Source organism: Oncorhynchus mykiss, chromosome 25 (genome assembly GCF_013265735.2).
Source record: "Oncorhynchus mykiss isolate Arlee chromosome 25, USDA_OmykA_1.1, whole genome shotgun sequence".
Lineage (NCBI taxonomy): Eukaryota > Metazoa > Chordata > Actinopteri > Salmoniformes > Salmonidae > Oncorhynchus > Oncorhynchus mykiss.
The window spans coordinates 40,683,672-40,755,760 of NC_048589.1; the positions used below are offsets into that span (position 1 = coordinate 40,683,672).

The window sequence follows — 72,089 nt, forward strand, 5'->3', positions numbered from 1 at the left end:
TTAATAAATATGTGGCAAAAAACAACATTTGAGAGTGTGTTGACCCTGGTGCTAGAGGGGGTACGCAGCTGGAGGTTGAACGTTTGAAGGGGTACGGGACTATAAAAAGTTTGGGAACCGCTGACATAGAGCCATGTCTACATGGAACTCTATTCCAAGTCAAGTAACTGATGCAAGCAGTAAAAATTGATTTAAAAAAAAAAACATTAAATAAACAGATAAAAATACACCTTATGGAACAGCGGGGACTGTGAAGTGACACAAACACAGGCACAGACACATGCATACACACACACACGCACGATAACATACACATTACACACACACACACACACACACACACACACACACACATGGATTTAGTACTGTCGATATGTGGTAGTGGTGGAGTGAGGGCACACAGTGTGTTGTGAAATCTGTAATGTTTTTAAAATTGTATAAAGTGACTTAATTGACCACAGGAAGAGTAGCTGCTGCCTCGGCAGCTCATGGGGATCCTTAATAATAAATACAAATACAAATCTGTAGCGTCATCGTTATCAACATCCATTAGAATTAGCATTGCTATCCTCATCGTTATTAGAACCATAGGAGTTAGCATCCGTAGGCATCAAGCCATTGAAATTAGCATTGCTATCCTCATCGTTATTAGAACCATAGGAGTTAGCATCCGTAGGCATCAAGCCATTGAAATTAGCATTGCTATCCTCATCGTTATTAGAACCATAGGAGTCAGCATCCGTAGGCATCAAGCCATTGAAATTAGCATTGCTAGCTAGAATCATTAAATGCCTGTGCTGTGGCTGGCCAAGAACACTCACAGGTCAGTAGCTAGCAGACGATGTATATCTGAGTGACAGTAGCGGTTGGAAACGAAAGCCTGTTTGTCACCTAACCTACGTACCCAGAATTAGAAACGTTTACCGCTCTCGTCGTATGGACTTAATCTCTCCGCAGCAGTGGTACTGAAAGTCGGGGTCGCCACGCCTAGTGTTAAAAAATACCCCAAAAAATGTTGTTTTGTTTTTTGGGGAACCAAACATTAAGAGTACACATTATGTTATGGGACAATATACAAACAATAAAAAAATAAAAACATGTAATTTAATTGATATGTATTGGTTCTCTTCATTTTGATAGGAGAGATGAAAATGAATTGAAGGAGATGAAAATGAATTGAAGGTTATTTGTTGATGTGGAAATTATAAATACACAGATTTTAAGGTTGTGTCACTTGATTTGTGGTGGGGTGGGATCACCCCCCCTGACAAGGGATTGAATACGACTGTGTGGAGTGTGTGTGTGTGTGTGTGCGTGTGTAGACCAGTCCCAGTGAGTCATGATGTGTTCAGCACTGTAGCCACACACACTCATATCCCCAGACACACACACACACACACACTACGTTAGACTGCGATATACATACAAATAATGAATGTTTTCTGGCCTTTTATACTCAATACAAAACAACCAAACGAGGAGTGTAAAGGATCAACCTCTGTGACATCGTCCTACATCCTAATCCAGATTAAGCAGCCCTGCTGTACCTCCTACCTCTTCTCCCCTCTGTAGCCGTGCTAAGCTAGATTAGCCATATCCCTTCCTTGTACATATATAAAGTGGAAGGGGAAGTAGGAGGAGAGAAGAAGACTATCTACGGGAGAACAACCCCCCCCCCCCCCCCCCCCCCCTTGGATATTAGAGTACAGAGAGAGAGACATGGTAGATAGATCGAGAGAGAGAGAGAGACAGAGATGGTAGAGAGAGAGAGTTTTGCACATTGTTACAACACTGTCTATATACATGATATGACATTTGGAATGTCTTTATTCTTTTGGAACTTCTCTGAGTGTAATGTTAATGTTTCATTGTTAATATAACTTTTTGTTTATTATCTACATTACTTGCTTTGTCAATGTTAACATATGTTTCCCATGACAATAAAGCCCCTTGAATTGAATTGAGTGAGAGCGAGAGAGAGAGACAAGAGAGAGAGAGAGGGAGGGCCAACCAGGGTAGAGCTGGGTCAAAGCTAATCTGGACTCTCCCATTCCAAGAATGCTTACCAGGTACACTGTAAAAAAAAATCTAGTTGTTTTGTTTCAACGAATCATTATTAAGAAACTGGTTCCCCAGCCTCTTTTTGGGGTTTACTCAACTTTTAAGTGTTACCTGAACTAAAAATAGTTGGCCCGAACTTAGCTTACACTTGAGAAAACGTAGGCAAAAAATTCACTCAATTTAAAATGATGTGTTTGCTCAACTTGATTCAACTAGAAATTATCATTAGAATTTAAAAAGGCTCTGGAGCTATTTACATAAAGCACTTTTAAAATACAATGTTTTCTATTTACATATTTGACTACTTTCTGTAATTATTAAAATATTATATTCAAGAAAAATATTATAAAATATTATTTTCACCTGAGATTTGAACTCACAACCCATTGGTTCACAGCATTCACTTCTTCCTGCTACGTGTCTGTGTCAATTATCAATTAATCTGACAATTCTCTCATCGTTGATTTCATTTGCTTATTTCGTTTTTTCCGTATAAGCATACTACTCTGTTTTGATGTTACAATGAAAAATAAAACAGTTTTTCTTGAGTGTGCTTTTAATAACAGAACTGAGATTTACTGTGCAAAGTAACACAAGGGATCTTAGTCATTGACACCGGCATGGTAGCAGGACGATTGGTATGCTGTGAGCCGAGACGTTGTGAGTTCATATCCCAGTTGAGGACAAGTTGAATATAAACTACTGTATAAATCAACATGCTCAATGTTATCACGCATTGCCATGTAAGTTGAAAACAGTGTTTTTTTTATATATATATTTTAAAAGCACTGTTTGTGTAAATAGTTCCACAGACTTTTTTTTATAGGTAAGATGCCCACAAAAATCATTTCTACTTGACTGAAAATGAGACAATTTGAGCAAACACATAATTTTAAGTTGACTGAATTCTTGCCTATGTTTTCTCAAGTTGGAGCTAAGTTTGGGCAAACCAATTTTGTTGTTGTTCAGGTAACACCTGCGGAACCAGATTTTCATTTTACAGGGAAAGGGTGAGTTTCACAAAATATTCCTGAAGTTCAGTTCATCCGTTACAGTGTTAAAAAACAAAACAAACAAAACAACAACAGAATCTAAAACAAGAGAGAAAAGTGAATACTGCTGCCTACCTCTCCAGTCTTGACATTTGGGTGTGTGTAAGAGGGGGGTGTGTGAGAAGGGGATCTGGCTGGTGTTGTAGCTGCGCCGTCGGAGCAGGTTATAGAACCTCTTTCTCCGCTTGGGTGGTGGAGTGGGGAGGCTGGGCTGGGACTGGGGAGCAAACCCAGAGCTGTAGCCTGGTCCTGGGAGGGAGGTAGGGCCGTATCCCAGTCTTGGGGAAGGATATCCAGAGTTGAGGTAAGTGTTGCTGTGTCCTTGGGCAGTGTTTTGGCATCTTAGGTCAGGGCTGCTGCTGTGGTTGGTGTTGTAGGCTGGGTTACAGTGTCCTGGGTTAGGGTTGCTGCTGGGGTTGGTTTTGTAGGCTGGGTTACAGTGTCCTGGGTTAGGGTTGCTGCTGGGGTTGGTTTTGTAGGCTGGGTTACAGTGTCCTGGGTTAGGGTTGCTGCTGGGGTTGGTTTTGTAGGCTGGGAAACAGTGTCCTGGGTTAGGGCTGCTGCTGGGGTTGGTTTTGTAGGCTGGGTTACAGTGTCCTGGGTTAGGGTTGCTGCTGGGGTTGGTTTTGTAGGCTGGGTTACAGTGTCCTGGGTTAGGGTTGCTGCTGGGGTTGGTTTTGTAGGCTGGGTTACAGTGTCCTGGGTTAGGGTTGCTGCTGGGGTTGGTTTTGTAGGCTGGGAAACAGTGTCCTGGGTTAGGGCTGCTGCTGTGGTTGGTGTTGTAGGCTGGTTTACAGTGTCCTGGGTTAAGGCTGCTGCTGGGGTTGGTGTTGTAGGCTGGGTTACAGTGTCCTGGGTTAAGGCTGCTGCTGGGGGTGGTGTTGTAGGCTGGTTTACAGTGTCCTGGGTTAGAGTTGGGGTACCCAGCAGATCCACGATTAGGGTAGCCTAGGAGTCCAGAGTTTGGATATCCTGGGGGTCCAGGGTTTGGGTATCCTGAAGGTCCAGTGTGACTGTAGCTGGCTGCTCCTGGAGGAGAAAGAGGTGATGGGGGGAAGCTGTACCCAGGATGATGGTCGGGTGTGGGGGGAAAATAGCTGGTCTTCCGTAGCTGGGTCAGGCAGTGGCCGTGCGTGTGCTGCTGGGAGCCCCTGGAGGAGTAGCCTGCTCGATGGTGACGCACCAGGCCGGGGGGGCTGGGGCCAGGGTATGGGAAGTCCTGTCTGTGTAGTGGCCCCTGGAGGCCCTTGTTGTCCGGTTGTCTCCGGGCGAGTGGTCTGGACGCCCACGGTCCGTCTCGTTGCTGGTGGATCTTGGAGGTGAGCAGCCGACGTCTCAGACTGCCCTCGCTCTTGGGCTGCAGGTAGAGCATCTTTTGAACATCTTTCGAGCAGGCCGGAAGCAGCTCGTCCTCATCCTCGCTGAAGCCCCCTTTCCAGCATTGAGCCCCCACGCCTCCTCCTACCACCGGCTCGGTGGACAGACAGTCCACGTATGCTATCATCTTCTCAGAGTCTCTCCCTGTCTCACCTGTGTGATTAATTGTTCTAACAGTCCACGTAATCCGTCATCCACTCTTTCCAAACAGTTCCCATCAAGTCTGGTCTGAAGAGGCTGGACTCTCCGAGTCTTCCCTACAACAGTAGATTCTCAATGAGCTGTATGTTAGTGACCATCCACGGTGGAATGACCATAGAGAAACACTGGTAGAGAGAGAGTACAGATCTATCTCACGTAGTGGACTCTTACAGAAACCGATCTCTGAGACTGTATGGTTCGGTCCTTCCTTGTCTCTCTCGCGTCACCTCTCTCTTTCTCTCTCTCTCTCTCTCTCTCCATCTACCCACTCCTTCTCTCTCAATAATCTCTTAACTAGGATTATCCTGAAGAAGGCCGGCCTCACATATGGTCAACATGGTACAGGTAATTACTGATGTCTCATAGACCACACACGCTTTTCCTATAAAAGGTCATTAACGGCGTGTGAGAGTAAGAGCTACTCACACTTTAAAGGGGAATTTCACCCTGGCTCTGCAACGGCATATAGTCGTTACTATATGAACAACATTCAGTTTTTTATCATAAACATCAACATTATCCAAACCACAAGCTACAACTATCACTTTTCATTTTATTAGTAGAGTCGGGATGTTTCGACTTCCTGTTTATTCGTCTGCTCATAGTGAACCAGAACATTTGGCATTCATAGCTGAACGCTGATACAGTCCGCTAGGTAGAATTTTTCACCGGTTTAATATAGGTTACCCAGATCGGATTCGTCAGATCACCCATGAGCATCGGTGGCTCCGTCCCGGTAACTAATGACTCTGCGTCCCTGGCAACATGGTTACCAGGGGGAAAAACGGTTGCGATCCTGAAAGCGAACTTCTCTTGAACCGACTATCCGGAGTTTAGACCCGGGTTTCCGCGGTGATTGGTAAAGAAAAAGACGAGAACGGTGCCCCTCATCTCCGGGGTTTTATCAACCTCAAGAAGAAGCAGTGGCTACCTAGCATGAAACGGCTAATGGCGGTAAATAAAACACTTGAATAATGTTCACTTCAAATGACCAACAAACAGTAATCTCAGAACGTTTTATTTTGTTTTTAATGTTTGTTTTTTCAACGTGTGTGTGGTGTTCTGTGCCTGGCTGTGCTAATTAAAAACAATTGTGAAATTGTCTTATCTTTCACACTCCTACGATATAGCTAACTCACTCTCCGTGTGTTGGTAGCCATTATAAATGTGTATAAATCAGCTATTTTCTCAGCCAGTCCCATGATACAACATTTGGGCATTATCTTTTAATCTCCCTTATTATTTTTGTGTTAACGTGTGCATGTTGAAAGTTTTTGGTTTTGTCAGCCAATGTTGACCATGGTCCTAAATGTTGACACATCAACTAACTAAGTTAGTTCTCAGCCAGTCTCAGCTGGCTAGCAATCTTGACGCCAATTTAGTGACGCTAGTGGTGGTTGAGATGTGTATTGTTGTGTATTTTGTTGTAGGTGGTACAGAATCTGATTCCACCATCATGCACTTCCAACCGCTAGCTCTACACAAGGTGAAGGTAAATTGGCAAAAAAAATATTTACAAGCTGACAGCTGAGATAGCTCTATTTACAGTAAGCGTGGGCATAAACATGAATTGGGTAGTGTTTGTATGGTTTGTGTAATGGGATTTACAGGAGGTTAGAGATAGTCTGAGTACAACACAGTACCTTCCAGACCATGTCATCAATTCAGTCTACTCCTATTCTCTTTGTAAAATTTCACTTTGGACTCATTCCACAGTGCCCTGCTGATAAATAACCCAACGCTGGGGGCATTTTGGGTACACAACCATGAGGGAACAGGCACACCTTGCAGTTATGGAGCACAACAAGATTGTGGGCCAGAAACCAGCAAGGGACAGTGAAAGTCATAAAATCAAGACTACAACAGTAATGATACAAACCACCTCATTCTTCTCTCAAAACACAATACCAAAAAAGACACGATCTGTCAAAGTCAATTGGCTGGGGGAGGTTTACAGACAGTACTTTGAGATAAGGGTTTTGTTTACATTTTACATTATATGCTCTTATCCAGAGCAATTTACAGTAGTAAGTACACACATTCATACTGGTCCACCCACCATGGTGAATCAAACCCAGGACACTGGCATTGCAAGAGCCATGCTCTACCAGTTGAGCTATACGGGACAGCAAATGTATTGTATTGTATTGTAGACAGTAAATGTATTGTTGTGTATGAGAGCGATTGAGGTGTCATTTCTCCTCAATCCCAAACAGAAAAATAATATTCGGTAATATCTGTACATTCAGTTTCGTCTGAAACTAATCAGACCCATTGACTTTTTACCACATTTCGTCACATTACAGCCTTATTTTAAAAGAGGATTTAAAACACGTTTAATCCTCATCAATCTACACACAATACCCCATAATGACAAAGCATTTTTGCAAATATATTAAAAATAAAAAAACTGAAATACCTTATCTACATTATTCAGACCTTTAGCTATAAGAACCGAAATTGAGCTCAGGTGCATCTTGTTTCCATTGATCTTCCTGGAGAAGTCCACCGTGCAGAACACCATTGCAGGACAAAGGACTAAGGCTGTGTTTACACAGGCAGCTAAATTCGGATCTTTTTTAAAGCGAATTGGTCTTTTGACACATCAGATCAGTTCTGAAAATTATCTGATGTGATTAAAACCTATTAGCACTCCAGGAACAGGGTTGGAGAGCCCTGGTGTAAACCTACAGGAGGGTATCTCTCCAGGAACAGGGTTGGAGAGTACTGGTGTAAACCTACAGGAGGGTATCTCTCCAGGAACAGGGTTGGAGTGAAACATATTTTAAACATGCCATCATACAAGTAAGCAAAACAGTACACATTTACAATTTGGTTTAGTTTGCTTAATGGTATAGAATATAAATACAGCCTCCTGATTTTCAGCTCTTAAGTTTTAACCGCTAGCCATATCTAGAACAAAAATAGAAGAGGTTTTCCAATCTGAGATCTTTTGTATCTCGATGCTAAAACCTCTTCTCTTTCTAGTTAAGTTGAGATAGCAAAAAAAAATTACATTTGATTTCCCTTCACTGTAACAGTATTATATTAGACAGAAATACACAATATGGGTTTCAGTGGCTTGCAGGAAAATGTAGCTAGGCACCGTTTCATCCTCTGTCCTCTTGGTGCCATCACCGGCTGTAGCTGAGCTTCTAATGTTAGCTTAATCCAACTCTTTGTTTTGGTTGGTTGTATGGTTGAATGTCATCATGTAGCTAATATATGCTTCATCGTAACATTTGTGTGGATGAGAGGAATCACTTAAAGCCATTGCGTCTGGTCAGTTCTTTCAGTTTAACCCAAACGGATTGTTGTTATTGTCCTCCTCCTTTAAAAAATAAAAAACTCTGGCCTTGGGGGAAGGACGGGCGCCAGAGCTCGAACCACCGCCCAACACAAGTTGTAGTCTTCCAGAGACAGGAAACAAATGTGTCTGCTTGAATATTTAGCAATGAATCCGTCGATAGGAATCGCTGAAATGCATCCAATGACTCTAATCGAACAGAGACAGACAGCCTAAACCCACAACAATATGTGGTGCGATCAGTATAACAGAGCCTTTGCAAAATGCCACAAAGCAGGATTACATTTATTTTTAGATCTGCCCCATCAATACACCAGCATTTATTTAACTAGGCAAGTCAGTTTAAGAACAAATTCTTATTTACAATGACGGCCTACCGGGGGAACAGTGGGTTAACTTCCTTGTTCAGGGGCAGAATGACAGATTTTTACCTTGTCAGCTTGGGGATTCAATCTAGCAACTTTTCGGTTCCTGGCCCAACGTTCTAACCACTAGGCTACCTGCCACCTCTACGTTCTAACCACTAGGCTACCTGCCACCTCTACGTTCTAACCACTAGGCTACCTGCCACCTCTACGTTCTAACCACTAGGCTACCTGCCACCTCTACGTTCTAACCACTAGGCTACCTGCCACCTCTACGTTCTAACCACTAGGCTACCTGCCACCTCTACGTTCTAACCACTAGGCTACCTGCCACCTCTACGTTCTAACCACTAGGCTACCTGACACCCCACTTACATCAGGAAGCCTTCATAGGGGGCAACAACCAGCGAAGCCCTGACCTGCCTTTCTCCTGGGCAATTATGTGTCAAATACAACTCAGTGTCCTAGAAATACCTCAGACATGATGAAAACAAGCCCAGAATCCCAGGTTTAAAATTCCCCCTTTAAATGTTACATTATAAGGCCAGAGACAGCAGCAGCTCCATCTGCTGGCCGCTTCTGATACTGACACTACACCATGACAGTGTTGGAACTACTGACAGTAGACATACATTTTCACAAACGTTTTTGCCTGGGGTATGGATGCCTTGGATTCTTACACTGGGTTAAAACTACCACACACACCAAACGCACGCACGCACGCACGAACACACACACACACACACTCGAATGTGTGTGGAATGCCAGTTTTTCAATGGACCAACACACACAAAGCCCTTAATGCACGCCCACAGGGAAGACATCCCTGACATTCCCTGTACGTCTGGAACGCAGCTGTCTAAGGCACTGCATCTCAGTCCTAAAAGGTGTCACAACAGACACCCTGGTTAGAATCCAGGCTGTATCACAACCGGCCGTGATTGGGAGTCCCATAGGTCGTCATTGTAAATAAGAATTTGTTCTTAATTGACTGACTTGTCTGGTTAAATAAAGGTGACATTTAAAAAAGAAGCAACATAAATATGCAGGGGAGCAGCACAGACTACCATACATATACAGTATGTAAGGAATTTCCCACTATCATTACTGACACACACACACACACACCAGCCTGGAAATAAACATGGAATGTGGTGGTCAGGCTGATTAAATCACTGACCGTTGGTCCTCTACAATCAGTCACCTGACTGATGATTGGTCACTAAGAGAGAATCAACATCACGTTACGCCTGGCCTTAGTCATTACTACACACACACACACACACACACACACACACACACACACACACACACACACACACACACACATACACACTCCTGTCTGTATTCTGTCTCTAAATGTTGTCTATCACTAGTAGTACCATATCACCAAGTAACATTCTGTAAATGTACTTGGAGAAACAAGTTGATTCTCACACACACACACACACACACACACACACGTTTTTAATTAAGGATCCGTTCATCTTTCCCTCGATCCTGGCTAGTCTCCCAGTCCCTGGTGCTGAAAAACATCCCAACAGCATGATGCTGCCACCACCATGCTTCACCGTAGGGATGGTATTGGCCAAGTGATGAGCGGTGCCTGGTTTCCTCCAGACGTGACACTTGGCATTCAGGCCAAAGAGTTCAATCAAGAGTTTCATCAGACCAGATAATCTTGTTTCTCATGGTCTGAGAGTCCTTTAGGTGGCAAACTCCAAGTGGGCTGTCATGTGCCTCTTATTGAGGGGCTTCCATCTGGCCACTTTACCATAAAGGCCTGATTGGTGGAGTGCTGCAGAGATGGTTGTGCTTCTGGAAGGTTCTCCCTTCTCCACAGAGGAACTCTGGAGCTCTATTTGAGTGACCATCGGGTTCTTAGTCGCCTCCCTGATCAAGGCCCTTCTCCACCGATGGCTCAGTTTGGCCGGGCAGCCAGCTCTAGCAAGACTCTTGGTGGTTCCTAACTTCTTTCATTTAAGAATGATGGAGGCCACTGTGTTCTTGGGGACCTTCAATGCTACAGAAATGTGTTGGTACCCTTCCCCAGATCTGTGACCCGACACTATCCCCTCTCACAGGTCTACGGACAATTACTTCGACCTCATGGCTTGTTTTTTTCTCTGACATGCACTGTCAACTGTGGGACCTTATATAGACAGGTGTGTGCCTTTCCATATCATGTCCAATCAATTGAATATACCACAGGTGGACTCCAATCAAGTTGTAGAAACATCTCAAGGATGATCAATGGAAACAGGATGCACCTGAGCTCAATTTCTAGTGTCATAGCAAAGGTTCTGAATACTTATGTAAATAAGAAGGTACACAGAGTTGTTGTGAAGAAGTCAAAACAGGAGCAGTGACCTTACAGTCAAACACCTGGTTCATCTCCTAACTGGTTGGATAGTGTGTGTGTGTGGTTGGATCGTGTGTGTGTGTGTGTGGTTGGATAGTGTGTGTGTGTGTGTGTGTGTGTGTGTGTGTGTGTGTGTGTGTGTGTGTGGTTGGATAGTGTGTGTGTGGTTGGATAGTGTGTGTGTGTGTGGTTGGGTAGTGTGTGTGTGTGTGTGTGTGTGTGTGTGTGTGTGTGTGTGTGTGTGTGTGTGTGTGTGGTTGGATAGTGTGTGTGTGTGTGGTTGGATAGTGTGTGTGTGTGTGTGGTTGGATAGTGTGTGTGTGTGTGGTTGGATAGTGTGTGTGTGTGGTTGGATAGTGTGTGTGTGTGTGTGTGTGTGGTTGGTTGGATAGCTGTGCAGAGCTCTACGAGCCTTTCATAACGCAAATACAGCAATGAGTTTCTCTCTTCGTTTCATACAAACTCTGAGAAATAACGACAAGCGCCCACAATGTGACGACATGTGCTGACCAAACATCCACAGCATGACCAGGGTTGCCATGTTTGCAATTTTTTCACACAAAAGTGGTCAACATTGAAAATGATGTCCTGTGTGAAAATGTATTGGCGGGTTTTGGGGCTACTTTTAAATTGCACCGTTCCCGACCACTGTATTTCTCTTTTCAAAAATAATCATATATATTTTACTATAACCTGCTGCTGCTGACTATCAGGCAGTGAGCAGGTTGTGAGTGAGATAATTAATGAAGGGTGGGGAGGGGGTGTATGGGTTGAGAGAGTAGCAGAGGCAGCTGTGTCAAGGAGTAGTTTGCCATTTGTAGGCTATTTATATTGGTCGTTATGGAGACACACTTTTTCCTTATAACATTAACACTCTAGAACTAATAGGCAACAGAACGCACTAGAACTAATAGGCAACATAACAGGCTAAAACTAATAGGCAACATAACAGACTAGAACTAATAGGCAACAGAACGCACTAGAACTAATAGGCAACAGAACGCACTAGAACTAATAGGCAACATAACAGGCTAGAACTAACAGGCAACATAACAGACTAGAACTAATAGGCAACATAACAGGCTAGAACTAACAGGCAACATAACAGACTAGAACTAATAGGCAACATAACAGGCTAGAACTAACAGGCAACATAACAGACTAGAACTAATAGGCAACAGAACGCACTAGAACTAATAGGCAACAGAACGCACTAGAACTAATAGGCAACAGAACGCACTAGAACTAATAGGCAACATAACAGGCTAGAACTAATAGGCAACATAACAGGCTAGAACTAACAGGCAACATAACAGACTAGAACTAATAGGCAACATAACAGGCTAGAACTAACAGGCAACATAACAGACTAGAACTAATAGGCAACAGAACGCACTAGAACTAATAGGCAACAGAACGCACTAGAACTAATAGGCAACAGAACGCACTAGAACTAATAGGCAACATAACAGGCTAGAACTAATAGGCAACAGAACGCACTAGAACTAATAGGCAACAGAACGCACTAGAACTAATAGGCAACAGAACATACTAGAACTGATAACGTCAACATAACGCACTAGAACTAATAGGCAACAGAACGCACTAGAACTAATAGGCAACAGAACGCACTAGAACTAATAGGCAACAGAACGCACTAGAACTAATAGGCAACAGAACGTACTAGAACTGATAACGTCAACATAACGCACTAGAACTAATAGGCAACAGAACGTACTAGAACTGATAACGTCAACAGAACGCACTAGAACTAATAGGCAACAGAACGCACTAGAACTAATAGGCAACAGAACGCACTAGAACTAATAGGCAACAGAACGTACTAGAACTGATAACGTCAACATAACGCGCTAGAACTAATAAAGGCAACATAATGCTAGAATTAATAACCGCAGCTACAACATCAAGAGCATACTGACTGGTTGCATCACTGCCTGGTACAGCAACTGCTCGGCTGGACCGTAATGCTTCAGGAAACAGTATTTCAGGAAACAGTGCTTTTGACAGTTTAAAAGTTAGTCAGCTAGCAAGGCATGGTTGTCATTTTATAACAGGTATCAGCAGAAATAATATCAGCAGAAATAAGGGATAACTATCTCTCATAGTAGTAGATGTGTTTCTCTGTCAAACAATGCCCCCTTGTACACAGCTAATAGCTAGCTAGCTAAAGTTAGCCAAAGCAAGCTAGCTAACTACTGATGCAACCCTAAGTAGCAGTACATATGAAGATAAAACATGATCAGACCTACTGTTTCATACTGTCAAAATTATTGGAGAATACAAGTATATAGGTTAGAACTATTGCTGTTAAAAAATACAATTAAAAAATGTAATTCTGAACTGGAATAAACTGATTGAAGCAAGATGCTTTTTTTTGAGGTAAACACACACACACACACAGTTCTGGGTTGCTCAGATGTTCTGATCCAGTTTGGCACCACATATCTATGAGCCAGGGTTCTCAATTCTGGCATACTTTAAAAAAAAAACACACAAGTACAGGGTTGCACTGTCAAAAACTGAGCCCAGAATAGACACGCTTATTGAAGCTTCAACTAGCCACATGCCTCTCATTAGGGCTTTGTGTTCGTTTTCTGTTCTACATCTGTGTGATGTGATCAATCAGTTTATTCCAGTTCAGAATGAAAATGATTTATTATATTTTAACAGCAACGGTTCCAACCTAGACAGTGTTTATAATGGGGGGGAAATAAACATGAATAGCTATATATATTTAATTTAATTGTTATTTGTCTTTATTGCATTCGTTTTAGGCTGGCATAAGGGCAATGAAATGCACCGATATTTACGTACAGTTGCATGCTTTCATGAGCTTGGGTCCCAGGAAAACACAGAATTTCTAATTTGGGTCCCAGGCTGAAAAAGTTGAAGAACCCCTTGCTCTAGACCTCTGGAGATCTACTGGGAATGCAGGCAGGCTTGAGGCGTCACATTCAGCCCTGTTACACCTCTTTTACATTAACATCATAAGGGTTGGCTAATGTCCTCAAAATTCCCTGTATTTCCCGAAATTCCAGTTAGAATACTCCCAGAATCAGGAGGGAATAAGCAAGAAATCCTTGATTTCTGGGGGAAAAAAACAGGGAATTTTGGGAAAAGTTTACGTAATTTTGCAACCCTACAAACTCAATGATGTCGACCGTCTCGATACTGTAGTGACTGACAGCTGAAAGTTTGTTTTGGAAGAGGAGCGATCGTAATGCTAATGCTAATGCCTGCTACTATACAACACACACAACTCTAACACCCTTTCTCTCTTTCTCCGTTTCACTTCTTCTCTGTCACTCTCTTTCCGGGCTGCTACACCTTATTCCTCACAAATGAAAGGACAGAGAGGAGATTAAAGAAAGATGAGGAGAAAAGAGAGGAAGGGGAAACAGCAGAGTTTAGCTGGCAGCATCTCTTTCTCTTTCTCCCTATGCCCCCCCCCCCCCCCCCCCCCTCTCTCTCTCTCTCCGTTTGTGTCTGTCAAATCATCAAAGATGATTCTTACCTTTCAAGCAGAGCATACTGGCATCCTTCTCAGCAGGAGAGAGTGTGAGTCTATCTTAACTATCCCCAACAAAGGACAAGTCTTCACTCAGTGCACATGTTTAAACACTGACACACTCCCTCCACTCTCTCGAAACACTCCCACTCTCTCTCAAAACACTCCCTCTCTCTCTCTCGAAACACTCCCTCCACTCTCTCTCTCTCGAAACACTCCCTCCACTCTCTCAAAACACTCCCACTCTCTCTGTCAAAACACTCCCACTCTCTCTCTCAAAACACTCCTTCTCTCTCTCTCAAAACACTCCCTCTCTCTCTCTCAAAACACTCACACTCTCAAAACACTCCCTCTCTCTCTCTCTCTCTCTCTCAAAACACTCCCAATCGCTCTCTCAAAACACTCCAACTCTATCTCGAAATAGTCCCACTCTCTCAAAACACACTCCCACACTCTCCAACTTTATCTCTTTCTTCCTCACTCTCTCCCACTCCCACTCCCACTCCCACTCATACTCCCTCTCTCTCTCTCTGTTGTTCTTTAATCTTAACTCCCCTCTAAAGCTCTAGGGGCTAGATTCTATCAGATGCGCTCTAGCCGACACCCACGTAGTGGTTGTTTTAGTGGATGTGGAAATACATTAGAGCTGTCAAATCCACAAGCAGCTCCCGGCATTATGCCTAAAGCAGATATTGGTTGCACGGAGTCCCATTAGACCCCTAAGGATGATGTCCGCAAAAATCAAAAATCCCCATAGAAAACCATTCTGTTTTAAAGCTAGGAATACCTGTTTGTTCGTTTATTTGCATTGGATTCGTCTCAATCCAATCTGCCGATGTCGCACTTCCGCATCTGTGGTGAAAGGTGACCGAGCTAGAGCGGTGTGTATCAGACCATGAGACGTCCCATCTGTGGTGAAAAGGTGACCGAGCTAGAGCGGTGTGTATCAGACCATGAGACGTCCCATCTGTGGTGAAAAGGTGACCGAGCTAGAGCGGTATGTATCAGACCATGAGACGTCCGCATCTGTGGTGAAAGGTGACCGAGCTATAGCGGTGTGTATCAGACCATGAGACGTCCCATCTGTGGTGAAAGGTGACCGAGCTAGAGCGGTGTGTATCAGACCAAGAGACGTCCCATCTGTGGTGAAAGGTGACCGAGCTAGAGCGGTGTGTATCAGACCATGAGACGTCCCATCTGTGGTGAAAGGTGACCGAGCTAGAGCGGTGTGTATCAGACCATGAGACATCCCATCTGTGGTGAAAGGTGACCGAGCGGTGTGTATCAGACCATGAGACATCTGTGGTGAAAGGTGACCGAGCTAGAGCGGTGTGTATCAGACCATGAGACATCCCATCTGTGGTGAAAGGTGACCGAGCGGTGTGTATCAGACCATGAGACGTTCCATCTGTGGTGAAAGGTGACAGAGTGGTGTGTATCAGACCAGGAGACGTCCCTAACATCACTCTTCAACACTAAGTCGTCTGTAGCGTCCGCACGGTGATGGCCTACAAACTATTATGACCCCCTCTATGAAGTGATGAGACTCTCCTGAACACATCAGTTGTTTCCCTCGAGGACACTCACAGGCCTCACGAGACTGAAGGGTCTGAAGATGAGACTCTCCTGAACACGTTTCCCTCTAGGACACGCACAGGCCTCACGAGACTGAAGGGTCTGAAGATGAGACTCTCCTGAACACGTTTCCCTCGAGGACACTCACAGGCCTCACGAGACTGAAGGGTCTGAAGATGAGACTCTCCTGAACACGTTTCCCTCGAGGACACTCACAGGCCTCACGAGACTGAAGGGTCTGAAGTGATGAGACTCTCCTGAACACATCAGTTGTTTCCCTCTGGGACACTCACAGGCCTCACGAGACTGAAGGGTCTGAAGATGAGACTCTCCTGAACACGTTTCCCTCTAGGACACGCACAGGCCTCACGAGATTGAAGGGTCTGAAGTGATGAGACTCTTATGGGTTAAGAGAAACCCCAGCCTTTTCTACAAATTCGAACACTGGAATGTGAAATGTAATCTACACCCCGATTAGGCTGATACAAATCTTACATTTTTCCTTTAATATTTTTCAATATGAGTGTCATTTCTATATAACCTAAACTTTTTAATTGTGAACTTGTAACGCTTGGCTTCGTGACAATGACCACATGAGCAGCCACACCTAACTCAGTTAGACCTCCAACACCGCCAAAAACACCAGCTATGTGGGTGTCAGTTATCACAGCTTTACGCTTGATATGATTGAATCTTAGCCCTACACACACACACACACACACACACACACACACACACACACACACACACACACACACACACACACATATACATAAACCATGAGTCTAGAAAATAAGTTACCACTGGGGGAAAATCTACTATTTTTATAAATAATAATAAGAAGCCATCATATCACAACCGGGAGTACACACAGGTTGGCTACACCTGGGGTGTATTCATTAGTACACACTGTAGCAAACCGTTTTGCAATGGAGTGAATATGTGTGTTTGCTATTGTACAAGTTCAGGTTAGTCCTTCCCCCTTTCTTCCTTTTGGTTCTGTTTGATTCCGTTTGGTTCCGTTTGATTCCGTTTGCTTCCGTTTGCTTCCGTTTGATTCCATTTGGTTCCATTTGATTCCATTTGGTTCCGTTTGATTCCGTTTGATTCCATTTGGTTCCGTTTGATTCCGTTTGGTTCCGTTTGATTCCATTTGGTTCTGTTTGATTCCGTTTGGTTCCTAGTGAATACACACCTGGAGCCTCATTTCTCAATCATTTGTAGGCACAAATCTGCATACGTGGGATCATTTCCACCAGTGTGAGATTTATCAATATGAACGTTTACGCATGAGCATATTTAACGCACAGCCATGACCATGCTTACGCACAGTGCCAAGTGGTTGAATAAGGGAACTGTTTGTCAAGTGTAGCACTGTGAATAAGGATATGTTGAAAATGTGTGAAATTGTGAGAGTAATGATTTAATCGTTCTTATTTTTATTTTTTTTTGTTGTATTTCCATTGTGAATTAATGCCACATATCTCGACAGGCTATATCATATAAGTTGACCACACCAGAGCCTTTGTTACAATAACCGTCCATGTAAAGTACAGTCATTTGATAAATGAGAGTGAGTGTGAAAGTGAAACCATTGTGTAAATAAAAGACTGAGATCATGGGAAATGGAATGAGAGATAGATAGATGCTATTGCTCTGTTTAAAGATTTGACGCACTGCCTTTTGAAGAGAAGGGCGTATGTTGTTTTAGAAAGGTGGGTATTTTTTTATGCAGAAAGTACAGATTGGCTCATCAGATATTATTTTCCCAAAAATATAACCTTATAGGATTTTTTTGCAAGCATTTAATAAGACATTGTCACGACCTGACCTTAGAGATCCTTTTCATGTCTCTATTTGGTTTGGTCAGGGTGTGATTTGGGGTGGGTATTTTATGTTCTATTATTTGTATTTCTATGTTTTGGTCAGGTAGGGTTCTCAATCAGGGACAGCTGTCTACCGTTGAGAACCATACTTAGGTAGCCCTTTTTCCCTCCTGTCTTTGTGGGAAGTTGACTGTTGTTTAGGGCACATAGCCTTTAGCTTCACGGTTTGTTTTTGTAGTGTTTGTTAGCGTCATTTTTTATAGTAAAATAAAATATACGCTCACCACGCTGCACCTTGGTCCTCTCCTTTCAAACAGCCGTGACAGACATGCGTTCGAAAGGTAAACACGTGCCATTCTTGTGTATCCACATCGCCATAAAAACACCCTCCCAAAAACGAGTCCAACATGTGAACTGATGAATGTAGTAGCAAGGTGGACAGGTGGCGCCGCTCGTTCATTCTGCGCCTCTCGTTCATTCTGCGCCTCTCGTTCATTCTGCGCCGCTCGTTCATTCTGCGCCTCTCGTTCATTCTGCGCCGCTCGTTCATTCTGCGCCTCTCGTTCATTCTGCGCCCGCTCGTTCATTCTGCGCCTCTCGTTCATTCTGCGCCTCTCGTTCATTCTGCGCCTCTCGTTCATTCTGTGCCGCTCGTTCATTCTGCGCCTCTCGTTCATTCTGCGCCGCTCGTTCATTCTGCGCCCGCTCGTTCATTCTGCGCCGCTCGTTCATTCTGCGCCTCTCGTTCATTCTGCGCCCGCTCGTTCATTCTGCGCCGCTCGTTCATTCTGCGCCGCTCGTTCATTCTGCGCCTCTCGTTCATTCTGTGCCGCTCGTTCATTCTGCGCCTCTCGTTCATTCTGCGCCCGCTCGTTCATTCTGTGCCGCTCGTTCATTCTGCGCCTCTCGTTCATTCTGCGCCGCTCGTTCATTCTGCGCCCGCTCGTTCATTCTGCGCCGCTCGTTCATTCTGCGCCTCTCGTTCATTCTGCGCCCGCTCGTTCATTCTGCGCCGCTCGTTCATTCTGCGCCTTTCGTTCATTCTGCGCCTCTCGTTCATTCTGTGCCGCTCGTTCATTCTGCACCTCTCGTTCATTCTGCGCCTCTCGTTCATTCTGCACCTGTCTCTAAAAAAAACATGCTCACAGCAAAAATGCAGCCAAATCTTCCAACAGAACAAGATCAGCCATCTCTCATTCTCTCATAGCTTGTATATCTTGTATATTTTGTATAGCTTGTACTTGTATAGCCTAAAGTAGCAGAAATGTCCAGAAAGAAGATTTGAATGCATTTTATTGAAGAGAAACAATAAAGGAACTTTTTTGGCAACATAGTGATATATTCTTATGTACTGTACAATGAGGAATTCAACAACAAAATACTTGTCTTCTCCCATTTTTTTTTTAACCATTTGTCACGTTCTGACCTTAGTTCCTTTATTATGTCTTTGTGTTAGTTTGGTCAGGATGTGAGTTGGGGTGGGTTGTCTATGTTCTTTTTTCTATGTTGTATTTCTGTGTTTGGCCTGGTATGGTTCTCAATCAGAGGCAGCTGTCGATCGTTGTCCCTGATTGAGAATCATACTTAGGTAGCCTTTTCCCACCTGTGTTTGGTGGGTGATTCTTTTCTGTTTAGTGTTTTCTGTGTCTTCACCAGACAGAACTGTTTAGTGTTTTCTGTGTCTTCACCAGACAGAACTGTTTAGTGTTTTCTGTGTCTTCACCAGACAGAACTGTTTAGTGTTTTCGTTTCGTTCTTTCACTTTGTTATTTTTCTATTTTCGTGTTCAGTGTCTTTTCATTAAAAATGACGAACACTTACCACGCTGCACATTGGTCCGATCTGTCATACTCCTCGTCAGAGGAAGACAAATATCGTTACACCATTTCCCCCATCAACAAGGTGTAAAAACAACAACAATAAGGTAAGATACAAAACAAAAATGTGAAGAACATAAATCAATCAACTCTAATTTGTTACACCCTGATCTGTTTCACCTGTCCTTGTGCTTGTCTCCACCCCCCTCCAGGTGTCGCCCATCTTCCCCATTATCCCCTGGGTATCTATACCTGTGTTTTCTGTCTCTCTTTCAGCTTGGGGGATTTTGTCTTCATCTGAAGATGATGTATCATGCTCTGGGTTGTATTCTTCACCATCTTCTTCTTCAGATTCCTCCCCCTCTTCTAAATCATTGTTCTCTTGTTCCTCCTGGACATCTGATAAAATCAGATCTACGACCTGTTGGGCACTGAAACATGCAGTCATGGCTTCAGTAAAGAGAGAACTGGGGGGGGTGGACTGTCATCTGCAGCACCTTTTATAGCCTCTGACTGCATTCCCCATTAGTAAACAATGCTTTCAAGAAATGTTTATTTTGTCTGAAATTGTTTTTATTTTGTCTGTGAACTTGAGTCGTGTGTGTGGGGTCGTGGAGGGGTCGTGGAGGGGAGATGCTGCACATGCACAAGTTGTAGTTTTGTCTGAATTCAATCAGTAGCATCTCAATTAGGGGGTCATTTTTGACCCTTAGGACAACACCAGGGTTAAGTAAAAATACTCTAAAGTACTACTTAATTCGTTTTTTTGGTAACTGTACTGTACTATTTATATTTTTGACAACTTTTAGTTTTAATTGCTACTCCGATACATTGACACCCAAAAGTACTCGTTACATTTTGAATGCTTAGCAGGACAGGAAAATGGTCCAATTCACACCCTTATCAAGAGAACATCCCTGGTCATCCCTACTGCCTCTGATCTGGCAGACTCACTAAACAGAGAGCATCCCTGGTCATCTCTACTGCCTCTGATCTGGCAGACTCACTAAAAAGAGAACATACCTGGTCATCCCTACTGCCTCTGATCTGGAGGACTCACTAAACAGAGAACATCCCTGGTCATCCCTACTGCCTCTGATCTGGAGGACTCACTAAACAGAGAACATCCCTGGTCATCTCTACTGCCTCTGATCTGGAGGACTCACTAAACAGAGAACATCCATGGTCATCCCTACTGCCTCTGATCTGGAGGACTCACTAAACAGATAACATCCCTGGTCATCCCTACTGCCTCTGATCTGGAGGACTCACTAAACACAAAAGCTTCGTTTGTAAATTATATCTGAGTGTTGGAGTGTGACCCTGGCTATCTGTAAATTATATCTGAGTGTTGGAGTGTGACCCTGGCTATCTGTAAATTATATCTGAGTGTTGGAGTGTGACCCTTGCTATCCAGAAATACACATTTAAAAAGGGTTGTCATCTGGTTTCCTTAATATAAGGAATTTTAAATGATTCATACTTTCACTTTTGATACTGGAGTATATTTTAGCAATTACATTTACTTTTGATACTTAAGTATATTTAGAACCAAATACTTTTAGACTTTTACTTTTACTCTTACTGCTGGGTGACTCACTTTTACTTGAGTCCTTTTCTATGAAGGTATCTTTACTTTTACCACTTGCCACTGTGCATACGCATGGTCACGGCTGTGCATACGCATGGTCACGGCTGTGCATACGCATGGTCACGGCTGTGCATACGCATGGTCACGGCTGTGCATACGCATGGTCACGGCCCAGGGCCCGCCAGGCATAGGGAACTCTGGCCCAGGGCCCGTCAGGTATGAGGAACTCAGGCCCAGGGCCCGTCAGGTATAGGGAACTCTGGCCCAGGGCCCGTCAGGTATGGGGAACTCTGGCCCAGGGCCCGTCAGGTATGAGGAACTCTGGACCATTGCCCGTCAGGTATAGGGAACTCTGGCCCAGGGCCCGTCAGGTATGAGGAACTCAGGCCCAGGGCCCGTCAGTTATGAGGAACTCAGGCCCATGGCCCGTCAGGTTTGAGGAACTCAGGCCCAGGGCCCGTCAGGTATAGGGTACTCTGGCCCAGGGCCCGTCAGGTATAGGGAACTCTGGCCCAGGGCCCGTCAGGTATGAGGAACTCTGGCCCATGGCCTGTCAGGTATAGGGAACTCTGGCCCATGGCCCGTCAGGTATAGGGAACTCTGGCCCAGGGCCCGTCAGGTATGAGGAACTCAGGCCCAGGGCCCGTCAGTTATGAGGAACTCAGGCCCATGGCCCATCAGGTTTGAGGAACTCAGGCCCAGGGCCGTCAGGTATAGGGAACTCTGGCCCAGGGCCCGTCAGGTATAGGGAACTCTGGCCCAGGGCCCGTCAGGTATGAGGAACTCTGGCCCATGGCCCGTCAGGTATAGGGAACTCTGGCCCAGGGCCCGTCAGGTATAGGGAACTCTGGCCCATGGCCCGTCAGGTATAGGGAACTCTGGCCCAGGGCCTGTCAGGTATAGGGAACTCTGGCCCATGGCCCGTCAGGTATAGGGAACTCTGGCCCAGGGCCCGTCAGGTGTGAGGAACTCTGGCCCAGTGCCCATCGTGTATGGGGAACTCTGGCCCAGTGCCCATCGTGTATGGGGAACTCTGGCCCAGTGCCCATCGTGTATGGGGAACTCTGGCCCAGTGCCCATCGTGTATGGGGAACTCTGGCCCAGTGCCCATCGTGTATGGGGAACTCTGGCCCAGTGCCCATCGTGTATGGGGAACTCTGGCCCAGTGCCCATCGTGTATGGGGAACTCTGACCCCTGGCCAGTCGCGTATGGTGAACTCTGGCCTAGTGCCCATCGTGTATGGGAAACTCTGACTCAGGGTATGGAGAACTCTGGTGCCTCAAAGCTAGAGCGGGAGGTGATCTGGGTACAGAGATATTGTCACAACAAACAGAATATAATTTAAATAATGATAGTAAATAATAGTGCTTTGAAGGCAGCAACATGTTGTAACGTTCAGATAGTCGATTCAAACATGCCTCTTTGTCATGTAAAATAATAAGGAATCACAGATATCAAAAATCAAATATATTATATAGTCCTTCTTACATCAGCTGATATCTCAAAGTGCGGTATAGAAACCCAGCCTAAAACCCCCAAACAGCAAGCAATGCAGGTGCTTCTATTCTAGTCTATCTGTTAGAGAGACGGCCAGGTCTTGGTAGATTTGCAGTGGTCTGATACTCCTTCCATTTCAATATTATCGCTTGCACAGTGCTCCTTGGGATGTTTAAAGCTTGGGAAATCTTTTTGTATCCAAATCCGGCTTTAAACTTCTTCACAACAGTATCTCGGACCTGCCTGGTGTGTTCCTTACCTCTGAGACTATCACAGTGCAGGTGCATTTATACGGAGACTTGATTACACACAGGTGGATTGTATTTATCATCATTAGTCATTTAGGTCAACATTGGATCATTCAGAGATCCTCACTGAACTTCTGGAGAGAGTTTGCTGCACTGAAAGTAAAGGGGCTGAATAATTTTGCACGCCCAATTTTTCAGTTTTTGATTTGCTAAGAGTTTGAAATATCCAATAAATGTCGTTCCACTTCATGATTGTGTCCCACTTGTTGTTGATTCTTCACAAAAAAATACAGTTTTATATCTTTATGTTTGAAGCCTGAAATGTGGCAAAGTTCAAGGGGGCCGAATACTTTCGCAAGGCACTGTATTTTAATTATCCACCATTAGAGGGCGGCCTTCGCCCATTCAATCCTGCACAGACCGACAGGTTCAGCTGTTTACAACAGAGTCGCTTTGTTCAGAGGCGGTGCCGTTCACAGCCCCGTGGCATTGTAGCGCCGCCCATGACACAAGCTTCAGTATCAAATACAGACCCGGACTGATTGGAACAGCCATTTCGGAAACACCCTTTAATTTGCGGTTCTTCTGTAAAACAGCATTTGACAGATTGACGCATAGAAAAAAACGACATAACACAGCCTATTAAATAGACATGAAGATTCATACATGCTTATAACAAGTAGTCTAATAGACCTACTAGGACTCTCCTACCTGTTAGCCTAGCCTACCTGCTTGTTAGCATATCTGTTGGCCTAGCCTACCTGTTGGCCTAGCCTACCTGCTTGTTAGCCTACCTGTTAGCCTGGCCTACCTGTTAGCCTTGCATACCTGTTGGCCTAGCCTACGTGCTTGTTAGCATACCTGTTAGCCTACCTGCTTGTTAGCATACCTGTTGGCCTAGCCTACCTGCTTGTTAGCATACCTGTTGGCCTAGCCAGCCTGCTTGTTAGCATACCTGTTGGCTTAGCCTACTTGCTTGTTAGCATACCTGTTGGCCCTAGTCTACTTGCTTGTTAGCCTACCTGTTGGCCTTTTCTACCTGCATGTTGTCCAAGTCTACCTGCTTATTAGCCTAGCCTGCCTGCTTGTTAGCCTAGTCTACCTGCTTGTTAGCCTAGCCTGCCTGCTTGTTAGCCTTGTCTACCTGCTTGTTAGCCTAGTCTACCTGCTTGTTGGCCTAGCCTACCTGCATGTTGGCCAAGTCTACCTGCTTGTTAGCCTAGCCAACAGCCTACCTGTTGGCCTAATCTACTTGCATGTTGGCCAAGTCTACCTACCTGCTAGCCTAGCCTACCTGTTAGCTCAGACTGTGACCGGATGGAGAATATCCACACATGGTCTTTAGTTCATAGTTCATATCATTAGTTTATTGCATTTGAAAGGTCTCACCAGAACCCATGATTATCACTCAGTCAATATGAATTACCTCTCTTAACAAGGTCACAAATAATTTGCAGTTGACATTTGCATCAATTAATTTAGGCTAATATTTCCCCTTTTGCCTGTTGACATAGTTTCCATCTCTCACTAAGAAGTTGAGAGTTCCTGATCTGTGAATGGTTGTCTTTACTCGGTGTATTTACTCAGTCAAACCTATGACCGAGCAGCTAAAGGAAAATAAACACAATTGTCTGTCCGACTGTTGCCACGTTCATGTGCTATTCGAAAATACAAAACTAGGAAATGTCCGACTTGTTAATAGGTTGAACGCGCGGCACGTGTATATGTACAACAGGTTAGCAAGTCGGACATTTCCGAGTTTCGTAGACTCCGACGAGTACTTGAACGCGGCACGTATCCACACCCCTGTTACTTGTTCTACATTTCTGCTTGGAGGAAGTGGCCCCTTTCCTCACCCTGTCGCTCTTTACGGCGGGGATACAAAATTACTAACAAACTATTCTGTCAGGTGAAAATTAGGCAATTGTCGTCCTAGAAAATTGAGAAATCGTCTCTGCAGAATAGCACGTACGTTGTAACAACATAGTTGTAAGAAGATACGCCAGAGTGGATCGTTTTGAGCTGGAGTAGCCTCCGTCTGCTTTGTTTACATTGGGATTGTTTTGATGCGGGGTGTTTTCACCGGGACGTTTTTGAGTGGAAAACGACTGTAAATCCTGCAACGATGGCAATGCAGGTAGGAGAGTTTCTTCAGCATGTCATGGTGCGCTTTATCGAATGGTAGACAACGCTAATTTAGCTTCTTTTTTTTGTCATACAGCATATGCGCTATTGGGGGGGTTTAATTGAAGTGTAGTTTAGACTTCAGAGTAATAACTTGTATGACTAAAAGAGAACATGTTTATAAACTGAACCAATGTCATACAAGATATGGATTGATGCCATGTGCAGAGACAGATTAAACAATACGTATGTATGTATGTATGTATGTATGTATATGTATGTATGCATGTATGTATGTATGTATGTATGTATGTACAGTATGTATGTATGTATGTATGTATGTACAGTATGTATGTATGTATGTATGTACAGTATGTATGTATGTATGTATGTATGTACAATATGTATGTATGTATGTATGTATGTACAGTATGTATGTATGTATGTATGTATTTATGTATGTATGTATGTACAGTATGTATGTATGTATGTATGTACAGTATGTATGTATGTATGTATGTATGTATGTATGTATGTATGTATGTATGTACAGTATGTATGTATGTATGTATGTACAGTATGTATGTACAGTATGTATGTACAGTATGTATGTACAGTATGTATGTATGTATGTATGTACAGTATGTATGTATGTATGTACAGTATGTATGTATGTACAGTATGTATGTACAGTATGTATGTATGTATGTACAGTATGTATGGATGTATGTATGTATGTACAGTATGTATGTATGTATGTATGTACAGTATGTATGTACAGTATGTATGTATGTATGTATGTACAGTATGTATGTATGTATGTATGTATGTACAGTATGTATGTATGTATGTATGTACAGTATGTATGTATGTATGTACAGTATGTATGTATGTATGTATGTATGTATGTATGTATGTATGTACAATATGCATGTATGTACAGTATGTATGTACAGTATGTATGTATGTACAGTATGTATGTATGTATGTATGTATGTATGTATGTATGTATGTACAGTATGTATGTATGTATGTATGTATGTACAGTATGTATGTATGTATGTATGTACAGTATGTATGTATGTATGTACAGTATGTATGTATGTATGTATGTATGTACAGTATGTATGTATGTATGTATGTACAGTATGTATGTATGTATGTACAGTATGCATGTATGTACAGTATGTATGTACAGTATGTATGTATGTACAGTATGTATGTATGTATGTATGTACAGTATGTATGTATGTATGTATGTATGTATGTACAGTATGTATGTATGTATGTATGTATGTACAGTATGTATGTACAGTATGTATGTATGTATGTATGTATGTATGTATGTATGTATGTACAGTATGTATGTATGTATGTATGTATGTACAGTATGCATGTATGTACAGTATGTATGTATGTACAGTACGTATGTATGTATGTATGTATGTATGTATGTACAGTATGTATGTATGTATGTATGTATGTACAGTATGTATGTATGTATGTATGTATGTATGTATGTATGTATGTATGTATGTATGTACAGTATGTATGTATGTATGTATGTACAGTATGTATGTATGTATGTATGTATGTACAGTATGTATGTATGTATGTATGTACAGTATGTATGTATGTACAGTATGTATGTATGTATGTATGTACAGTATGTATGTATGTATGTGTGTATTTACATGTTTATCTTCCAGTCTCTACTGTGAACTGCTTTTTGTAGGTTGTAGCGCCAGTGTTTTAGAGAGGGAGGCAGTGTGTGTGTGTGTACACAGTACCATTCAGAGTGGTCCTGAGGTCATCACTGTGTCCTATGACTACGTCCTACAGTACCATTCAGAGTGGTCCCGAGGTCATCACTGTGTGTGCTCTGTTTCAGGCCCAGGTGATATATGACTTCAGTGCTGAACCAGGAAATAACGAGTTGACAGTCAGAGAAGGAGAGACTGTCACCGTCCTCAATCAGGTACACACAGGATCTGACTGGCTGGCCAAAGTCACCTGAAATACTACAGAGTTACATTTCACACTTTTCTGTCCAGGCTCTGATGAATAACTTCATACCTCTTCTCTCTGTTCCTCTTCTCTCTCTCTCTCACTCTTCCTCTCCCTCTCTCCCCTTTCTCTCTTCCTCTCTCCCTCTCTCCCCCTTCTCTCTCTCTTTTCCTCTCCCTCTCTTCCCCTTCTCTCTCTTCCTCTCCCTCTCTTTCTTTCCCTCTCCTCTCTTCCTCTCCCTATCTCTCCCCCTTCTCTCTCTCCCTCTCCCTCTTTCTCCCCCTTATCGCTCTTCCTCTCTCTCCCCTTCTCTCTCTTCCTCTCCCTCTCTCTCCCTCTTCTCTCTTCCTCTCCCCATTCTCTCTCTTCCTCTCCCTCCCTCTTCTCTTCTCTCTTCCTCTCCCTCTCTCTGCCCCTCCTCTCTCTTTGTAGAATGTTGGTGGAGGATGGATAGAGGCTCAGAACTCCAGAGGAGAAAGTGGGCTGGTGCCAGAAGACTACTTACAGGTTAGTGTGTGTCTGTTCATTACGGATTACACACCAAAACAGTGTGAATAATTCACTACGTATCTAATCAAGTGTTATTTGTCACATGTGCTGAATACAACATGTGTAGGTAGACCTTACAGTGAAATGCTTACTTATAAGCCCTTAACCAACAATGCAGTTTAAAAAAAAAGCAATACAAGAATAAGAAATAAAAGTAACAAATAATTAAAGAGCAGCAGTAAAATAACAATAGCGAGGCTATATATAGGGGTTAGTGTGCAGGGGCACCGGTTAGTCGAGGTAATTGAGGTAATATGTACATGTAGGTAGAGTTATTAAAGTGACTATGCATAGATAATAACAGAGAGTAGTAGCAGTGTAATAGAGGGGGGGTGGGGGGCAATGCAAATAGTCTGGGTAGTCATTTGATTAGATGTTCAGGAGTCTTATGGCTTGGGGGTAGAAGCTGTTTATGAGCCTCTTGGGCCTAGACTTGGCACTCCGGTACCACTTTATGTGCGGTGGCAGAGAGAACAGTCTATGCCTAGAGTGGCTGGAGTCTTTGACAATTTTTAGGGCCTTCCTCTGACACAGCCTGGCGTGAGTGCTACGGATCGGTAGTCATTTCGGCAGGTTACCTTCGTGTTCTTGGGCACAGGGACTATGGTGGTCTGCTTGAAACATGTTGGTATTACAGACTCAGACAGGGAGAGGTTGAAAATGTAAGTGAAGACACTTGCCAGTTGGTTAGCGCATGCTCGCAGTACACGTCCTGGTTATCCGTCTGGTCCTGCAAACTTGTGAATGTTGACCTGTTTAAAGGTCTTACTCACATTGGCTGCGGAGAGCGTGATCACACAGTCATCCGGGACAGCTGATGCTCTCATGTATGTTTCAGTGTTACTTGCCTCGAAGCGAGCACAGAAGTAATTTAGCTCGTCTGATAGGCTCGGGTCATTGGGCAGCTCTCGTCTGTGCTTCCTTTTGTAGTCTGTAATAGCTTGCAAGCCCTGCCACATCCGACGAGCGTCGGAGCCGGTGTAGTACGATTCAATCTTCATCCTGTATTGACGCTTTGCCTGGTTTGATGGTTCATCGGAGGACATTGCGGTATTTCTTATAAGCTTCCAGGTTAGAGTCCCGCTCCTTGAAAGCGGCAGCTCTACCTTTTAGCTCAATGCTGATGTTGCCTGTAATCCATGGCTTCTGGTTGGGGTGTGTACGTACAGTCACTGTGGGGACGACGTCCTCGATGCACTTATTGATGAAGCCAGTGACTGATGTGGTGTACAGTACTGGTGTACAGTACTGGTGTACTGGTGTACTCCTCAATGCCATCAGAAGAATCCCGAAACATATTCCAGTCTGTGCTAGCAAAACAGTCCTGTAGTTTAACATCTGCTTCATCTGACCAATTTTTTATTGATCGAGACACTGGTGCTTCCTGCTTTAATTTGTTTGCTTGTAAAGAGGAAGGAGGATAGATATAATTATGGTCAGATTTGCCAAATGGAGGGCGAGGGAGAGCTTTGTACGCGTCTCTGTGTGGAGTAAAGGTGGTCTAGAGTTTTTTTTTTCTCCCTGTGGTTGCACATTTGAACATACTGGTGGAAATGTAGTAAAACGGATTTAAGTTTCCCTGCATTAAGGTCCCAGGTTTGGGTTAAACTCCATATACATTCCAGTCAATTAAGGAAGTACACTGAAATTCCAATTCTCTTCAATGCTTTTTAATTAGGAACATTTGGATTTTGGAATCTGCTTTACTTTCTGAATTGACTGGACTGAATTTACCCGGGTCAGAAGTTTACATGCATTGAATTAGTATTTGGTAGCATTGCCTTTAAATTGTTTAATTTGGGTCAAACGTTTCGGGTAGCCTTCTACAAGCTTCCCACAATGAGCTGGATGAATTTTGGCCCATTCCTCTTGACAGAGCTGGTGTAACAGAGTCAGGTTTGTAGGCCTCCTTGCTCGCACACGATTTTTCAGTTCTGCCCACGTATTTTCTATAGGATTGAGGTCAGGGCTTTGTGATGGCCACTCCAATACCTTGATTTTGTTGTCCTTAAGCCATTTTGCCACAACTTTGGAAGTATGCTTGGGGTCATTGTCCATTTGGAAGACTCATTTGCGACCAAGCTTTAACTTCCTGACTGATGTCTTGAGATGTTGCTTCAATATATCCACATAATTTTCCTTCCTCATGATGCCATCTATTTTGTGAAGTGCACCAGTCCTTCCTGCAGCAAAGCACCCCCACAACATGATGCTGCCGACCCCGTGCTTCACGGTTGGGATGGTGTTCTTCAGCTTGCAAGTATCCCCCTTTTTCCTCCAAACATAACGATGGTCATTTTGGCCAAACAGTTCTATTTTTGTTTCCTCAGACCAGAGAACATTTCTCCAAAAAGTCCGATGTTTGTCCCCATGTGCAGTTGCAAACCGTAGTCTGGCTTTTTATGGCGGTTTTGGAGCAGTGGCTTCTTCCTTGCTGAGCGGCCTTTCAGGTTAGGTCAACATAGGACTCGTTTTACTGTGGATATAGATACTTTTGTACCCGTTTCCTCCAGCATCATCACAAGGTCCTTTGTTGTTGTTCTGGGATTGATTTGCACTTTTCGCACCAAAGTACATTCATCTCTAGGAGACAGAACGCGTCTCCTTCCTGAGCGTTATGACGGCTGCGTGAAATACATCCACAGATACACCTCCAATTGACTCAAATTATGTCAATTAGCCTATCAGAAGCTTTTAAAGCCATGACATAATTTTCTGGAATTTTCCAGAATTTTCCAGAGTGAATGTAAACTTCTAATTTCAACTGTAGGCTGTCTGTGGTGCCAGGGCATGTATAGCTTTGCTTTAGCTAATGGATACATGTTTACTGGTAGGCCTATTTGGTCACCATTTTAAAACCATACTACAGCCTACTCTGGTTGTAAAGTGGTGCCATGAACTCAATATTTAGAGGTGAAAAATAAACAATATAGTCACAGAAAGCTGTGACTCTTCTCTCTGTATCCAGAACAACAGTAGTTGCTTTCAAAACAGTATTTTGCATATTTAGCAACGGTCATATGCTTGTGCTTCTCAGAATGCATCACTCCCTCCTCTGTGCACACAGTGGGGAGAGGGGGGTGAGAGTGGCTCGCTAACATAGCAACAGACAGCGAAACAGGGACAGGCAAATACCTAGCTAAATGCTAATGTTCCTAGCTCCAACAGTGCATTATACCTAGCTAAATGCTAATGTTCCTAGCTCCAACAGTGCAATAATACCTAGCTAAATGCTTATGTTCCTAGCTCCAATAGTGCATTAATACCTAGCTAAATTATTATCAGACCTACCAACATGCACACATTTTGCGTCCCATCTACGCCGAGCTCTGTCCATGCACGCAGGTACGAGAGCCGAGTTAAAAGTACGCAGAAATGAATAGGGCCCGAGTTTGATTTTATTAAAACATTCTATTAAAAAATAATTCCACTGAGTAAATGTAACATCCCGATTCTCGAGTTGCAACTTATTATTTGTTTCAATTCATAATACAGATGAACAATTGACATTGTTACACCATACAAAACAAAACACAGGTATTAACAAGAAAATACTAAAACATGCAAAAAATATCAATTAAATAATAAAAACATATAAAAATTATAGTGCAATTGTAATCACACTGAAAATATCTTATTATAATGATTCAGGAAAATGTAATTCTTGTTGTTTTTCACATGGGTTAATGTTTTAATAAGATAGTTAAATTTAATCAAAAAATATGTGTAATTTTGGTATAACATTTTGGAATTTTTGTTTGTGTATAAAGTATTTGGCAACAATAATAAATAAAAAAATCACAATAATTTCAATGGTCTTGTTATCATTGTAATAGTAACATATTATATCCTTCATGTTAAAAACATGGGCAGTGTTCATAATGGTAACATATTATATCCTTCATGTAAAACATGGGTAGTGTTCATAATGGTAACATATTATATCCTCCATGTAAAACATGGGTAGTGTTCATAATGATAACATATTATATCCTTCATGTTAAAAACATGGGCAGTGTTCATAATGGTAACATATTATATCCTCCATGTTAAAAACATGGGCAGTGTTCATAATGGTAACATATTATATCCTCCATGTAAAACATGGGCAGTGTTCATAATGGTAACATATTATATCCTCCATGTAGAACATGGGCAGTGTTCATAATGGTAACATATTATATCCTCCATGTAAAACATGGGTAGTGTTCATAATGATAACATATTATATCCTTCATGTATAACATGGGCAGTGTTCATAATGGTAACATATTATATCCTTCATGTATAACATGGGCAGTGTTCATAATGGTAACATATTATATCCTTCATGTTAAACATGGGCAGTGTTCATAATGGTAACATATTATATCCTCCATGTAGAACATGGGCAGTGTTCATAATGGTAACATATTTTATCCTTCATGTTAAACATGGGCAGTGTTCATAATGGTAACATATTATATCCTTCATGTTAAAAACATGGGTAGTGTTCATAATGGTAACATATTATATCCTTCATGTTAAACATGGGTAGTGTTCATAATGGTAACATATTATATCCTTCATGTTAAAAACATGGGTAGTGTTCATAATGGTAACATATTATATCCTTCATGTTAAACATGGGTAGTGTTCATAATGGTAACATATTATATCCTTCATGTTAAAAACATGGGTAGTGTTCATAATGGTAACATATTATATCCTCCATGTAGAACATGGGCAGTGTTCATAATGGTAACATATTATATCCTCCATGTAGAACATGGGTAGTGTTCATAATGGTAACATATTATATCCTTCATGTTAAAAACATGGGTAGTGTTCATAATGGTAACTAAGTATTTTGTTCTCCCAAAATTCTGACACAAATTTACATTCAAAAGAACGAGTGAGACAGATTCTCACCTTCTTTTTTTCACGGGAAAACGCAGATATCATCAATAGCCCAAACATTTTCAATAATATATATTCATGTAATTCTATTTTATGTCAAATGTTAAAGTGCACTTCCTTAACTTTGTTTGGTATACAATATTTGTAAGACCTTAACCATGCATTTTTCCAGACAATGTCAGGAATAAGCATGTTCCTAGAAATGTTTTCCTCTCTGTGTAAGTTGGTTTCACATTTAGAAAAACTCCGTTTTAAACCTGATGCAATAGAACATGCAGTAATAGCATTAAGGGCATGGTCTCTTATTAAAAAAAGAGTAGTATCATCAGCCAGTTGGGACATTTTTTATTTATTTGTTAAAAAATAGTTAAGCCATACAAATGTACATTATTCAGAATATCTAGAGATAGAATGAATAAAAATGGCGAAATAGGGCATCCCTGTCGTACACTTCTGTTGATACTAAATATTTTGGACGTATTAAGGTTTAGTAACGCAGAACTATTTATATCTTTGTAGAACATGCGAATGACGTTGATAAATATTTTCACCGAATCCAAAAGGTTTACGTGACCTAAAGAGAAATTCATGTTCAATTGTGTCAAAGGTTTTACAGAAGTCCCCCACCCAAAAAAAGACAACCACATCGGAGTCAATTGCATCTGAATAATCTATAAGGTCCAAGACTAAACGAATGTTAAGAGTTGATGTGACGGGCCTTCATAAATCCTGTTTGAGTCTCATTTATAATGGTATCTATATTCCTTTCTTTAAACTTTTGGCATAAACCAGAGCAATCAATTTGTAATCAATATTTAATAAAGTAATTGGTCTCCAATAGACATGTACGGAGTTTGTGTCCACGGACATGGAGATGAATACATCCTTATTGGACGTAGCTGCCCCGTGTCTGCCCCCCCCCCCTGCTGTTTGTTGTGATGCTGAGTTTGCCGACTGTCAGCTGTACAGAAATGAACGAATCCCTTTTCGACTCCGTGTGTTGTGGAAAGGTAAACACTGATTGTTTCAAGCTAACGTCAGCGAACGGAAGATGAACATTCAGTGGGCTCTAAAGTGCCAGCAGTTCACTTTCATTTGCTAGTGAAAGAAATTAAATACAAATATGAAAAATGACTGCTCGCATATGTGCGAGTGCGATATACATTTAATTTCTGCTTCCCGTTAGTTGTTATTTTCCACGTAACATGACGAGGATCACGCAACCTGATAGACTGAAACTGTAATTATGATCCACGTCACATAAAGCATTACAAAAGTATAATCAAAAATAAATATAAACATCTTGGCTTGAAAGGGAGTCGGGAGTTTAGAAGACTGTGTGATGAAGAGTAAATTAGTGTCTGGTGTCTGCTCTAGAGGCAATGCTTCTAAAATGCCTTTACACAAGATTTGCGAGTTTTCTCCAATTTGCTGCACGCGTCTTGTAGTCTAAAAAGTTGGACAGGGTTGGCAGGTCTGGAATATGTTCCTAGCTCCAATAGTACATTAATAACTAGCCAAATGCTTGTGTTTTTAGCTCCAACAGTACATTAATAACTAGCCAAATGCTTGTGTTTTTAGCTCCAACAGTACATTAATAACTAGCCAAATGCTTGTGTTTTTAGCTCCAACAGCACATTAATACCTAACAGTACAAAACAATACACGCGGATCCAAAACATTAAAATAAAATAATTAAGAAATATTGGAACAAGCAATGTCAGAGTCCGGGACAGTATATGGCCAGTATGTGACTAGAAAAGGGGTGTACAGCAGTCGGTATATAGGATGGGACTGGACTACAATACAGTATTATACATATGAAGTGGGTAATACAGTATGTAAATGTTATTAAAGTGACCAGGTAGCCTGGCGGGTAGGAGCGTTGCTAGATCGAATCCCCGAGCTGACATGGTAAAAATGTGTCGTTCTGCCCCTGAGCAAGACAGTTAACCCACTGTTCCCCAGGCGCTGATGACGTGAATGTCGATTAAGGCAGCCCCCCCCCCCCCCCCCCCCCCCCCCCCCTCCCCGCACCTCTCTGATTCAGAGGGGTTGGGTTAAATGTGGAAGACACACCTCTCTGATTCAGAGGGGTTGGGCTAAATGTGGAAGACACACCTCTCTGATTCAGAGGGGTTGGGCTAAATGTGGAAGACACACCTCTCTGATTCAGAGGGGTTGGGCTAAATGTGGAAGACACACCTCTCTGATTCAGAGGGGTTGGGTTAAATGTGGAAGACACAACTCTCTGATTCAGAGGGGTTGGGTTAAATGTGGAAGACACACCTCTCTGACTCAGAGAGGTTGGGCTAAATGTGGAAGACACACCTCTCTGATTCAGAGGGGTTGGGTTAAATGTGGAGGACACACCTCTCTGATTCAGAGGGGTTGGGTTAAATGTGGAAGACACACCTCTCTGATTCAGAGGGGTTGGGTTAAATGTGGAAGACACACCTCTCTGATTCAGAGGGGTTGGGCTAAATGTGGAAGACACACCTCTCTGATTCAGAGGGGTTGGGTTAAATGTGGAAGACACACCTCTCTGATTCAGAGGGGTTGGGTTAAATGTGGAAGACACACCTCTCTGATTCAGAGGGGTTGGGTTAATTGTGGAAGACACACCTCTCTGATTCAGAGGGGTTGGGTTAAATGCGGAAGACGCATTTCAGTTGAATGCATTTAGTTTCTCAGTGTTCCATGTGTGTATGTATGTATGTACATAGGGCAGCAGTCTCTAAGGTGCAGGGTAGAGTACCGGGTGGTAGCGGCCTAGTAACAGTAACTAAGTTCAGGGCAGGGTTCTGGGCGGCTAGCGGTGACTATTTAACAGTCTGATAGCCTGGAGATAGAAACTGTTTATCAGTCAACTAGAACGTTGTGTATCAAAATCACGGAAAATTAACAACTTGCTTCGGTAACACAAAATGCTTCGGTAAAAGGAAGGCGGTTTATCGTTCAAGCTTGTGTGTGTGTGTGTGTGTGTGTGTGTGTGTGTGTGTGTGTGTGTGTGTGTGTGCGCGCGGCATTCCTCAGTCATACAGGGCTAGTATGTCGAGTAGTCTTTGTGAGACCCCATCACACCGCCTTTGTGTTTTGTTGACCTACGTGACATCACTGGGGAGCCGTAGCACTGCAAAGATCAAAGTTGAACTCTGGAAAATGTTTTGAACATCCCAAGTACCACGCCAAAATAAACTTGACTAAATGTCGCTAACAGTGTGACCCTAAAGCAACACTGTGTCTTTGCAAAGTACGTTTACTGTGATCCCTGTAGTACAAACAGTGATGTTTGCATCCTGCAGACATGGGAAAGATAGCCATGACTACTGTCTTTGTCCTTAGGGGGTAAAGATAAAGTCAAAATGTGGATGATTATTACAATCCCCCCTCATCTCTCAGGTTGGTGCGGTGTCATCCACAACACCAGAGACAGCTACCTATCCGAATGCCTACAGCCCCGAGTCCAGCAACAGCACAAACACTCAGGTACACACCACTTCATTACTATAAGTTATGGGGCTTGAGAGAGAAAGAGAGGGACTCGGTCTCTGTCTCTAAATTAAAGAAAGCTTTGATTATGTACAGACTCAGTGACCAACATTGCCTTGCCATTGAGAAAGGCTGCCATAGGCAGACCTGGTTCTTGAGAAGACAGGCTATGTGCACACTGTCAACAAAATGATGTGGAAACTGAGCTGCACTTCCTCCCAAATGTATGACCATATTAGAGACACATATTTCCCTCAGATTACACAGAATTCGAAAACAAATACGATTTCAATAAACTCCCATATCTACTGGGTGAAATTCCACAGTGTGCCATCACAGCAGCAAGATGTGTGACCTATTGCCACAAGAAAAGGGCAACCAGTGAAGAACAAACACCATTGTAAATACAACCCATATTTATGTTTATTTTATTTTCCCTTTTGTACTTTTGCACATTGTTACAACACTGTAAATATACATAATACCACATTTGAAATGTCTTTATTCTTTTGGAACTTTTGTGAGTGTAATGTTTACTGTTCATTTGTTATTGTTTATTTCACTTTTGTTTATGATCTATTTCACTTGCTTTGGCAATGTTAACATACAGTGGGGCAAAAAAAGTATTTAGTCAGCCACCAATTGTGCAAGTTCTCCCACTTAAAAAGATGAGAGAGGCCTGTAATTTTCATCATAGGTACACTTCAACTATGACAGACAAAATGAGAAAAAAAAAAATCATATTGTAGGATTTTTAATGAATTTATTTGCAAATTATGGTGGAAAATAAGTATTTGGTCAATAACAAAAGTTTAACTCAACACTTTGTTATATACCCTTTGTTTTCACACACTGTTGCTGGTATTTTGGTCCATTCCTCCATGCAGATCTCCTCTAGAGCAGTGATGTTTTGGGGCTGTTGCTGGGCAACACAGACGTTCAACTCCCTCCAAAGATTTTCTATGGGGTTGAGATCTGGAGACTGGCTAGGCCACTCCAGGACCTTGAAATGCTTCTTACGAAGCCACTCCTTCGTTGCCCGGGCGGTGTGTTTGGGATCATTGTCATGCTGAAAGACCCAGCCACGTTTCATCTTCAATGCCCTTGCTGATGGAAGGAGGTTTTCACTCAAAATCTCACGATACATGACCCCATTCATTCTTTCCTTTACACGGATCAGACGTCCTGGTCCCTTTGCAGAAAAACAGCCCCAAAGCATGATGTTTCCACCCCCATGCTTCTCAGTAGGTATGGTGTTATTTGGATGCAACTCAGCATTCTTTGTCCTCCAAACACGACGAGTTTTTACCAAAAAGTTCTTATTTTGGTTTCATCTGACCATATGACATTCTCCCAATCTTCTTCTGGATCATCCAAATGCTCCCTAACAAACTTCAGACGGGCCTGGACATGTACTGGCTTAAGCAGGGGGACACGTCTGGCACTGCAGGATTTGAGTCCCTGGCGGCGTAGTGTGTTACTGATGGTAGGCTTTGTTACTTTGGTCCCAGCTCTCTGCAGGTCATTCACTAGGTCCCCCTGTGTGGTTCTGGGATTTTTGCTCACCGTTCTTGTGATCATTTTGACCCCACGGGGTGAGATCTTGCGGGGAGCCCCAGATCAAGGGAGATTATCAGTGGTCTTGTATGTCTTCCATTTCCTAATAATTGCTCCCATAGTTGATTTCTTCAAACCAAGCTGCTTACCTATTGCAGATTCAGTCTTCCCAGCCTGGTGCAGGTCTACAATTTTGTTTCTGGTGTCCTTTGACAGCTCTTTGGTCTTGGGCATAGTGGAGTTTGGAGTGTGACTGTTTGAGGTTGTGGTGTCTCTTATACTGATAACAAGTTCAAACAGGTGCCATAATACTGGTAACGAGTGGAGGACAGAGGAGCCTCTTAAAGAAGAATTTACAGGTCTGTGAGAGCCAGAAATCTTGCTTGTTTGTAGGTGACTAAATACGTATTTTCCACCATAATTTGCAAATAAATTAATAAAAAATCCTACAATGTGATTTTCTGGATTTTTTTTCTAATTTTGTCTGTCATAGTTGAAGTGTACCGATGATGAACATTACAGGCCTCTCTCATATATCTAAGTGGGAGAACTTGCACAATTGGTGGCTGACTAAATACTTTTTTGCCCCATGGTATGTTTCCCATGCCAATAAAGCCCCTTAAATTGAGAGAGAGAGATGTTTATAGTCAGGCAGGAAGGGGAAATGGTCGTTAGCATGGCGTTGGAGCTTCTCTTTTGTAGGCCCAAGGCCAGTTCTGTCCACGCTTGGGCCATTAAAACACACACAAACATCCAGGTACCTGCTCTGTCCCCGCTTGAGCCATTAAAACTGTAAAAAGCAGGACAGCATGCACCACACACACACTTTAGCCATTACGACTGCCTTGGTTAGAGCCACGCCACTTCAAAACATCAAGCCACTTAGCCTTTAAAACAGAACAGGCTGAAGCAGTCTTCTTTTTTTTTAAGCAGCTCTGTGAAACATTTCCCAGAGTTCACTGCTGCTGTTGTTGTTTGCAGGTTGCTAACGGTGACAACCCTTGGTCTGGGGGAGGAGCTTACACCAACAAGACAGCCGGGGGATGGGACACCCAGGGATACGCGCAGACTCAACAGAATGCAGGTGACACACACAGACACACAAGATGTTTGTAAATGTGTTGTTGTATTTGTAATGTTGCATTTATTAGTTGTTGTTTTTTTATAATGTCCTTGTTTGTGCGTGTGCGTTTGTGCGTGTGAAGGTGATGATGACGATGATGGTGAGTGGGACGAAGAGTGGGATGATGCCAGATCAACAGGGGGTTATGGAGAAACTACAGGCGAGGAGGAAGGAGAGGCGACAGGCCGCAACACACACACACACATGAAGATATCCCTCAACAAGTAAGACACACAAACACTCACACTTATTTATTTTTAAATGTTGCATTTCACTAGGGTTGCAAAATTCTGGTAACTTTTCAAAAAAAGAGTGTGCAAAGCTGTCATCAAGGCAAAGGGTGGCTACTTTGAAGAATCTCAAATATTAAATATATTTTGATTTGTTTAACACTTTATTTGGTTACTACATGACTCCATATGTGTTACTTCATAGTTTTAATGTCTTCACTAATATTCTACAATGTAGAAAATAGTAAAAATAAAGAAAACCCCTTGAAAGAGTAGGTGTGTCCAAACTTTTGACTGGTACTCTAGGTCCGTATTCTTCCACTAGGTTTGCGTTCTCTAAGATCCCCAACCCAGAGGTGTACCTCCTGGCTAAACTACCGCCCAAAGGCAAAGACAGACTGGCCATCTATGTGAGTCATCCATCTGTTCTACACATTTACATGACATTACTTTACAGTACATTACATTAACATTACATGAACATTACTTTACAGTACATAACATTACTTTACAGTACATTAACATTAATGCACAGTACATTAACATTACTTTACAGTACATTGCATGAACATTACTTTACAGTACATTGCATTAACATTACATAAACATTACTTTACAGTACATAACATTACTTTACAGTACTTTACAGTACATTACATGAACATTACATGAACATTACTTTACAGTACATAACATTACTTTGCAGTACATTAACATTAATGTACAGTACATTAACATTACTTTACAGTACATTGCATGAACATTACTTTACAGTACATTGCATTAACATTACATAAACATTACTTTACAGTACATAACATTACTTTACAGTACTTTACAGTACATTACATGAACATTACTTTACAGTACATAACATTACTTTGCAGTACATTAACATTAATGTACAGTACATTAACATTACTTTACAGTACATTGCATGAACATTACTTTACAGTACATTACAGTACATGAACATTACTTTACATTACATTACTTTACAGTGCATTATGGTAACATTACTTTACAGGACATTGTGTTAACATTACTTTACAGGACATTACTTAACAGTACATCACATTAACATTTATTCACAGTACATTACATTAACTTTACAGTACACTACATTAACATTACGTTACATTACATTAACAGTGCATACATTAACATTACTTTACAGTGAATTACATTAACATGACTTAATAGTACATTACATTAACATTAACATGACATTATAGTACATTGCATGAACATTACTTTACAGTACATTTCATTAACATTACTTTGCAGTACATTGCGTTAACATTACTTTACAGTACATTACATTAACATTATATTACAGTACATTACATCAACATTACAGTACATTACATCAACATTATATTACAGTACATTACATTAACATTACTTTACAGTACACCACGTTAACATTACTTTACAGTACATCACGTTAACATTTATTTACAGTACATTGCATTACATTACATTAACATTGCATTGACATGACTTTACAATAAATTACTTTTACATCCATCTGCATTACTTTACATTACTTTTACAAGGCATTACATTTACATTATATTACATTCACATTACATTTAGATGACATTATTTATATAACATTACATTACTCTACATTTATGTAACAGTACATTTACAAGGCATTACATTTATGGGGGGGAAACTCCATCTGCTACTCTAGATGGTAATAGCAATGTAGTAATTGTTTGTGTGTGTGTGTGTGTGTGTGTGTGTGTGTGTGTGTGTGTGTGTGTGTGTGTGTGTGTGTGTGTGTGTGTGTGTGTGTGTGTGTGTGTGTGTGTGTGTGTAGATGGGAGATGTGGGGCCAGTGTGGCTGTATCCCCAGTCTCCTCTTGACTGTGTCGTGGCTGATCCTAAAAAGGGCTCTAAGATGTATGGGCTGAAGAGTTACATAGAATATCAGGTCACACCCAACGTGAGTATCACACACACACACACACACACACACACACACACACACTAGTGCTGAGCGATTAGTGCTTTTTGAGGTCGTTTCAGTTCGGTTCCGTTTTGATTTGTATAAAAATAAAAAATAATTATGCTTAAGCTTTTTAATAGAAATTAAATTTTTGTAGAAATTCCAAAGCCAAATTTTTAGAACATTCAAGTGTCTTATTAAGTTGTTTTTATTTGAGGACTGTCATCTCTGCTCAGGCAGTAGCAGCCAACCATCTAACCTCATTAACAAGTCATCCTATTTAGCTAGGCTAGTAACTAGCTAGCTGGCTATCTAGTAGCTACCTAATATGTAATAGTAACTAGCTAGCTAGTAGCTACCTAATATGTAACAGTAACTGGATAGCTAGTAGCTACCTAATATGTAATAGTAACTAGCTAGCTAGTAGCTACCTAATATGTAACAGTAACTAGCTATCTAGTAGCTACCTAATATGTAATAGTAACTAGCTAGCTAGTAGCTACCTAATATGTAACAGTAACTGGATAGCTAGTAGCTACCTAATATGTAATAGTAACTAGCTAGCTAGTAGCTACCTAATATGTAACAGTAACTGGATAGCTAGTAGCTACCTAATATGTAATAGTAACTAGCTAGCTAGTAGCTACCTAATATGTAACAGTAACTGGATAGCTAGTAGCTACCTAATATGTAATAGTAACTAGATAGCTAGTAGCTACCTAATATGTAATAGTAACTAGCTAGCTAGTAGCTACCTAATATGTAATAGTAACTAGCTAGCCAGTAGCTACCTAATATGTAATAGTAACTAGCTAGCCAGTAGCTACCTAATATGTAACAGTAACTAGCTAGCCAGTAGCTACCTAATATGTAATAGTAACTAGCTAGCCAGTAGCTACATAATATGTAACAGTAACTAGCTAGCCAGTAGCTACCTAATATGTAATAGTAACTAGCTAGCCAGCTAACCTAATATGCTGCAGAGCTGTCTGACGATAAAACTATTTTAGTTGTTCTTCAAAGTAGATAGGGCATGCTTTCAAGACGGCTAATTACCAAGTACTACAAATATTAATCGGGTACAGCTCCCTAACGAACTGTCAATATCCCTATTGTCGTTGTGCTGTGTACATTCCTCTCTCGTGTGTCTTTCTGGGGCCGGAAGAGCAGGGCAGGCGCAATGGATTGTAGTCATTGTAGTTAATTACCACGTTTTCTGCCCTGAACTAAGTTTAATATTTTCTGTTGAAAACTACAACTTCCAGCGGCCCACAGTTTGTTCTTGATCTGATTTCTAAACGGCTCACAAAAAAATACAAACTAAATGGAATTCAAGTAATTGAACTGACGTCGGTCAATTTAGTTGTTTAATAACACACACACACACACACACACACACACACACACACACACACACACACACACACACACACACTTCTCTGACTCTTCTTTTTGTGTTTTCTACAGACGACCAACAGACCTGTCAATCACAGGTATAAGCATTTTGATTGGCTGTATGAGCGCCTGTTGGAGAAGTTTGGTTCCGCCATCCCCATCCCCTCGCTGCCTGACAAACAAGTCACAGGTCAGTGGCTTCCATGGCAACCGTCGCCTCAGATTTTCCTGAATAGGTCTTGTGGTCTGAAAAAGCGTGGCTTTAGAAAATATGTATTGAGCTGTGTGTAAGGCATCCTTCAAGCATACAGTGCCTTGCGAAAGTATTCGGCCCCCTTGAACTTTGCGACCTTTTGCCACATTTCAGGCTTCAAACATAAAGATATAAAACTGTATTTTTTTGTGAAGAATCAAAAACAGGTGGGACACAATCATGAAGTGGAACGACATTTATTGGATATTTCAAACTTTTTTAACAAATCAAAAACTGAAAAATTGGGCGTGCAAAATTATTCAGCCCCCTTAAGTTAATACTTTGTAGCGCCACCTTTTGCTGCGATTACAGCTGTAAGTCGCTTGGGGTATGTCTCTCAGTTTTGCACATCGAGAGACTGACATTTTTTCCCATTCCTCCTTGCAAAACAGCTCGAGCTCGGTGAGGTTGGATGGAGAGCATTTGTGAACAGCAGTTTTCAGTTCTTTCCACAGATTCTCGATTGGATTCAGGTCCGGACTTTGACTTGGCCATTCTAACACCTGGATATGTTTATTTTTGAACCATTCCATTGTAGATTTTGCTTTATGTTTTGGATCATTATCTTGTTGGAAGACAAATCTCCGTCCCAGTCTCAGGTCTTTTGCAGACTCCATCAGGTTTTCTTCCAGAAGGGTCCTGTATTTGGCTCCATCCATCTTCCCATCAATTTTAACCATCTTCCCTGTCCCTGCTGAAGAAAAGCAGGCCCAAACCATGATGCTGCCACCACCATGTTTGACAGTGGGGATGGTGTGTTCAGGGTGATGAGCTGTGTTGCTTTTAGGCCAAACATAACGTTTTGCATTGTTGCCAAAAAGTTAAATTTTGGTTTCATCTGACCAGAGCACCTTCTTCCACATGTTTGGTGTGTCTCCCAGGTGGCTTGTGGCAAACTTTAAACGACACTTTTTATGGATATCTTTAAGAAATGGCTTTCTTCTTGCCACTCTTCCATAAAGGCCAGATTTGTGCAATATACGACTGATTGTTGTCCTATGGACAGAGTCTCCCACCTCAGCTGTAGATCTCTGCAGTTCATCCAGAGTGATCATGGGCCTCTTGGCTGCATCTCTGATCAGTCTTCTCCTTGTATGAGCTGAAAGTTTGAAATATCCAATAAATGTCGTTCCACTTTATGATTGTGTCCCACTTGTTGTTGATTCTTCACAAAAAAATACAGTTTTATATCTTTATGTTTGAAGCCTGAAATGTGGCAAAAGGTCGCAAAGTTCAAGGGGGCCGAATACTTTCGCAAGGCACTGTAAAGAGTTCTGTATTGGAGCCTGTTGACAATGGCCATCTAGTGAGGTCATAAATAGTTCTCTATTGGAGCCTGTTGACAATGGTCATCTAGTGAGGTCATAAATATTTATGTATTGGAGCCTGTTGACAATGGCCATCTAATGAGGTGTTTTATCGATTCCCCTGACAGCCCATACACACAAAATGTATGCAAGTCACGTTGGATAAAAGTGTCTTCTAAATGGCATTTATTATTATTATTATTACAGGTATAAATGTTAAAGTTTAGTATAAAATAGGTTTTGTAATTTACTGGTTCAGAATGTCACTATGGTACGTCTATTAACATGGTGATGAGAGAAATCCAATTATCTGTTGTTGTTTTTACACACAACGCAAAGACCGAGGGGGAGGAGAATATGATGGTGGATGTTGTTGGCTTATACGGCCAGGATATAGGGTTGTAGTGATTTAGTAGGTACAAAACACATATCAGGGTGAAATAGGGTTAGGGTTAGATAGGGTTGTAGTGATTTAGAAGGGACAAAACACATATCTGGGTGAAATAGGGTTAGGGTTAGGGTTAGGGTTAGATAGGGTTAGGGTTAGGGTTAGATAGGGTTGTAGTGATTTAGAAGGGACAAAACACATATCAGGGTGAAATCAAAACATAAAAAGTGCATGAAGGGTCAAGTAGTGCTGCCGGGTGAATAGAGTGGAAGGAAATGGGTTTAACAGTACCACGTAATTAACAGGAAGGAAATGGGTTTAACAGTAATGTAATTAACAGGAAGGAAATGGGTTTAACAGTAATGTAATTAACAGGAAGGAAATGGGTTTAACAGTACCATGTAATTAACAGGAGGTAAATGGGTTTAACAGTAACACGTAATTAACAGGAAGGAAATGGGTTTAACAGTAACATGTAATTAACAGGAAGGAAATGGGTTTAACAGTACCACGTAATTAACAGGAAGTAAATGGGTTTAACAGTAACGTAATTAGCAGGAGGTAAATGGGTTTAACAGTACCATGTAATTAACAGGAGGTAAATGGGTTTAACAGTACCATGTAATTAACAGGAAGGAAATGGGTTTAACAGTAACGTAATTAACAGGAAGGAAATGGGTTTAACAGTGCCATGTAATTAACAGGAAGGAAATGGGTTTAACAGTAACGTAATTAACAGGAAGGAAATGGGTTTAACAGTACCATGTAATTAACAGGAAGGAAATGGGTTTAACAGTAACGTAATTAACAGGAAGGAAATGGGTTTAACAGTAACGTAATTAACAGGAAGGAAATGGGTTTAACAGTAATGTAATTAACAGGAGGTAAATGAGTTTAACATTAATGTAATTAACAGGAAGGAAATGGGTTTAACAGTACCATGTAATTAACAGGAAGGAAATGGGTTTAACAGTACCATGTAATTAACAGGAAGGAAATGGGTTTAACAGTACCATGTAATTAACAGGAAGGAAATGGGTTTAACAGTACCATGTAATTAACAGGAAGGAAATGGGTTTAACAGTACCATGTAATTAACAGGAAGGAAATGGGTTTAACAGTAACACGTAATTAACAGGAAGGAAATGGGTTTAACAGTACCATGTAATTAACAGGGAGGAAATGGGTTTAACAGTACCATGTAATTAACAGGAAGGAAATGGGTTTAACAGTACCATGTAATTAACAGGAAGGAAATGGGTTTAACAGTAACACGTAATTAACAGGAAGGAAATGGGTTTAACAGTAACGTAATTAACAGGAAGGAAATGGGTTTAACAGTACCATGTAATTAACAGGAAGGAAATGGGTTTAACAGTAACGTAATTAACAGGAAGGAAATGGGTTTAACAGTACCATGTAATTAACAGGAAGTAAACGGGTTTAACAGTAACGTAATTAACAGGAAGGAAATGGGTTTAACAGTAACGTAATTAACAGGAAGGAAATGGGTTTAACAGTAACGTAATTAACAGGAAGGAAATGGGTTTAACAGTAACGTAATTAACAGGAAGGAAATGGGTTTAACAGTACCATGTAATTAACAGGAAGGAAATGGGTTTAACAGTACCATGTAATTAACAGGAAGGAAATGGGTTTAACAGTAACGTAATTAACAGGAAGGAAATGGGTTTAACAGTACCATGTAATTAACAGGAAGGAAATGGGTTTAACAGTAACGTAATTAACAGGAAGGAAATGGGTTTAACAGTACCATGTAATTAACAGGAGGTAAATGGGTTTAACAGTACCATGTAATTAACAGGAAAGAAATGGGTTTAACAGTACCATGTAATTAACAGGAAGGAAATGGGTTTAACAGTACCATGTAATTAACAGGAAGGAAATGGGTTTAACAGTACCATGTAATTAACAGGAGGTAAATGGGTTTAACAGTACCATGTAATTAACAGGAAGGAAATGGGTTTAACAGTACCATGTAATTAACAGGAAGGAAATGGGTTTAACAGTAACGTAATTAACAGGAAGGAAATGGGTTTAACAGTACCATGTAATTAACAGGAAGGAAATGGGTTTAACAGTACCATGTAATTAACAGGAAGGAAATGGGTTTAACAGTAACACGTAATTAACAGGAAGGAAATGGGTTTAACAGTACCATGTAATTAACAGGAAAGAAATGGGTTTAACAGTAACACGTAATTAACAGGAAGTAAATGGGTTTAACAGTACCATGTAATTAACAGGAGGTAAATGGGTTTAACAGTACCATGTAATTAACAGGAAGGAAATGGGTTTAACAGTAACGAAATTAACAGGAAGGAAATGGGTTTAACAGTACCATGTAATTAACAGGAAGGAAATGGGTTTAACAGTAACGTAATTAACAGGAAGTAAATGGGTTTAACAGTAACGTAATTAACAGGAAGGAAATGGGTTTAACAGTACCATGTAATTAACAGGAGGTAAATGGGTTTAACAGTACCATGTAATTAACAGGAAGGAAATGGGTTTAACAGTACCATGTAATTAACAGGAAGGAAATGGGTTTAACAGTAACGTAATTAACAGGAAGGAAATGGGTTTAACAGTACCATGTAATTAACAGGAAGGAAATGGGTTTAACAGTACCATGTAATTAACAGGAAGGAAATGGGTTTAACAGTAACACGTAATTAACAGGAAGTAAATGGGTTTAACAGTACCATGTAATTAACAGGAGGTAAATGGGTTTAACAGTACCATGTAATTAACAGGAAGGAAATGGGTTTAACAGTAACGAAATTAACAGGAAGGAAATGGGTTTAACAGTACCATGTAATTAACAGGAAGGAAATGGGTTTAACAGTAACGTAATTAACAGGAAGTAAATGGGTTTAACAGTAACGTAATTAACAGGAAGGAAATGGGTTTAACAGTACCATGTAATTAACAGGAGGTAAATGGGTTTAACAGTACCATGTAATTAACAGGAAGGAAATGGGTTTAACAGTACCATGTAATTAACAGGAAGGAAATGGGTTTAACAGTAACGTAATTAACAGGAAGGAAATGGGTTTAACAGTACCATGTAATTAACAGGAAGGAAATGGGTTTAACAGTACCATGTAATTAACAGGAAGGAAATGGGTTTAACAGTAACACGTAATTAACAGGAAGGAAATGGGTTTAACAGTACCATGTAATTAACAGGAAAGAAATGGGTTTAACAGTAACACGTAATTAACAGGAAGTAAATGGGTTTAACAGTACCATGTAATTAACAGGAAGGAAATGGGTTTAACAGTATCATGTAATTAACAGGAAGGAAATGGGTTTAACAGTACCATGTAATTAACAGAAAGGAAATGGGTTTAACAGTACCATGTAATTAACAGGAAGGAAATGGGTTTAACAGTAACGTAATTAACAGGAAGGAAATGGGTTTAACAGTAACACGTAATTAACAGGAAGGAAATGGGTTTAACAGTAACGTAATTAACAGGAAGTAAATGGGTTTAACAGTAACGTAATTAACAGGAAGGAAATGGGTTTAACAGTAACACGTAATTAACAGGAAGGAAATGGGTTTAACAGTAACGTAATTAACAGGAAGTAAATGGGTTTAACAGTAACGTAATTAACAGGAAGGAAATGGGTTTAACAGTACCATGTAATTAACAGGAAAGAAATGGTTTTAACATTAACGTAAATAACAGGAAGTAAATGGGTTTAACAGTAACGTAATTAACAGGAAGGAAATGGGTTTAACAGTACCATGTAATTAACAGGAAGGAAATGGGTTTAACAGTACCATGTAATTAACAGGAGGTAAATGGGTTTAACAGTAACACGTAATAAGGAGGACACTGACAAACATAAACTAAAACAGAACAGAACATGGCATAACAAACTTGAGGACATGAATATCATCAAAGGGGTGTAATAACTAAGACTAGAAAATGTGGAAGCATAATACATGTTCAGCAAGAGCACTTACATTTAAACACTCCCCATAATATAACATGTAAACACTCCCCGTAACATAACAGCACTTACATTTAAACACTCCCCCGTAATATAACAGAGCACTTACATTTAAACACTACCCCGTAATATAACAGCACTTACATTTAAACACTCCCCGTAATATAACAGCACTTACATTTAAACACTCCCCCGTAATATAACAGCACTTACATTTAAACACTCCCCCGTAATATAACATGTAAACACTCCCCGTAACATAACAGCACTTACATTTAAACACTCCCCCGTAATATAACAGCACTTACATTTAAACACTCCCCCGTAATATAACAGCACTTACATTTAAACACTCCCCCGTAATATAACATGTAAACACTCCCCGTAACATAACAGCACTTACATTTAAACACTCCCCCGTAATATAACAGCACTTACATTTAAACACTCCCCCGTAATATAACAGAGCACTTACATTTAAACACTCCCCGTAATATAACATGTAAACACTCCCCGTAACATAACAGCACTTACATTTAAACACTCCCCCGTAATATAACAGCACTTACATTTAAACACTCCCCCGTAATATAACAGCACTTACATTTAAACACTACCCCGTAATATAACAGCCCTTACATTTAAACACTCCCCCGTAATATAACAGCCCTTACATTTAAACACTCCCCCGTAATATAACAGCACTTACATTTAAACACTCCCCCGTAATATAACAGCACTTACATTTAAACACTACCCCGTAATATAACAGCCCTTACATTTAAACACTCCCCCGTAATATAACAGCCCTTACATTTAAACACTCCCCCGTAATATAACAGCCCTTACATTTAAACACTACCCCGTAATATAACAGCCCTTACATTTAAACACTCCCCCGTAATATAACAGCCCTTACATTTAAACACTCCCCATAATATAACAGAGCACTTACATTTAAACACTCCCCCGTAATATAACAGAGCACTTACATTTAAACACTCCCCGTAATATAACAGCACTTACATTTAAACACTCCCCCGTAATATAACAGCACTTACATTTAAACACTCCCCCGTAATATAACAGAGCACTTACATTTAAACACTCCCCCGTAATATAACAGCCCTTACATTTAAACACTCCCCATAATATAACAGAGCACTTACATTTAAACACTCCCCCGTAATATAACAGAGCACTTACATTTAAACACTCCCCGTAATATAACAGCACTTACATTTAAACACTCCCCCGTAATATAACAGCACTTACATTTAAACACTCCCCCGTAATATAACAGCACTTACATTTAAACACTCCCCCGTAATATAACAGCACTTACATTTAAACACTACCCCGTAATATAACAGCCCTTACATTTAAACACTCCCCCGTAATATAACAGCCCTTACATTTAAACACTCCCCATAATATAACAGAGCACTTACATTTAAACACTCCCCCGTAATATAACAGAGCACTTACATTTAAACACTCCCCGTAATATAACAGCACTTACATTTAAACACTCCCCCGTAATATAACAGCACTTACATTTAAACACTCCCCCGTAATATAACAGAGCACTTACATTTAAACACTCCCCGTAATATAACAGCACTTACATTTAAACACTCCCCCGTAATATAACAGAAAAGGTTTCCGGTTTTATTATTCCGTAGAGACGGGATATGCATGGTATAACGTCGTCCAACCTGCTTACTGGCAGGTTCCTTCTGGACAATACAACAACAATAACAAATATAATAATATTGAACAATAAAGTAAATGGATCAGTATTATATAATATAATTTTTAGTATAACTATTAGTATAAGTATAATACAGGAAATCACAATTTAATAGTCCAAAAGCTGAAGACCAGGTTCCATGTTAACTAGCTAGCTAACATTAGGCTAATAACTAGCAAACCAAATGGCTTTGAGATTCGAATAATGTTACTACACAGATCATACGTGTAATATTAGCTAGCGAGCTAGTCAGCTAACGTCAGCTAGCTAGCTAACAGTACACTTTAACATGAAGTGAATCCAGGTACGTTTATCAGGTTCTGGAGTAAGGAGCCAACTCATCTTAAAACAGAAAGGAAAACGGTTTAGCAATTTACTATAATCCCAACTCATGACGTTACTAACCTGCATCAATCTGCAGATAGCTAACACACCAGGTTCATTGTTAACTAGCTAGCTAACATGAGGCTATAACGAGCAAAGCAAATGGCTCTGAGATACAAATAATATTACTACACAGATCGTACAGGTAACGTTAGCTAGCTGACTTAACATCAACAGTCAAACACGCAAGCTAACTGGCTAATATTAGCTAGCTTGCTAGCTACTTCCAGACACATGAGAAACCAGCTCACTCTGAGCTGACCATTTTACTCACCCTATTGAAATGGATATTTGCATAGTGAAGTATTTTGTTTAAACATGTAGCTAGCTAGCTAAACAATGAACCATAATCCCAACTCATGACGTTACTACCCTGCATGAATCTGCAGGTAACTAATCAACCGAGTTCAACGTTAGCCAGCTAACATTAGGCTAATAACTAGCAAACCAAATGGCTTTGAGATACGAATAATATTACCCCTCAGATCATACATGTAATATTAGCTAGTGAGCTAGTCAGCTAACGTCAGCTAGCAAGCTAACAGTACACTTTAACAGGAAATGAATACAACTTTCTGACAAAATTTTGTAACATGTAATATCTGAAAATGTAGCTAGCTGGACTATCTTACCCTTATACATGGATGGACGCTTCTCCCTCTCTCACGGTTGCCATGGTTTCCCTTAGATGGAAGATGTCATCCAGAGACAGGTCTCCTTAGCCATCATACTCTAAATCCACTGATTTCAAAACTCTGTCCTCCTCAAAGTAGAGAGCAACACTTACGCAGTTATACCACAAGATCTATTTTTTTTTTTTAAATTTAAGATGCGTTAGACAGGATTACCTAGACATACTGACCGGCTCAAATAGACAGAAGCACGCTGAATGGCAGACCAATCGGGAACTCATCTCTCTGCATGTCCAGCCCACTCATTATCTCAGCCAATCATGGCTAGCGTGAAAGCTTGCTGTCTTTTTCTGTGGCTGAACCAACTAGGCTCCTAATTTAACATTTGTATTCGTATTTACAGATGGCACACAAGTTTGTTATTAAGTGATGACAGGTGGAGTGGGTAGGAGCGTGACCAAGGACCAATTAGTTCAACCAGGTCGTCTGCAGAAGAGTGGTCGTCAAATGCAATATTATTATTATTAGTATTATTATTCTATCCATTCCTCCATCTTGCCAGGTCGTTTTGAGGAGGAGTTTATCAAGATGAGGATGGAGAGGCTGCAGGGCTGGATGTGTCGTATGTGTCGCCATCCCGTCGTCTCTAACAGTGACGTCTTCCAACTCTTCCTCACATACAGAGACGAGAAGGTACACACACGCACACACACACACACACACGCACGCACACACACACACGCGCACGCACGCACACACACAGTCGTGCAGTCCTTCACTCTCTCTGTCTGTCTGTGTGTATGTATTTGGTCAGGAGTGGAAAACCGGGAAGAGGAGAGCAGAGAAGGATGAGTGTGTTGGACCAATGGTCTTCTCCACCATCGACCCTGAAGCTCCTGAGTTAGACATAATAGAAGTGTACGTATGGTAGATAGATACACACAGATTTCAGATGCTTATTTGACATTGGTTCTTATCTGGCTGTGTGTGTGTGTGTGTGTGTGTGTGTGTGTGTGTGTGTGTGCGCGTGTGTGTGTGCGCGTGTGTGTGTGCGTGTGTGCATGGTGTGTGGTGTGTGCGTGCGTGTGTGTGTGTGTGTGTGTGTGTGCAGGGAGCAGAAGTGTGAGTTGTTCAGTAGGTTCACTAAAGAGATGGATGATGGAGTTAAAGACCTGCTGAACGTTGGGAACATACACTGGAAACGCTGCACAGGCCGTGAGGAGTGAAACACACACACACACACACACACACCCTTCCTGCCTTGAAAAACTACAAACTCTACCTATTGTCTCTGGAAATTGTCCACACCCAGTCTCAACCCTAACCCTACTTTGTTAAAACTACAACTCCCTCCTAGCCATACTCTCTTAAAACTACAACTCCCTCCTAGCCATACTCTGTTAAAACTACAACTCCCTCCTTGTCATACTCTGTTAAAACTACAACTCCCTCCTTGCCATACTCTGTTAAAACTACAACTCTCTCCTAACCCTACTCTGTTAAAACTACAACTCCCTCCTAGCCATACTCTGTTAAAACTACAACTCCCTCCTAGCCATACTCTGTTAAATCTACAACTCCCCCCTAACCCTACTCTGTTAAAACTACAACTCCCTCCTAACCCTACTCTGTTAAAACTACAACTCCCTCCTAACCCTACTCTGTTAAAACTACAACTCCCTCCTAACCCTACTCTGTTAAAACTACAACTCCCTCCTAACCCTACTCTGTTAAAACTACAACTCCCTCCTAACCCTACTCTGTTAAAACTACAACTCCCTCCTAGCCATACTCTGTTAAAACTACAACTCCCTCCTAACCCTACTCTGTTAAAACTACAACTCCCTCCAAGTCGTACTGCATTAAAACCAGGTGTCTGTTTGATGTGTTCAGCTCTGCGTAAGGAGTACCAGAAGATTGGGAAAGCCTTTCAGAACCTGTCATCTGTCTTCAACACCAGTGGCTATACAGGTATTGACTGACTCCCATGAGGATTTTTTAACCTTTATTTAACTAGGCAAGTCAGTTAAGAACAAATTCTTATTTTCAATGACGGCCTAAGGAACAGCGGGTTAACTGCCTTGTTCAGGGGTAGAACGACAGATTTGTACCTTGTCAGCTCGGGGATTTGAACTTGCAACCTTTCGGTTACTACTGCAACGCTCTAACCACTAGGCTACCCTGCCACCTCTACACTCTAACCACCAGGCTACCTGCCACCTCTACACTCTAACCACTAGGCTACCTGCCACCTCTACACTCTAACCACTAGGCTACCCTGCCACCTCTACACTCTAACCACTAGGCTACCTGCCACCTCTACACTCTAACCACTAGGCTACCCTGTCACCTCTACACTCTAACCACTAGGCTACCCTGTCACCTCTACACTCTAACCACTAGGCTACCCTGCCGCCTCTACACTCTAACCACTAGGCTACCTGCCACCTCTACACTCTAACCACTAGGCTACCCTGTCACCTCTACACTCTAACCACCAGGCTACCCTGTCACCTCTACACTCTAACCACTAGGCTACCTGCCACCTCTACACTCTAACCACTAGGCTACCTGCCTCCTCTACACTCTAACCACTAGGCTACCTGCCTCCTCTACACTCTAACCACTAGGCTACCTGCCTCCTCTAACCACTAGGCTACCTGCCTCCTCTACACTCTAACCACTAGGCTACCTGCCTCCTCTAACCACTAGGCTACCTGCCTCCTCTACACTCTAACCACTAGGCTACCTGCCTCCTCTAACCACTAGGCTACCCTGCCGCCTCTACACTCTAACCACTAGGCTACCCTGTCACCTCTACACTCTAACCACTAGGCTACCCTGTCACCTCTACACTCTAACCACTAGGCTACCCTGCCGCCTCTACACTCTAACCACTAGGCTACCCTGCCGCCTCTACACTCTAACCACTAGGCTACCCTGCCGCCTCTACACTCTAACCACTAGGCTACCCTGCCACCTCTACACTCTAACCACTAGGCTACCCTGTCACCTCTACACTCTAACCACCAGGCTACCTGCCACCTCTACACTCTAACCACTAGGCTACCTGCCACCTCTACACTCTAACCACTAGGCTACCTGCCACCTCTACACTCTAACCACTAGGCTACCTGCCACCTCTACACTCTAACCACCAGGCTACCTGCCACCTCTACACTCTAACCACTAGGCTACCTGCCACCTCTACACTCTAACCACTAGGCTACCTGCCACCTCTACACTCTAACCACTAGGCTACCTGCCACCTCTACACTCTAACCACTAGGCTACCTGCCACCTCTACACTCTAACCACTAGGCTACCTGCCACCTCTACACTCTAACCACTAGGCTACCTGCCACCTCTACACTCTAACCACTAGGCTACCTGCCACCTCTACACTCTAACCACTAGGCTACCTGCCATCTCTACACTCTAACCACTAGGCTACCTGCCATCTCTACACTCTAACCACTAGGCTACCCTGCCTCCTCTACACTCTAACCACTAGGCTACCTGCCATCTCTACACTCTAACCACTAGGCTACCTGCCATCTCTACACTCTAACCACTAGGCTACCCTGCCTCCTCTACACTCTAACCACTAGGCTACCTGCCATCTCTACACTCTAACCACTAGGCTACCTGCCATCTCTACACTCTAACCACTAGGCTACCTGCCTCCTCTAACCACTAGGCTACCCTGCCACCTCTACACTCTAACCACTAGGTTACCTGCCACCTCTACACTCTAACCACTAGGCTACCTGACACCTCTACACTCTAACCACTAGGCTACCTGACACCTCTACACTCTAACCACTAGGCTACCTGCCACCTCTACACTCTAACCACTAGGCTACCTGCCACCTCTACACTCTAACCACTAGGCTACCTACCACCTCTACACTCTAACCACCAGGCTACCTGCCACCTCTACACTCTAACCACTAGACTACCTGCCACCTCTACACTCTAACCACTAGGCTACCTGCCTCCTCTAACCACTAGGCTACCTGCCACCTCTACACTCTAACCACTAGGCTACCTGCCACCTCAAATGTATGCTCTGTGGTGCTGGCTACTGTCATAGTACTGTCACTAAACTGTACACTATGATCAATTGGGTCTCTGTCGTGTGTGTGTGTGCGTGGTGCAGGAGAGGCCACACTCACAGATGCTCTCACAGCTGCAGGGAAAACATACGAGGAGATCTCACAGATCGTAGCTGAGCAGGTAACAGACACACATAGATAACCTATGTTCTTCCTGTCCCTGAAGCATTTCCTGTTCGTCTCTCTCCCTCCTTCCTTCCTTCCTTTCGAATACTCTCTCTCTCTCTCTCTCTCTCTCTCTCTCTCTCTCTCTCTCTCTCTCTCTCTCTCTCTCTCTCTCTCTCTCTCTCTCTCTCTCTCTCTCTCTCTCTCTCTCTCTCTCTCTCTCTCTCTCTCTCTCTCTCTCTCTGCCATTCTCTCTCTCTGCCATTCTCTCTCTCTATGCCATTCTCTCTCTCTATGCCATTCTCTCCCTGTCTCCCACTCTGTCTCTCATTCTCTCATTGTCTCTGAAGGTCGAACTACAGACCCTGAGTGAAAACAAACGGTTGTGATGTATATTTCTTTCAGCCCAGAAAAGACCTTCATTTCCTGATGGAAACCAACAACGAATACAAAGGGTTGCTAGGCTGCTTCCCTGATACTATCGGAGTACACAAGGTACACAACAGACTCTACTACTGTCAACTATTATTATTATTATTAAGTGTTGTAGCCTGATACACGTCAGATCACGACTAAGTTGAAGAAGTAGTTTGTTGAGCAGTGCTTGATTTAGCTGGCCCGTAACAGTAGAACCAATGGAATAGTCCTAAAAGTACAAACTCCGCTCTCCAGGAGTGCTGGTCAAGCTAAATCAAGTGTGTGTGTGTGTGTGTGTGTGTAGGCGGCTATAGAGAAGGTGAGGGAAGGGGACAAGATGGTGGCAGCAGGGAAGATCACCACACAGGATAAAGGGACCATGGCCAAACGCATTAGCATCATGTGCTACTCACTACAAGGTAACACACACCCACACAGACACACACACACACACACGTTCACCTGTGTAACACAACCTCTTACCTGCCATCTGTGTTTCCATACAGCTGAGATGAACCACTTCCATAGCAACCGTATCTATGACTACAACAGAGTCATGCAGCTCTACCTGGAAGAACAGATCAGGTTCTATGAAACGGTAAGGGGGGGCAAGAGAGTGGGTTCTATAAAATGGTAAGGGGGGTAAGAGAGAGAGGGTTCTATGAAACGGTAAGGGGGGGCATGAGAGAGTAAGAAAGGGTTTTATGAAACAGTAAGGGGGGGGGCAAGAGAGAGAGGGTTCTATGAAACGGTAAGGGGGGGGGTAAGAGAGAGAGGGTTCTATGAAACGGTAAGGGGGGGCATGAGAGAGTAAGAAAGGGTTTTATGAAACAGTAAGGGGGGGGGCAAGAGAGAGAGGGTTCTATGAAACGGTAAGGGGGGTAAGAGAGAGGGAGGGTTCTGTGAAACGGTAAGGGGGGTAAGAGAGAGTAAGAAAGGGTTCTATGAAACGGTAAGGGGGGGTCAGAGAGAGTAAGAAAGGGTTCTATGAAACGGTAAGGGGGGTAAGAGAGAGGGAGGGTTCTGTGAAACGATAAGGGGGGTAAGAGAGAGGGAGGATTCTATGAAAAGGTAAGGGGGGCAAGAGAGAGAGGATTCTATGAATCGGTAAGGGGAGTAAGAGAGAGGGAGGATTCTATGAAATGGTAAGGGGGGCAAGAGAGAGGGAGGATTCTATGAAACGGTAAAGGGGGGCAAGAGAGAGGGAGGATTCTATGAAACGGTAAGGGGAGTAAGAGAGAGGGAGGGTTCTATGAAACGGTAAAGGGGGGCAAGAGAGAGAGGGTTCTATGAAACGGTAAGGGGAGTAAGAGAGAGGGAGGATTCTATGAAATGGTAAGGGGGGCAAGAGAGAGGGAGGATTCTATGAAACGGTAAGGGGAGTAAGAGAGAGGGAGGATTCTATGAAACGGTAAGGGGAGTAAGAGAGAGGGAGGATTCTATGAAACGGTAAGGGGAGTAAGAGAGAGGGAGGATTCTATGAAACGGTAAGGGGAGTAAGAGAGAGGGAGGGTTCTATGAAACGGTAAAGGGGGGCAAGAGAGAGAGGGTTCTATGAAACGGTAAATGGGGGTAAGAGAGAGAGGGTTCTATGAAACGGTAAGGGGGGGTAAGAGAGAGTAAGAAAGGGTTCTATGAAACGGTAAGGGGGTAAGAGAGAGGGAGGGTTCTGTGAAACGGTAAGGGGGGGTAAGAGAGAGAGAGGGTTCTGTGAAACGGTAAGGGGGGGTAAGAGAGAGAGAGGGTTCTATGAAACGGTAAGGGGGGTAAGAGAGAGGGTTCTGTGAAACGGTAAGAGAGAGAGAGGGTTATTGTGTTTCATGATGTTTTGAAAGAATCATATGTTTGGATAGAGAGAGACAATATGGTTTGAAAGACATCCATGTGCTCTATATCACACAAGTCTAAAGAGTAATACTGTAGATGCATGCTCTGGTTAATGTAGGTGTTGTCTCCTGTTGCATGATGGTTAATGTAGTTCTCGTCTCCTGTTGCATGCTCTGGTTAGTGTAGTTGTCTCTGTATGCTGTTTAATGTACTTGTAATCTGCCATTGCATGCTCTGGTTAATGTAGTTGTTGTCTCCTGTTGCATGATTGTTAATGTAGTTTTCTTCTCATTGGTCAGATTGCTGAGAAGCTGAAGCAAACCCTGGGCCAGTTTACCACCCTGTAAAGTGAAACACACACAAACCTTGTTCTTCTCCTTTCTGCTTCGTGGACCAACAACCTTAAACAGGATGGACTGGTGTCTGGATGATGTAGTTGGAAGACAGTATCACCCTGTGCCTTTTAACTACACAAGGAGTTAAACATAACGATGTTATATTTTAATATCACAGTGCAGAACAATATGTTAAATGTTGTTTCATAACCCTCTAATTATCTATTTTATTTATATTATAGATATATGAAATGGTTGTATTTCCTGTTTATTTTGGTTGGATGTTTTCACTTTGTCTTATTATTCTTATTCTGGATAATGTGATTTAGAGAGGGGATACAGAGGGGAGAGAGAGACAGAGGGGAGAGAGAGACAGAGGGCAGACAGAGGGGAGAGAGAGACAGAGGGGAGAGAGAGGGGAGAGAGAGACAGAGGGGAGACAGAGACAGAGGGGAGAGAGAGGGGATACAGAGGGGAGAGAGAGACAGAGGGGAGAGAGAGGGGAGAGAGAGACAGAGGGGAGACAGAGACAGAGGGGAGAGAGAGGGGATACAGAGGGGAGAGAGAGAGACAGAGAGGGGATACAGAGGGGAGAGAGAGACAGAGGGGGGATACAGAGGGGAGAGAGAGGGGAGAGAGAGACAGAGGGGAGAGAGAGACAGAGGGGAGAGAGAGACAGAGGGGAGAGAGATACAGAGGGGAGAGAGAGAGACAGAGAGGAGAGACAGAGGGGAGAGAGAATATGGGATACAGAGGGGAGAGGGAGAGAGACAGAGGGGAGACAGAGACAGAGAGAGTAGGGGAAACAGAGGGGAGAGAGAGACAGAGAGAATATGGGATACAGAGGGGAGAGAGAGACAGAGGGGAGAGAGAGACAGGGAGGGGAGAGAGAGAGAGACAGAGGGGAGAGAGAGACAGAGAGGGGAGACAGAGGGGAGAGAGAGAGAGAGAAAATAGGGAAGACAAAGAGAGAGTGGGAGAAAGAGAGGGGAGACAGAGAAAGACAGAGACAGAAAGATCATGTGATTCACACACTCTGCCACCCCATTCTCCTCCCACTCAAGCAAACACACTGCTGGCAGTGTTTTCCCTTCCTCCCTCCACACATACAAAGCCATTTGACTCAGTATGCCCTCTCATGTATAGAACACCTCACACACACACACTCCCTATGCAACACTAAAGAGTGCTCATCCGTCTATCTGAATTTCCTCTCTCAATTCAATTTAAGGGCTTTATCAGCATGGGAAACATAATGTTACCAAAGCAAGTGAAATAGATAACAAAAGTGAAATAAACTATATAAATGAACAGTAAACATTACACTCACAGAAGTTCCAAAAGAATAAAGACATTTCAAATGTCATATTATATGTCTATATACAGTGTTTTAACGATGTGCAAATAGTTAAAGTACAAAAGGGAAAATAAATAAACATAAATATGGGTTGTATTTACAATGGTGTTTGTTCTTTACAAGTGTAGCTCAGTTTCCACCTCATTTTGTGGGCAGTGAGCACATAGTCTGTCTTCTCTTGAGAGCCATGTCTGCCTACGGCGGCCTTTCTCAATAACAAGGCTATGCTCACTGAGTCTGTACATAGTTAAAGCTTTCCTTAAGTTTGGGTCAGTCACAGTGGTCAGGTATTCTGCCACTGTGTACTCTCTGTTTAGGGCCAAATAGCATTCTAGTTTGCTCTGTTTTTTTTGTTAATTCTTTCCAATGTGTCAAGTAATTATCTTTTTGTTTTCTCGTGATTTGGTTGGGTCTACTTGTGCTGCTGTTCTGGGGCTCTGTAGGGTGTGTTTGTGTTTGTGAACAGAGCCCCAGGACCAGCTTGCTTAGGGGACTCTTCTCCAGGTTTCTTTCTCTGTAGGTGATGGCTTTGTTATGGAAGGTTTGGGAATCGCTTCCTTTTAGGTGGTTGTAGAATCTAACGGCTCTTTTCTGGATTTTGATAATTAGCGGGTATCGGCCTAATTCTGCTCCGCATGCATTATTTGGTGTTTTACGTTGTACACAGAGGATATTTTTTGCAGTTTCAATTTGGTGTTTGTCCCATTTTGTGAATTCTTGGTTGGTGAGCGGACCCCAGACCTCAACCATATCGGGCAATGGGTTCTATAAATATATTTTTAGCCAGACCCTAATTTATATGTCAAATTTTATGTTCCTTTTGATGGCATAGAATGCCCTTCTTGCCTTGTCTCTCAGATCATTCACAACTTTGTGGAAGTTACCTGTGGCGCTGTTGTTTAGGCCAAGGTATGTATCGTTTTTTGTGTGCTCTAGGGCAACAGTGTCTAGATGGAATTTCTATTTGTGGTCCTGGTGACTGGACCTTTTTTGGAACACCATTATTTTGGTCTTACTGAGATTTACTGTCAGGGCACAGGTCTGATAGAATCTGTGCATAAGATCTAGGTGCTGCTGTAGGCCCTCCTTGGTTGGTGACAGAAGCACCAGATCATCAGCAAACAGCAGACATTTGACTTCGGATTCTAGCAGGGGGAGGCCGGGTGCTGCAGACTTTTCTAGTGCCCGCGCCAATTCGTTGATATATATGTTGAAGAGGGTGGGGCTTAAGCTGCATCCCTGTCTCACCCCACAACCCTGTGTGAAGAAATGTGTGTGTTTTTTGCCAATTTTAACCGCACACTTGTTGTTTGTGTACGTGGATTTTATAATGTCGTATGTTTTACCCCCAACACCACTTTCCATCAGTTTGTATAGCAGGCCCTCATGCCAAATTGAGTCAAAGGCTTTTTTGAACTCAACAAAGCATGAGAAGACTTTGCCTTTGTTTTGGTTTGTTTGGTTGTCAATTAGGGTGTGCAGGGTACCATGTTTTCACTGAGGAAATGTACAAGTCTGCTGTTAATGATAATGCAGAGGATTTTCCCAAGGTTTATGTTGAGGCACATCTCACGATAGTTATTGGGGTCAAATTTGTCTCCACTTTTGTGGATTGGGGTGATCAGTCCTTGGTTCTAAATATTGGGGAAGATGCCAGAGCTAAGGATGATGTTAAAGAGTTTTAGTATAGCCCATTGGAATTTGTTGTCTGTATGTTTTATAATTTCATTGAGGATACCATCAACACCACAGGCCTTTTTGGGTTGGAGGGTTTTTATTTTGTCCTGTAGTTCATTCAAGGTAATTGGAGAATCCAGTGTGTTCTGGAATCCAGTGTGTTCTGGAATCCAGTGGGTTCTGGAATCCAGTGTGTTCTGGAATCCAGTGGGTTCTGGAATCCAGTGGGTTCTGGTAGTATTTAATGGTTGATTCTAAGATTTGTATTTGATCCTGTATATTGTTTTGCTGTTTTTTGGTGTAAGGCCAAAAAGATTGGAGAAGTGTTTTTTTGTATACCTTTATTTAACTAGGCAAGTCAGTAAAGAACAAATTCTTATTTCCAATGACGGGCAAGTCAGTAAAGTAGGCAAGTCAGTAAAGAACAAATTCTTATTTCCAATGACGGCCTAGGAACAGTGGGTTAACTGTCTGTTCAGGGGCAGAACGACAGATTTGTACCTTGTCAGCTCGGCGGTATGAACTTGCAACCTTCCGGTTACTAGTCCAACACTCTAACCACTAGGCTACCCTGCCACCATACCCATACATCTCCAAATTGGATAGATAATTCTTTGTGTTGTTGTTTGTTTAGTTTTTTCCAATTTTCCCAGAAGTGGTTAGAGTCTATGGATTCTTCAATTACAATTACACCCGTTTTTGTTGGTTATGTTGTTGTAGTTGTGCCTAGGGGGGGCATATGGGGGAGGGAATGCTGTCACCTGCAGGCAGGTGTTTGTCCCCCTGTGTGCTGAGGGTGTCAGGTTCTTGTCCGGTTCTGGCATTTAGGTCGCCATAGACTAGTACATGTCCATGGGCCTGGAAATCATTGATTTCCCCCTCCAGGATGGAGAAGTTGTCGTCATTAAAATATGGGGATTCTAGTGGGGGGATGTAGGTAGCACACAGGAGGACATTTTTCTCTGTTGAAATCATTTCCTTTTGAGTATCTTGCCAACTATAAAATGTTCCTGTTTTGATGAATTTAAAAGAGTGAGTTAGGTCTGCTCTGTACCAAATTAGCATTCCCCCTGAGTCCCTTCCCTGTTTCACACCTGGTAGTTTGGTGGAAGGGACTACCAGCTCTTAATAACCTACAAAATTGATGAAGTGAAATTCAAAAAATTGCAAAAAATAAAAACTGGATAAGTGGTGTGTATGTATTCACCCCGTTTGCTATTGATGGAGTTTGCCTTGGGGTCATGATAGGGGCTGCACCAAATGTTTGATGTATTATAATAATTGATTATGCGTATGTTGTAGTAATAGAAGGGGAGGGGTTATAAGACCCCTCCCTCACTACATTTAGAAGGCCCTAGACTACAGATTAACAATATATATTTATTATAAGGATTCAAATTGTTCCACTTTTCTTTTATAGTCTCTGCCTCTTATAAAGAAACTGTCTGAAAGATGTGTGAGTTATTGCAGTCAAAACAGGGTGTCTGTGAGAAAGCTCCTAAAGGCTAAAAGAGATTCATAGACACAGAACCCTGCAGGGGAGTGAAAGAGATAAGAGACTAGTCAGACATACCACTATAAATCAACTTGGGGAGCGGACATTTACTGCTGAGCCTTTAGAAAACACTGAAACTATTGTTTGTATAGCTGTGTATGGGCTTGGTCTCATGAGTAGAAGGTAATGATGTAGGCAGTGACATCACTAGGGGTTGACTGCAAGCATAATAAAACTTGGACCCTTTACTATTTTGCAGAACTTACTATGAAACATACTATGTTCCCTTTGTCAACTTCTGTCTGCGATTGCATTAATAAATTAATAGATTAACTTAAAGATATTGACTGAATGCTAATTTCACCAATAAGCAAATGATTGACAAGGAACAAGGAACGAACCACAACACTATGAAGCCCCTAAATAAGATCTGGTGCAACCAATGATCTATAGAAGTCACATAATTAGTTAAATAAAGTACACCTGTGTGCAATATAAATGTTACATGATCTGTCACATGATCTCAGTATATATACTCCTGTTCTGAAAGGCCCCATGGTCTGCAACACCACTAAGCAAGGGGCAACACCAAGCAAGTTGCACCATGAAGACCAAGGAGCTCTCCAAACAGGCCAAGGACAAAGTTGTGGAGAAATACAGATCAGGGTTTGGTTATAAAAAAATATCTGAAACTTTGAACATCCCACAGAGCACTATTAAATCCATTATTCAAAAATGGAAAGAATATGGCACCACAACAAACCTACAAAGAGAGAGCCGCCAACCAAAACTCATGGACCAGGCAAGGAGGGCATTAATCAGAGAGGCAACAAAGAGACCAAAGATAATCCTGAAGGAGCTGCAAAGCTCCACAGCGGAGATTGTAGTATCTGTCAATAGGACCACTTTAAGCCATACTCCACAGAGCTGGGTTTTATGGAAGAGTGGCCAGAAAAAAATCCATTGCTTAAAGAAAAAAAATAAGCAAACACGTTTGGTGTTCGCCAATAGGCATGTGGGAGACTCTGTAAACATATGGAAGTAGGTACTCTGGTCAGATGGGATTAAAGTTGAGCTTTTTGGCCATCAAGGATAACGCTATGTCTGATGCAAACCCAACACCTCTCATCACACCGAGAACACCCTCCCCACAGTGAGGCATGGTGGTGGCAGCATCATACTGTGGGGATGTTTTTCATCGGCAGGAACTGGGAAACTGGTCAGAATTGAAGGAATGATGGATGGTGCTAAATACAGGGAAATTCTTGAGGGAAACCTGTTTCAGTCTTCCAGAGATTTGAGACTGGGACAGAGGTTCACCTTCCAGCAGAACAATGACCCTAAGCATACTGCTAAAGCAACACTCGAGTGGTTTAAGGGGAAACATTTAAATGTCTTGGAATGTCTAGTCAAAGTCCAGACCTCAATCCAATTGAGAATCTGTGGAATGACTTAAAGATTGCTGTACACCAGCGGAAACCATCCAACTTGAAGGAGCTGGAGCAGTTTTGCCTTAAAGAATGGGCAGAAATACCAGTGGCTAGATGTAGCCAAGATTATAGAGACATACCCCCAAGAGACTTGCAGCTGTAATTGCTGCAAAAGATGCCTCTACAAAGTATTGACTTTGAGGGGGTGAATAGTTATGCGCGCTCAACTAATGTTTTTTTTCTTATTTCTTGTTTGTTTCACAATAAAACATATATTTGCATCTTCAAAGTTGTAGGCATGTTGTGTAAATCAAACGATCAAAAAAATAATAATTCCAGGATGTAAGGCAACAAAATAGGAAAAATGCCAAGGGGGGGGTGAATACTTTCACTAGCCACTGTATAATAAATTCATGTTTAAATGGTTTATTGCTTTTAAAATACACCAGTTATGCTATTTCGGACCACCAGTCGTTTTTGTGTTTTAGACTTTTTTAACTCCCACAGGTCTGTCGAACGACAATAGAATGTCTATGATGTCACAGCGACAACTGTCTACAGACATGTCTATGATGTCACAGCGACAACTGTCTACAGACATGTCTATGATGTCACAGCGACAACTGTCTACAGACATGTCTATGATGTCACAGCGACAACATTCCTCAGACATGTCTAAGATGTCACAGCGACAACATTCCTCAGACATGTCTAAGATGTCACAGCGACAACATTCCTCAGACATGTCTATGATGTCACAGTGACAACATTCTACAGACATGTCTATGATGTCACAGCGACAACATTCTACAGACATGTCTATGATGTCACAGCGACAACATTCTACAGACATGTCTATAGACGTAGTATAAACCAGCCTTTAGTCATTAAATATTTGGCTGTTTAATACACTACTGTACTCACTCTGTCTAATAATACACTACCGTACTCACTCTGTTTAATAATACACTACCATACTCACTCTGTTTAATACACTATCGTACTCACTCTGTCTAATAATACACTACCGTACTCACTCTGTCTAATAATACACTACCGTACTCACTCTGTCTAATAATACACTACCGTACTCACTCTGTTTAATAATACACTACCATACTCACTCTGTTTAATACACTATCGTACTCACTCTGTCTAATAATACACTACCGTACTCACTCTGTTTAATACACTATCGTACTCACTCTGTCTAATAATACACTACCGTACTCACTCTGTCTAATAATACACTACCGTACTCACTCTGTCTAATAATACACTACCGTACTCACTCTGTTTAATACACTATCGTACTCACTCTGTCTAATAATACACTACTGTACTCACTCTGTCTAATAATACACTACCGTACTCACTCTGTCTAATAATACACTATCGTACTCACTCTGTTTAATAATACACTACTGTACTCACTCTGTTTAATAATACACTACCGTACTCACTCTGTCTAATAATACACTACCGTACTCACTCTGTTTAATAATACACTACCATACTCACTCTGTTTAATACACTATCGTACTCACTCTGTCTAATAATACACTACCGTACTCACTCTGTTTAATAATACACTACCGTACTCACTCTGTCTAATAATACACTACCGTACTCACTCTGTTTAATAATACACTACCGTACTCACTCTGTTTAATAATACACTACCGTACTCACTCTGTTTAATAATACACTACCGTACTCACTCTGTCTAATAATACACTACCGTACTCACTCTGTCTAATAATACACTACCGTACTCACTCTGTTTAATAATACACTACCGTACTCACTCTGTTTAATAATACACTACCGTACTCACTCTGTTTAATACACTATCGTACTCACTCTGTCTAATAATACACTACTGTACTCACTCTGTCTAATAATACACTACCGTACTCACTCTGTTTAATAATACACTACCGTACTCACTCTGTTTAATACACTATCGTACTCACTCTGTCTAATAATACACTACCGTACTCACTCTGTTTAATACACTATCGTACTCACTCTGTCTAATAATACACTACCGTACTCACTCTGTCTAATAATACACTACCGTACTCACTCTGTCTAATAATACACTACCGTACTCACTCTGTCTAATAATACACTACCGTACTCACTCTGTTTAATACACTATCGTACTCACTCTGTCTAATAATACACTACCGTACTCACTCTGTTTACTACACTACCGTACTCACTCTGTTTAGCACATGGCCTCACATGTGACTCCTTAAAGAGATGGGTGGGGCTTAGGCTTAAGAGGGTGTGAACGATGCTGAATGGGTGTAGACAAAGAAGAGCCCTCCAGTAGGTGTACCAGAAACATTCAAGGGTCATTTTCTCAAAAGTAGAATTACAAGTTGATCAACTTTCAAAGCAGAATTACTTTCCCCATTGTTCCTCAACTGCAGTGTATGACATTCCATGTTCTAGCTCTGAGTCTCTACTTTTATTCAATGTAAAAAAAAACACAATTTCAAATTTTACTACATAAGATCGAGCCGGTCGGTCACATTTAGAATGTTCCCTGATACTCTCCAGCACTCTGATTGGATTACAACGCCTTGGTGAACATTAATAGTTACATCGCCAAAAAAGCACTTTGGGAAATGAATCCCAGTCTAAAAGTCTTTAGCCGTAAACAGCAGGGAAATGATTTGCATGCAATACAATCGCCAGTCGCCAGTCGCAGTTTTCCAAATCCCTTTCCATTTCAGATGTTATTGTTATTTAAGCCAAAAACTCTGTGTTGCGAGGGCTTGTCACCCATAACGTACTGTTCTTGTTGCCATAAAGTCATAGAAAGTTATAATATAAATTCATAATATGTAATGTTCTCAGCCTGTACATCTACATTTTGATTTATACATCCTCTATTCTGCAGTTGTTACTTTGCTTCAACATGGTGCCGCTGTGTTGACTTGCCAGGAACACATCCGGAACATTCCTGTCATTGAATGAGGAATGAGAGGTTCTATCCTTATGGCAACCTCAGGGAAACGTCTGTCGCTGTTCCAGGAAGGAATGTTCAGTATGATGGGTTACTAGTGATTGGGGGATGCAGTGTCAGTGATTTAGTTTTCCTGCTTGGTCGGCTCAGAAATGGATGTTAAATAGATTTTTTTTAATGTTTCTGTGTGTGTTAGTACTATTATGTGTATGTGTGTGTGTGTGTGTGTGTGTTTGTGCTACAGTGTGGTGGGAAGGTCAACAGTGCAGCCCTGGTAGGAAACTGGCCGGTGAACTCTGACCTTATAACAGGAAGTAGTGGAAGTGAAGAGAGGGTCTTCTCCAAATCTGACTGAGCAGGGTTTTATAAAATACATAATTCAGCTTCACACGCACACACAGTCCTTTTTAGACGGTACATGTATAATGCTTCTAACTGTAGTGTTAATTTTTATATTCCCTCTTGCTCTCATTCACTCCTTGACTTATTCCACATTGTTACGTTACAGCCTTATTGTAAAATTGATCACATGTTGTAAATGACTATTGTTGCTGGAAATGACTGATTTTTTAATGGAATATTTACAGCCCATTATCAGCAACCATCACTCCTGTGTTCCAATGGCACATTGTGTTAGTAAATCCATGTTTATAATTTTAAAAGGCTAATTGATAATTAAAAAAAAACCCTTTTGCAATTATGTTAGCACAGCTGAAAAGTGTTGTTCTGATTAAAGAAGCAATAAAACATGTCTTCGTTAGACTAGTTGAGTATCTGGAGCATCAGCATTTATGGGTTCATTTACAGGCTCAAAATGGCCAGAAACAAATAACTTTCTTCTGAAACTCGTCTGTCTATTCTTGGTATGAGAAATGAAGGCTATTCGAATGCAAGAAATTGCCAAGAAACCGAAGATCTCGTACAACGCTGTGTACTATTCCCTTCACAGAACAGCGCAAACTGGCTCTAACCAGAATAGAAAGAGGAGTGGGAGGACCCGGTGCACAACTGAGCAAGACGACAAGTATATTAGAGTGTCTAGTTTGAGAAACAGATACCTCACAAGTCCTCAACTGGCAGCTTCATTAAATAGTACCCGCAAAACACCAGTCTCAACGTCAACAGTGAAAAGGCGACTCCGGGTTGCTGGCCTTCTAGGCAGAGTTCCTCTGTTCAGTCTCAACGTCAACAGTGAAGAGGCGACTCCGGGATGCTGGCCTTCTAGGCAGAGTTCCTCTGTCCAGTCTCAACGTTAACAGTGAAGAGGCGACTCCGGGATGCTGGCCTTCTAGGTAGAGTTGCAAAGAAAAGGCTATTTCTCAGACTGGCCAATGAAAAGAAAAGATTAAGATGGGCAAAATAACACAGACACTGGACAGAGGAAGATTGGAAAAAAGTGTTATGGACAGACGAATATAAGTTTGAGGTGTTCGGATCACAAAGAACATTCGGGAGATGCAGAAAAAATGAAAAGATGCTGGAGGAGTGCTTGACGCCATCTGTCAAGCCTGGTGGAGGCAATGTGATGTTCTGGGGGTGCTTTGGTGGTGGTAAAGTGGGAGACTTGTGTGTACAGGGTAAAAGGTATCTTAAAGAAGGAAGGCTATCATTCTGTTTTTCAACACCATGTCATATCCTGTGGACGGCACTTAATTGGAGACAATTTCCTCCTACAACATGACAATGACCCAAAGCACAGCTCCAAACTATGCAATAACTATTTAGGGAAGAAGCAGTCAGCTGGTATTCTGTCTATAATGGAGTGGCCAGCACAGTCACCAGATCTCAACCCTGTTGAGCTGTTGTGGGAGCAGCTTGACCGTATGGTACGTAAGAAGTGCCCATCAAGCCAATCCAACTTGTGGGAGGTGCTTCAGGAAGCATGGGGTGAAATCTCTTCAGATTACCTCAACAAATTGACAACTAGAATGCCAAAGGTCTGCAAGGCTGTAATTGCTGCAAATGGAGGATTCTTTGACAATAGTAAAGTTTGAAGGACACAACTACTATTTCAATTTTTTTTAAATCAATATTTATAACCTTGTCAACGTCTTGACTATATTTCCTTTTCATCTTGCAACTCATGGAAAACAAGGACATTTCTAAGTGAACCCAAACTTTTGTATGGTAGTGTATATACAGTACACGGAAACAAAATTATAAACTCAACACAGGAATTTTTGGTCCCATGTTTCATGAGCTGAAATGAAAGATACCAGAAATGTTCCATATGTACAAAAAGCATATTTTGTGCACAAAATTGTTTACATCCCTGTTAGTGAGCATTTCGCCTTTGTCAAGATGGGCGAGCAGCTTGCCGATGTCAACATTGTGAACAGAGTCCTCAATGAGGTTATGGTATGGGCAGGCATAAGCTACGGACAACGAATACAATTGTATTTTATCGATGGCAATTTGAATGCAAAGAGATTCCGTGACTAGATCCTGAGGCCCATTGTCATTCCATTCATCCGTCCCCATCACCATGTTTTGAGCATGTTTGGGATGCTCTGGATTGATGTGTTCGACAGCGTGTTCGAGTTCCTGCCCCTATCTAGCAACTTCACACAGCCATTGACAAGGAGTGGGACATTCCACAGGCCACAATAAAAACAGCCTGATCAACTCTATGCCGAAGGAGATGTGCCGCGCTGCATGAGGCAAATGGTGGTCACACCAGATACAGGGATGTTGGCCCATGTTGACTCCAAGAGACTCCAATCTTAAACTCTAGCGGTCAAACACGGCAATGGTTCCAATCGTTTTTACACCATTCATCTTTCCCATAGGGAAGAAACACTTAAAACAAGGGCTGTGTTTTGTGTAGGCTTACCCTGGCGTGAGGTTTTGGTAACCGTGTAAATCTCTTTAGGAGAAGGCGACTCTCTGATCAATATATTCGGCTCTATTTACTCTCAGATTCAAAAATGCTAATTAGCATCAACGTAGACATCATGAAACACTACAAATCCCTGCAAGCTCCTGCACATCATCTCCAGCTGACACCTTTGCTAACAGGTGTCAATTTAACAATTGCACAAGACAGTTCACAGAATTGGCCATTTAAAAATACATTTAGCCAATTTATTAATGGCTACATTTAGCTAATATTAGATACAGTAGTTAACCCATAGATTCTTACCTTTGCCGCGGTTCGGCAGTCTCGTCCAAATCATGATGGCATTTGTAGTTCTTTATGATCAAATCATCATGGTATTTGTAGTTCTTTATGATAGCCACATTAGCAGCTAATTAGCGTTACATTTTCTGCAGGGTAAATACAGGCGAATATATTGATAAAAGCCAACTTGTCCTAAAGAAATGTACACGTCTATCAAAACGTCATGCCAGGGTAAGCCTACACAAAGCACAACCCTTGGTTTAAGTGTTTCTTCCCTATGGGAAAGAAGCCTACACAAAGCACAACCCTTGGTTCAGGATGGTAAGTTGGTGGTTGAAGATATCCCTCTAGTGGTGTGGGGGCTGTGCTTTGGCAAAGTGGGTGGGGTTATATCCTTCCTGTTTGGCCCTGTCCGGGGGTGTCCTCGGAGTGGGCCACAGTGTCTCCTGACCCCTCCTGTCTCAGCCTCCAGTATTTATGCTGCAGTAGTTTATGTGTCGGGGGGCTAGGGTCAGTTTGTTATATCTGGAGTACTTCTCCTGTCCTATTCGGTGTCCTGTGTGAATCTAAGTGTGCGTTCTCTAATTCTCTCCTTCTCTCTTTCTCTTTCTCGGAGGACCTGAGCCCTAGGACCATGCCCCAGGACTACCTGACATGATGACTCCTTGCTGTCCCCAGTCCACCTGGCTGTGCTGCTGCTCCAGTTTCAACTGTTCTGCCTTATTATTATTCGACCATGCTGATCATTTATGAACATTTGAACATCTTGGCCATGTTCTGTTATAATCTCCACCCGGCACAGCCAGAAGAGGACTGGCCATCCCACATATGCTCTCTCTAATTCTCTCTTTCTTTCTCTCTCTCGGAGGACCTGAGCCCTAGGACCATGCCCCAGGAATACCTGACATGATGACTCCTTGCTGTCCCCAGTCCACCTGACTGTGCTGCTGCTCCAGTTTCAACTATTCTGCCTTATTATTATTCGACCATGCTGGTCATTTATGAACATTTGAACATCTTGACCATGTTTTGTTATAATCTCCACCCGGCACAGCCAGAAGAGGACTGGCCACCCCACATAGCCTGGTTCCTCTCTAGGTTTCTTCCTAGGTTTTGGCCTTTCTAGGGAGTTTTTCCTAGCCACCGTGCTTCTTCACCTGCATTGCTTGCTGTTTGGGGTTTTAGGCTGGGTTTCTGTACAGCACTTTGAGATATCAGCTGATGTACGAAGGGCTATATAAAATAAATTTGATTGATTGATTGAGGTGTTTCTTCCCTATGGGAAAGAAGCCTACACAAAGCACAACCCTTGGTTTAGGTGTTTCTTCCCTATGGGAAAGAAGCCTACACAAAGCACAACCCTTGGTTCAGGTGTTTCTTCCCTATGGGAAAGAAGCCTACACAAAGCACAACCCTTGGTTTAGGTGTTTCTTCCCTATGGGAAAGAAGCCTACACAAAGCACAACCCTTGGTTTAAGTGTTTCTTCCCTATGGGAAAGAAGCCTACACAAAGCACAACCCTTGGTTTAGGTGTTTCTTCCCTATGGGAAAGAAGCCTACACAAAGCACAACCCTTGGTTTAGGTGTTTCTTCCCTATGGGAAAGAAGCCTACACAAAGCACAACCCTTGGTTTAGGTGTTTCTTCCCTATGGGAAAGAAGCCTACACAAAGCACAACCCTTGGTTTAGGTGTTTCTTCCCTATGGGAAAGAAGCCTACACAAAGCACAACCCTTGGTTTAGGTGTTTCTTCCCTATGGGAAAGAAGCCTACACAAAGCACAACCCTTGGTTTAGGTGTTTCTTCCCTATGGGAAAGAAGCCTACACAAAGCACAACCCTTGGTTTAGGTGTTTCTTCCCTATGGGAAAGAAGCCTACACAAAGCACAACCCTTGCTTTAGGTGTTTCTTCCCTATGGGAAAGAAGCCTACACAAAGCACAACCCTTGGTTTAAGTGTTTCTTCCCTATGGGAAAGAAGCCTACACAAAGCACAACCCTTGGTTTAAGTGTTTCTTCCCTATGGGAAAGAAGCCTACACAAAGCACAACCCTTGGTTTAGGTGTTTCTTCCCTATGGGAAAGAAGCCTACACAAAGCACAACCCTTGGTTTAGGTGTTTCTTCCCTATGGGAAAGAAGCCTACACAAAGCACAACCCTTGGTTCAGGTGTTTCTTCCCTATGGGAAAGAAGCCTACACAAAGCACAACCCTTGGTTTAGGTGTTTCTTCCCTATGGGAAAGAAGCCTACACAAAGCACAACCCTTGGTTTAGGTGTTTCTTCCCTATGGGAAAGAAGCCTACACAAAGCACAACCCTTGGTTTAGGTGTTTCTAAAAATCCCCTATGAATGGTGGAAAAACAATTGGAACCATTTTTCTGT

The 72,089-nt window shown here is 42.0% G+C and overlaps 1 protein-coding gene across 3 annotated transcripts; it reads left to right on the plus strand.

Moving 5' to 3' along the window:
* Positions 1-5,516: 5,516 nt before the first annotated feature.
* On the plus strand, positions 5,517-58,068 carry snx9a (sorting nexin 9a). 3 transcript variants are annotated; one of them, XM_036962282.1, is made up of 19 exons: positions 5,522-5,645; positions 6,122-6,183; positions 26,825-26,911; positions 27,373-27,447; positions 35,791-35,877; positions 38,419-38,521; positions 38,643-38,784; positions 39,116-39,200; positions 40,619-40,744; positions 42,215-42,332; positions 51,409-51,539; positions 51,661-51,764; positions 51,958-52,061; positions 52,740-52,817; positions 55,009-55,085; positions 55,475-55,564; positions 55,791-55,905; positions 55,993-56,084; positions 57,613-58,067. In XM_036962282.1, the coding sequence occupies exons 2-19, from the start codon at positions 6,148-6,150 to the stop codon at positions 57,658-57,660; spliced, it is 1,698 nt and encodes a 565-aa protein (XP_036818177.1). In that variant the 5' UTR covers positions 5,522-5,645; positions 6,122-6,147; the 3' UTR covers positions 57,661-58,067. The 3 variants fall into 3 exon arrangements, with proteins under 3 accessions (XP_036818179.1, XP_036818177.1, XP_036818178.1); XM_036962284.1 differs by lacking the exon at positions 35,791-35,877 and having other exon boundaries at positions 5,517-5,645; positions 57,613-58,068; XM_036962283.1 differs by lacking the exons at positions 5,522-5,645; positions 6,122-6,183 and adding an exon at positions 24,219-24,946 and having other exon boundaries at positions 57,613-58,066.
* Positions 58,069-72,089: the final 14,021 nt, after the last annotated feature.

What these genes read in the sequence shown, in the direction of transcription:
- snx9a (XM_036962282.1), top strand. Translation starts at nt 6,148, where the DNA reads ATGCACTTCCAACCGCTAGCTCTACACAAGGTGAAG. An exon ending in AATATCAGGTCACACCCAAC is followed by an intron (nt 40,745 to 42,214) that starts GTGAGTATCACA and finishes TGTTTTCTACAG; the next exon opens with ACGACCAACAGACCTGTCAA. An exon ending in CACAGATCGTAGCTGAGCAG is followed by an intron (nt 55,086 to 55,474) that starts GTAACAGACACA and finishes TATTTCTTTCAG; the next exon opens with CCCAGAAAAGACCTTCATTT.